Below are 62,886 nucleotides of genomic sequence, written 5' to 3'. Positions count from 1 at the left end.
AAGGAAAGAAGAAAGAAAGAAAGAAGAAAGAAAGAAAGAAAGAAAGAAAGAAAGAAAGAAAGAAAGAAAGAAAGAAAGAGAAAGAAGGAGAGAAAGAAAGAGAAAGAAAGAAAGAAAGAAGGAGAGAAAGAAAGAAAGAAAGAAAGAAAGAAAGAAAGAAAGAAAGAAAGAAAGAAAGAAAGAAAGAAAGAAAGAAAGAGAAAGAAAGAAGGAAAGAAGAAAGAAGGAAAGAAGGAAAGAAGGAAAGAAGGAAGAAAGAAAGAAAGAAAGAAAGAAAGAAAGAAAGAAAGAAAGAAAGAAAGAAAGAAAGAGAGAAAGAAAATACAAGAGGGACAAAATAATCCACTCAAGCAACCTTTGCCGCAGGTTATCTAATTACCCAGGAATAAACATAATACTGCCAAGGTTTTTTCAGCTTTTGAAGATGGCTGCCTGTCTCCCCCTTCAGAAAAATGTCCTCTGATTCTGCTGCCAAGTACCTGCTCGTCCTTCCAATTCCCTTTTGGCACAGACGCTCCAGCAGCAAGCAGATAGAGCATGGGATCAGTAACCAATTAGCATGCCCAGGTGGACATGCCTTACTGGGGCATTGCTACCCTTCAGAGAAATGTCACCATGACTGATAGTCATTTTTGTTTCTAGTGATCCAGTTATCCCCTCTGTATGGCACTCTATAACACCTAAAGGAAGGTCTTGGCTCTCATTATGGCAGTTGTATTTTCATTTGCTTCCTCCGCCTTCAGCCCTCCTGTTAGCCTAGTTAGAGTATCAGAAACAGCTGTTCATTCTTTTTCAATTCTTTGGTCAGAAAAAAAGAAAGGGGCGGGGGGAAGCTATAGAAGCAATAAGTTCTGGACTCAGAGTTATTCAAGAGTGTATTAATAGAGCCCTAGAATTTGATACGGGCCTAACTGTAGCCAATCTCAGTCCTTTATGCTAAGAGGTGCCAGCACATATTTTCACTAAACTGAATAGCAGTTATGCCATTAAAAACTCTGAAAAGAATACTGGGAGGAAACACGTATAAATTATTCAAAAAATGATGAATCTCCTTAAGTTGCACTTTGCTAAGATCTTAGAAACTTCTCATCTGGAAAATTGTTATCTTTTAAAACTCTTTTTTTCCCCTTACAGTGAGAACTCCAGTGCAGAAAGAAGGTGTGAAGGCGTTAAGTTAGCTAAAAGATGTGATAAGTTTAAGTGTTTACCCATTGAATATGCTAGCACTACTTTCTGTTGATTCAAAATCCATTAAGTCCAGCTCTTACAAAATACTTTCTCAATATAAGCAGCTCTTACTAACCGGGAGAGAGAGGATCGGAGCATTGTTTCCAGTGGAGAGCTGGAGTTGCACTTTCAGAGCAAACACTGACTGTGCAGCCCGTGCAGAGGCAGAGGAAGTGGAGAGAGCCGGCTCCAGTGGAAACCACAGGGCAGGCTCTGCACGTGTGACACTCCACACTTGCTCGTGCTGTCCTCGCACGCACGTCCCCAGCTCCGTCCTCACCTCATGGTGAAGAGCGTGAGCTCTGTTGCATGTGACAGGAGGTCCAGCAAAGTGTGCAGAAATTTGCTCCTATAAAGGCTTGATCTGAAGGAGTGATATAATGCTGGGTGATTTAGTGGAGGGGAAGTGATTTTGCCCCATGGTTGCAGCCAGGCTCTTGACATAGGAACCTGCAATTTACTGCCTCCCATTTTTGTCTGTGTCATTTTATCAAGTGTCTGGTTTTCTAATCCAGTGTTAAAAAGCACTTCAGAAATCCTGGAAGATATCTCCATGTGCTTCCCAGGTAGTTAAATAATATCTTGACTGCCATGTGCCAAATGACACTAGGACTCTATCAGCTTGCTTTTCATTTAAAAAAGGAAGCTTATAATACTAATGTGTTTACTTTTGTTACTAACTCTACAAATAGTACTACTATTCCACATGGTGTGTGTGCCTATGCAAGCTACTGTGTGGTGGCACTGACGAGGCTGCTTTATTGCTGTTTCTTTCCTAAGTACCATGCAAACAATCTGTTTTATGAAATCTCAGCCAAAATACCAGGCCTGTTGCCTGCTCAGGACAGTTTACTGGTTAGAGAGATTAAGGGACAGAACCTGCTATTTGCAGCAGGTAAATTCTGCAATGAATGGTGCAGCTTTCTTTTAAAGTATGGAGGAAAAAAAAAAAAAACTCCCAGTAAAACACCCCCCTTTAAAGCTATCTATAGCAGTGTCACCTAGTGTTTCCTGTCATAGCAAATATATTAAAAAAAAAGAAAGAAACGGTGCCGTGAAGTAGTGGAGCATTACTGCAGGTGGGTAAATTTTCAAAGTAGAAGACACTGATATGCTAACAGCGCAGTCCTCACATCTGAAGGTGTTATGTTGTGATATTTACACAGTGCTTCAGGGAATACATGAGTCTAACAATTTCTGTTCATTTTTCCATGTCTGCCCCAGAATGTTACAGTGAAAGTGAGCACGATGATCCAGAAATAACAGACACGCCACCTCCTCCCTACACAGCCCCGCCAGCACCTCCTCATTTGGTAAGTCTTACAGTGATTAGCTTGTTTCTAGTTGCTAACCAGTTGGAACAAATGTCTTTTCATAAGGTGTATGTTCACCCAATAACTGTGAGCAGGGGCTGTAAATGTTCATTTTTTCCTGTGAAATGTGGATGCACTAACTCACCACCCACCCTGTGACAGAGCTTGCAGTTATTCTAGCCTCCTCCACTGACAGACTCATGCTTGAAAGAACAAGTTTCTTCAGGTGAAGACATGCCTCCTTTAGAGAGGAAGGTGTCACTCTACCTCATAAATACAGTGTGTCTTTCCTTTGCAAGGTTTTTAACACTCTACCATAACCTATTTTTTTCATACTATTCTTTTCTAATCCAATCCCCATTTTTTTTTGTGACCTCTGCTGTCATCATCCAACAGATTTGTATTTATTTAGTGGAGTGAGCTACTGTTAAAACTACTGAATTTGAAGCTCCACTTGTGGCAGAAAAGGGAAGTGAAAGAAAAGTGGTCTCTGCTCACAGTGATAAAATCTGTTCTATACCTTTGAAAAAGACTACAAACAAAGAAAATAGGCATCCTCCAAAAACCATGCTGTTTGTCTCCCTTTCTAAGGGCTATTTTTCTGGATGCACCCTCATGTGGCCAGTCAATTGACTTATGTAGTTATTAGCCAGCTACTGACCTGTTAATCTTGTTTCTATGTTGTTGCTTTCCACAATGTTCTCATTTCACTTTATATACCCTATAATATATGAGTTTTACTTACTCTGTGTTTAGAAATGACTAACTCGGAGGTGGTAGTGCACCTGAAATAAGGATCCCTAGTTTAAGTCTTTTCCTCTCATGTTGAAAGGGAACATCAAGCACATGATAATAATATACTTGATATAAAATTACGTTTTGTACCTCCTAAAGGGGAAGTGCCCACTACCTCATCAGTCCTGTACAAGATCCTCTCTGGGTACACTGAAACAACAGTAGCTGAGGTGCTCGCAGACAGTGGAGCAAGAACAAGTGAAAAATATAGATCATCTGTAGAAGCTTGCGTGGTCCTTACTGACCATTACTGACTAGTAATGAAAGGAGTGGTGATGGCACTGAGCTGCCTGTTGGGTGTTTTTCATTTGGCTCTGGTAAAGCTGGGAGGGTATGTCACGCCATCACCTATTTGCCCCCTTCTGTTTCAGTCAGATAAGTCAGTGTTCACTTCCTCTCAGAGAACAGTTGTTTAATGTTAATGGCTGTGAAACAATCCACCTGGCACTTGGGGGATGTGTGGTGTTCTCTGCTGTATAAAATATCGTTCTCTTCTGGCTGCATTAACTGAAAGTTAAATGCGGCTGAGTGGTTATAAATATCAGAGAAAATAGGAACCTTGGCAGTGTAACTCCAAGAGCTATTTTGGGCAAAAGGCTGATAATGAAGCATCTTGAATTTTATACCTCAGTGGCTTGCGTCTAAGTGGCTACAGATATCTTTCCCTTCTGCTCACTCCAAAGTGAATGCCTGCATTTTTCCAGATGATGAGATTAAACAGGTGCTATTTTGTGGTTTTCTGTTATTCTGGTTTCCTGATGCATGTCAGTCTGTCGCTGCAGATGATACAATCTCTGGTTGTCTCTCAACCATATGCTCTTCTTGGGGGTTGGAGGGTATGGTAGGAGACAAGTCTGGCTTCAAGATTTTAGCAGGGGGGCAGGTGCTGAGGGATCCTGCTTCCTCAGTCTTTCCTCATACAGCTTATCTTCCCTCCAGCCTTTTTCTTTCTGAGCTGCCTTCCTTTCTCCTCATCCCCATTGTAAAGTCAAGTTCACTATGGGCAAAAGTAAACGTCCACTAAGCAGACTAGCCTAGTCATCTTCTCCTCCCAGAACAGGCCACTGCCCTGCCCTATACTTAGATTGTAATAGTGGTGTGTAAGGAAGGTATCCAAGGAGCTGAGCTGACTGCAAATCCAAGTCCTCTATAAATTCTGGATTTCACCTCCTTTACACCTGACAGTTACTGGAACAAAAAGACCACTGGAAAGATTGGGAAAGCACAGATTTTACTGCGAAGGCAATTCTAAGGATAGATCTTGTGGTTAGTTTGGAGAACCTGATTGTAGTTTTATGTAGAGTACATTCAATGTAGAGTTTTTGTATCAAGCTATGAGATTCTGAGCATCTGATAGACTTGGGATGATATTATGATATTATATATGATATTATAAGTCCACATCCTTTGGGATGCCTACTTTAATCTTTTCAGGTTGCTACTGGAAGAGATGCTTGACTTGGAAATTCAGACCAGCATTGTTATAGGCTCTTGACTAGGACTTATTGCCCCTTTTTTAGTGGTGGGAGAGGTGTACTACAGGATTCAGAAGCTATAGACACATTTGAAAATTAAGCCCCTATTGTCCCAATTTAAAAGGCCTCCAAATTTCTTGAGATCAATTCCACATTGCAAAGTATTAAACTGGGAACAAATAGAGATCCAGGTGCAGGTTCTGTAATCTGTTAGAGCAACAAACATTTTACTCTACTGTACATTTTACATCATGAAGTTTTAGTTGCTCTTCTGATCTCTGCTAATTCAAAGCATTTTGACTGTTGGAAAACAAACAGCATTGAGCAAAACCTATGTCCATCAGTGCTACCCAGTGCTTCTGGGTACTGCTGAAGAAAAAAGCAAGTGAAAACCAAATACATTTTAGCATCTGTAAGGCAAAGGATTTACTGATTATTTGCATTAATTTCACTGCAGGGGAATGGACTTAATGCTCAAAAACCAGTAGCCATGTTAAGCCAATAGACTGCAGCAATTCCATGAGTGGTTGGCATGTTTCATGGAGATCATTTTTCTCTGAAAAAAAATGCTGAAAGAGTCCTTATTTCCAGTGGAATCCTTACGATCTGTTGATTCAAACATCTGCTTTTTAGAATGTCCACAAATGGAGATTTATTTTTACATGGATGATTGCAAGTCTGCCAAAGGAATCACTAGTAGCTTAGGTAAACATTGGTCATGCCAAGAAAAATAAAATGCATATACTCACATATGCAGAGAAAGAGAAACATGTTCTGGCAGTTTTCCTTACTGTCACCCAAATCTTTCCTTTAACACAAAATAAAAAACAAAAATGTATTCCATTCAGTGAGACACCATTTTCTTCTCAATGGCACTTTCTAGTGCATGGAAAAATGCCAGAAGAATGCAGATGATATCTAACATATTATTTTTCTGCTTTTAAACAATTGAAATTAGACCAATCAACACCATGTGTGCGCATTAATTTTATTTTTCAGTTTTTCCGCTTGGCTGTGCAAATAGTTCAACAGTTTGCCTTCTCAACAGAACTTCTGAGACAGATGAAATGCTTCAGGTCGCCTAAGCTCTCAAGGGCACTTTTGTACCTAGTAGTTGTAGTTAATGATAGCACCTTATTGCCCTTTCCTTTATGGCTGCATCTGTGAAGGTTTTCTTTTGGAAAACAAATAGTTACTGATACACAGTGTTCTACTTTTCATAAATAAGTTTTGTTTCCTTAGCATTTGGGATAGTCTTGGAGGAATGGGTTTGAAAATGTACAAAAGTGAAGTGCAAACAAATGCTGATCACAACCTAATATCAGCCCTCCTTATTTTCTGAACTGGTTAGTAGCTTAGTAGTTAGCTACAAGAACAGCTAGATAAAAACTATAGGAAAATAACCCCATTTGCATTTTTAACATAAAAAGGAAATAGTATATGCTATAGCAACATTGAGTTGCAGAGGTTTACGTAGCATAATGCCAAAATGTTGTCACTCTTTGTTTATATGAATGCTTCTTGTTTCTAGTTCATCAGGTAATTATTAGTAGTTATTCCAGGCTATTCCCTTTATTGTGTTTTCATCTTGTCCAGGTTTCCATAGCAACACCATTTCAGTAATTTTTGATACTGCTACCTTAGTTAGCACCTGTTTTAATCCTGAGAGATATTCTACATATGTCTGTAAACTCTCAAGACTTGTGGACTTCCAAGTCTGGTATTCTGTTTTTGACAGTGGTCAGTAGCAGCTGATTTGCACTGAAGGATTAAATTTTTTTCATTAGAGGATATGAGAAATCTGGCTTTTGTGTTAGACTTCATTGTGGTTTCCAGTAGTTCTGCTAATGGCTGCAGTATGAGGCTTTGTCTCCCTTCCATTGCATAATTATTGTTAATTAACCTGTGTCTGTGTGTATGAACCTGTGTGTTTTTGTGTAGCTATGCAATAATTTCTTGCCCTTTAACTTTACTTAATTCCTGGCTTCAACTTTGATTTGGCAATGCCACAATTAACTGTGCAGAAATGTCCTTTCTGTACAATTATATTTTGTGTAGAATTGTTCTTGTTAACATTTTTGCATACGTTTCTCTCAGTTCAGTGGAGTGTCTTTTTATCTGGGCCTTTGATCCTTTGGCTCGTCTTTCACTTGTGGTTGGTCATTAGGAAGAAACTTTCTAAGGAAGAAACACAGCTCCTGTGCTAGAAAAGTGCTTTTGGTGACTAGACAGTAGTACAGGACAACCAGTGTAAATGACTCTTGCAGAAAAACAAACAAAAAACAACAAAGACAAAACAACACAAAAAACTCCAACAACTAAGCATCTATCTGCCTGTCTGCATAGCTACATAGTTTTCAAAATGTTATTTTTCTAAAGCTTTCTTTATGTGGTATTATGTGCCAATCAAACGCCCTCTCCCTCACCTCCCACCTCCTAATGATGGTTTGTAGATATCTCTGATCCTCTTCTGGATGTATGAACTATTGTTGAGATCATTGCAGCATAGAGGGCCCTAGGATGTGCTGACAGCTTCTGATATGTTGGTAGTGAAGATTGGGTCTGTATCCAGAATCATACACTAAAGGAAGAATTTTGGTTGGCGAATGAGCGGCACAAATCTTATACCATTCCCTTTTTGCATGCCCTTTGCATGGTTGTCTTCCTTTTCCTTTCACCACTGGCCTGCCATTGGTTTGCTGAGCCTTCTCGGCTTGCATGACGATTAGTTCTTTGAAGGGACCAGGTGAAATAGCTTTGTGTGCTGAGAAATTTAAGGTAGATCATGGCTCAGGCTCATCCCTGGCTATTTCTGGTTATGACATCAATGGATTTACTGAATGTTTCAAGGCAACTCCACAGTCAAGAATAATTTAAGGCTTCTCTTCTGCACTCTTGATTAGATCAGTGGAACAAACAGTGGTAGGGTGAAATCAAATGTGCTAGTAAAAGTGAAAGCAAATGTGCAACCTACCATGGAATGTTGCATTCAGGACTTTTTTTTCTTGCTCCTTTCTTTTAAGGCCTTGCAAGATTTTGATCACCTCATCTATGAGACTCTGGCTTTCATACCTCAGGCCTGTTTGGATATAATAAATTTCATCAGATTATATCTGTTTTTGGTATGGACCATATAAGCTGCATATCTGCAATGCGTTGAGCCTAAGTACAGAAATGAATTGGAGTAACTTTTTGCTTTGTTTTGTTTGTTTCTGGAAAACAGGATCAACAGAAGCCCTCCTTGACCCCAACTCTGTCAAGTGAAGCATCTTGTTCTCTCTCCTCTCCTGAAAGCACTTTCAGCTCCCAGGAGTCATCATCTTCCTTGGTGTCCAAAGTGGTTTATCCTGAGAGGCAGTCATGGCTTGACCTAGTTAACAGCTCTGCCGTGGAAGAGGGTGATCAACCTTTGACTTTCTGTGTCCAGATTCACTCTGAGGAGCAGCCAGAAGTGGACTGTGGAGAAGTGGCAGAAATACACGAGGTCCAGCTCAGTGGTGGATCCCAAAATGCTTTGTTAACTCAAGATATGCATTATCTAACTGTGCTAGATGCAGCAGGACAGAAATCACTAGCCAAAGGTAAGCAAAGAGATTTTGTCTGCAGGGCCACATAATGTGAAAGTTTGTTTTCCCCCTTCCACTTCTTCTTTGCGTCGCTCCTTTCCTTTCTTTATATGCTATACTGAAGAGTTTTCCAGTGATACATAATTTATAACATTTGGTTTACTGTGCTCCAGTATATAAGGTCGTATCTAAATGATAAATACCTATAGACTTTTTTTTTCTCAAATTTTACCTAAATGTTAAAATCATAGCCTCTATAAAATCTTAATATAGACATATTTTATTGGCTTTCTATATTTTAGTATGTCTCTCTTTTATTGGTTAAAATCAAATCTAAATTTTAGTAAAATCTCACAAGTAGGGGTAGAGTTTGACAATATCTGGACCGTCAGAGAGCTGACATCCTAAACGAAATGGCATATGTAGGAAGTGGTGAGTATGGAGTCATGTCAAACTACCTTTATAAATGAAAGGAACTACTTTTGCTTCTATCATGTATTCCCTATTGATTTCATTGAAGTTAATCATAATCAATGCAATCATGAATCAGAAAGTTATTTAAGGCTAGACTTTGTTTATCATATAGATACCTGCCTTGGTATTCTAATACTGAAACATACCGCTAAATTAAGAACATGGTGTAGAATTTAGTCATTATCACTTTTTAATAACCCTACTACCATAGTAAGGCAATGTGCCTTGCCTTTCAAGCTTTGTGGCATTGCAAATAGTGAAATGGCTGGGCCCGACAGAAATCATGTCCCTAAAGAAATATGTAGTCAATTCATTGTCTTCTGAATTAAATGTAAACAGTAATGGTTTTGGAAAACAATCTTTGGATGCACTGAGGTATTTCCAGGTTACATTTGAGTCTATGTTTAGACATACTTGTGTGGACTATTGGAGAGTAGGCTATATATGACAGAGTGGCTTAAAGAATCCATTAAACAAGGTTTACTGGTTGCACTTCAGAAGTATAAATTTCACCTTTTACTTAGAATGTGTTACTATGGCATTCTCAGAAATCCTGCAGTTATGATCAGCTTGATGCTTACCATAGTAACCATAAGAGTACTGACAAGTACTTTCATGGATGGTCACAGATTTAGCATGACGAATTTGTAATCATTTAAAGCACATTTTATGGACTGAAGTCATACTATGACACAGTAATACTTACCAATAAAATCAAGATCAAAATGTAAATCCAGGCGCATTTTGGTACATTTCTGCCATTAGGAAGATGATTTAATTGTTTGAAATATTTTTTGGGAAATTAATATTTCCATTTGCTCACCAATTACCAGAAATCATTCCCTGATTGTGGAATGCTTCCATTCTACCCACTCTGGTGATGTGTGTTGGAATTCCAGAAATAGATCATTACAATGACACAGTCACTATGGAAACTGTATAACCTCACTAGTTACTGTCTGCATCATAACCTGTTGTTGAGTCAGTAGAAGGTGCACTGTACATGCATTTTTCTTTCCTTTATCATGTCTGCATGGTATAGAGACAAGATGGAGAGCGTTTGCAAGATTTTTGTTACAATGGCCTCTGGAAAAATAAATGAAAAAAAAAGTAAGGAGTTTACCTAAGCTTCCTCAATTTGAGAATGCGAAGTGGAAAAAAGGACTAATGTAAATCAGCAATTCAGTTCAAAATGAAAGTCATCAAAAAGAATGTAATTCCAATTCTTTGTCTTATCCTTCAAGAAGTCCTCCTCCAGGTTGTTGATAAGTATATGCATGAATTCTGAGAGATGAATTTCAAGTGTGAGGTAAAAGCTAGCTGCCAAACTGTAGTATTTAACATAAGCAAAAGGAACACCGTAGAATTTCAGTAGAGTGAAACAAGAAGAATGCATACCTCAAGCATTTGCTAGTATTATGTGTTTGATGCTTCTCAGCAGCACATTTCTCTCACAACTCTTCCTGTTTTAGAATAATTTGACCTTGTCTAAAAGGAGATAGGATTGTCTTATGTTGGTAAATGTTTCACAAGCACATGTCCTGTGTTGCATGAAGCCTGTCTTGCTGTTTTCATAACAGCTATGCATTTTCTCACCCCATAACACACACTCGCCCCGCAACGTTCAAGTCCATACATTTCTCTTCCCCCTCATGAAGACGGAAATAAGCTGTCACACAGTCCACTTGGTGGCCATATTCTTTTTAGCAAAGGCCCAATGTAGAGTTATTTGCAGCTGAGAGCTGAGGTGAAAGTTTTTAGGAACTAAGGAGCATTTTTATTGACAAAAGCCAGAAATGGAGACCAACATGAGAAAGGTTGTGAGGTAGGAGGAAGAGCAGCTGTGACGTGGGAAAAGCTTGTATTGAAAATACCAGAAGAGTACAGAAATATTGGCAATGGATTAAGTAGTAAAATAAAAGTTTCAGAAAGAATATCAAATGGCCCATATCTATGTGAGAAAAATGAAAGATTCAACTAAATGATCATGGATTATTTTTTGAATGGAAACTATTAAATGAAACCTGCTAAACAACTGTATCACGTACAAAGAGATGCATCAGATGATATTTTAAAGGCCTTTTCAGCTTTATTCTTCCTGATTCTAGGAAAGTTTTCCCTTATTTGCTGCTCTGGTTTTTGAGAGATACCAGAGTAACACAAAGTACAAGAAAAAGTACAAGAAAATACAACATTTAATAGTATTTTTTTGAAAGGGAATTAATATTGTATAATATTAATATTATATTTCCATTTGCTTTGTGAGGAAAACAGTATTTCAGTATTGTGGCCTGCTACATGTGCACAGACGAAAGATCCAAAACTCCCTATAGCACAAAGAAATTGAAAGGCAAACAAGCAAAAGCTAAGAATACAAACAAATATCTGACTACGTGCGTTGTATCCAGAAACTGGCCTTTTCCCATCCAGGAAGGCTAGACGCTGCCAAACTTCTTTTGTATTTTTTCTGGCAACTGCTGGAAGAAAAATTAATCTGATTATGGCCCACATCGATGTAAGTAACAAACATGTAACAAAAGGAAGCAGCAGAAACTGGAAGGTTACTACAAGAGAACAGGAATATGTGTTTGTGTGTATTTAAGGATATTCCGCTATAGTAATAACATCCTTCTTCCTTGCACTTCCTTAAGATTTTATGTTCACAGTCCTGTGAAGTTAATGGATCTTGACAAGAAATACTTATGGTACCATAGTTTATCTCACAGTGGCTTGTATAATAGCTGGCATGTGCTGGTCTTCTGAGATTCCTCAAAAATTTTCACAAACCATTTGAAATATGATTTTGTTTGCAACTGGTTAAACAGGAGCTGGATGCAATCAATTCCTCCTTGTTTTTCAGAACTGACATCCTCTTCCCCTCCCGAGTTTAATTATGCCAATAATATCTAGAACAGATCTTGTGGTGTGCTCTGTCCGCTTTGTTTCTGCTACAAGAACTTAAAAAAAAAAAAAAGTTAGTTAGATTATGGCTGTATACCAACAGATTTGCCTATAGTAAGGATGATTATATGGACAAACAATGGTTTTTGAATGATTATTTAGCTTCTCATAAAAAAGACTTTAGAAATCACAGTGGAAAATATGATGTTGTAGTTTTCAAGACTTGGAAAAATATACTTTATTGCATTGTTTCTGGTTAGGTCACAGTTTATTAAAAATGGTATCCCTCATTGTGGAGGAATGCAGTATATAATAATATACTTTGATAGTTAAGAGCATCTTACTAATGGTGATAATATATTTTTCCTGTTCTTTTCTCCTACTTGGCCTACCTTGTAATTTAGTAGGTCTGCATTTGCCAGTGAGGAGTTGCCTCAGTTATGCTCTCTTAAATGAAATATTTCCTATTTTTTCTGTTCTATAGTTCTCCGGGAAATGTGATTTGCCCATGATGTCATCACACTCCTTTTCAAAAGACCACTACTACTGTGGAGAGCAGACACTGTACGCATGTGTCTATGTGTGAGGTGAGGGAGGAAGGGAGTTATATTTTTCTCCTTTCCTCCCCAGTTTGGGTCAATATACTGTTGCATTGGCATTGAAAGGTTTGGCAGAATCAGAAAGGTGGGGGGGACGGGGAGGGTGTTACCACAGCCACAAGAAGCTGATACAGGTCACAAAGACAGGGAGAAGCAGCTTTTTTTTTTACAAAGACAGGGAGAAGCAGCTTTTTTTTTTTTTTTTTTTTTTTTGCTTAGGATTAATGTACAGTTGGAGCTCTGTGAAATCTCAGTGTTAGAGGGTGGTAGAACAAGTATTTAAATTTCTTGAGTTCAGTTTATAGTTACTAAGATATGTTCTCTTGGAGGCAATTTTCAATGCAAAATGTTCTTTCTGCACAACACTGCCAATTTCTATTTCTTTACCGCTGGGAAGCAATAAGCTTGATTTTTCACAGCTGCTTCTTGGAAGGCATTTCACTTATGAATTTTCAGACAGATTCCTGTGTTTTTGCTGCAAAGTGGGGAGTCTGAATACCTTGATGTCTCCCACTTTGAGCACGTTGGCTGAAGCACGTGTCTGAAGCTGAAAACTGAGGTGATGAAGAACTGGTATGCTCAGTGTCTGGCAGCTTGTTCTTGTCTGTGATATGTCCTGCTTAGTAAGAAGGAAATTCCTGAAAAATGGCACCAAGACTCAAAATTAGGTTTCATTTCTGAGACAACTGGTCAAAGGTTCTCACCAGCCCAAAATAACTTTATTTTCCTCACCGCATACTAGAATATCTCCTTTGCTGGAATGTTGAAATATCTTTGAGAAAGACTTTCCTTTGGTTTCCTTTTCCAGCTCTGGTTCTGTTTCATACTGTAGAGTTTGACAAAGTTAGAAGAGCTATGCTGGATAATTTTTCAAGAAGTACTGCAATGAAGGACACTCTATGAGGACCCAGTAAGGCCAATACTTTCTGAGGCATTACTCAATAGAATTGCTAATAGTTACTATTGCAAAGGATATGGAAAAGCATATGGTAAATGGCAACCCAGGTGTTCACTTGGGTGCAGGTGCACACTCACAAATAAACACAATATGCCGTATCCTTCCACTCTTACTGTTTGTTTCCTATGCCTAATCTTTCTGCAGGTCGTGAAAGGAAAATATACATATTTTAGCTTTAAAATAGGATGAGATAAAGAAGTGCTTTAACTTTCATGCCTGAGGCAGAAAGTACTTAACTTGATGAGTTCATCTGGAAGAGATAACTTGCAGTATCATGTTTTGAAATGATTTTGAATATGCCTCAAGTTAGATGTTTGACCAGGCTGGAAAACTCACATCAGAAAAGTGCTAGTGGGGTCTGACCTGTCTGTGCTCTTTAGAATATTTGCTAGGAGAGTATATCCCTTATATAAATCTTCTGAGGTTAACAAAGCTCAGAGAAAGGGTGATTTGTTTGTGTTTGGGAGTCCAACGTGGATAACTTCTTCATTTGTATACTGATTGTGAGTATTGTGTGTTTCCTGCATATTATCTTTTTAAAACTTCTTGATGCAAAGCAAATCTTTTGTGATGATTCAACTGTATGGCCTACACGTGACAGGTTTCATATCAGGAATTTACATACATACAGAACTGTTTACCATTTCTGCTTCTTTTACTGAAAATTGCTGTGTGCTAGATCAGTGCTTTGTTTTCAGGCACGAAGAGAACTAAGCAGTATAAAGCCTAGGGCAGAAGTGCCATAAATGTCTGAATCTGGAGAAAACATCCAGTCTGTGATTAAGACCTGAAAGATGTTAGTTTATTTCCACCACCCAACCTTATTTTTCTTTGGGTGTTGTCATGAGGGGAAAAAAAAGCACAAAACACACTGCAGGTAGTAATATCTTCATTTACTTCCTGGCATTAGGTGTCTTGTGAAATATTGTAATAGATTATTAAAGAATGTGTGAATGATGAGAAGTGTTTTCTTCTCACAGATCATTTTACTGAGCTTGTTAATTTACTGGCATAAAGCTTCTCCCCTCTTGCTTTGACCTCTCCCATTTACAGATTCATACAATTGAATTTAGTATGTTTAGTGACATTTTCAAGCCTGCAAAGCACTGGGTTTTGCTTTCTGAGCTTGGCTCAGGGAAGCTTGGGATTTTAGGGAAAAAGTCCAGCTGAGTATCTGATATTCTGGTCTCAATTTACTCCATCAATAACATGATTTTCTTATATAGAAAATAATAACAGTGTTTGCTTATATACTAAAACAAAATATTAAGATACTATTTAAAAAATGTTGTGAGAGAAGCTCATTGCTTATTAGTGTAAAAAAAAAAAAAAAAAAAGTAGACAAAAGTCTACCTGGCTTTACATAGCCCATAGGTTTCACTCAGCCTCTGGTTCCTGAAATCCCATTCAATTCATGCTCTTTCTACATCTGATCTCCAGAGTCATGCCCGTCACTGTCCCTGTGAAACTAACTGACCTGATCCATCCTTCCAGCAGCCAAAGTGGGCAAAGAATAAGATACCGAGGAGGAAGTTTTGCAAGGTTGCAAGCTTGAAAGAAGTCAGCAGTTGAGTTCAGAGTACTGGTCATGCAGAGGGAGACTTCTAGCAGGGTTTTCTGGTCTAAAGTGCTACTTCTCTTTATAGATCTACTACTTCTCTTTACATGTCAAGTACTTCTGTCCTGCCTAAGTTCATTCACAAATGTGTAAAAGAGGGATCAGAGCATGTAGAATGCAAGATGCATCTTCAGAAAGCATATTTTATCACAGGATATTTTATTTGTTTTTTTTTTTCTTATACTTTTAGGATACTGAGTAGTATCCTGAATTAACTTGAAACAAATCTCCAGGCAACATATAGATCAGGAATTATAAAGACATTATAAGTTTTCTTGACCTCTTCTCTGTCTTTTTTTTTTTTTTTTTTTTTTAAGTTGCTGGACAACTTAAAAAAACATTTAGAGTCAAAGCATTTTCTTTTTTCCTTTCATATACTTTTCCTTGGATATCTGCCAAGTAGGTTTGATATAGCTCAATCTATCTCTGATACTGTGTACAGTCCTGTTGGGTGATGTCTGCAGCATAGTTGAGCCAGTCCTATGCGGGAGCTGGTTAATGGAACAAACAGCTGCTTCATCACAAGTAAGTAGGCAGGAAGCTAGTTATAATTGCAAGCCTCATGGCAGGAGCTGACAGTTTTCAGGAAATACTGCTGCTGTGTATTATGCCTTGCACATGCATTTTTTTTTCTATTTCCTATGGCCTGTTAAATATACAATGATTCTCCTTCTCCTCCCCCAGCATTGTACCAGCAATGGAAGCTATATTTAGTTCTTGTCAAGTTACAGCAGCCTCCTTATCACAAAGTAATGAAAGAAGGCCAGCAACAGACTGAAGACAAATATTTGTAACATATCATAAACCTTTCCTGTAACCTAAATATTTAAAAGAATGGAGGTCTAGGAGGACGTTGTACTTCTTAAAACATTGGGAAGATAAGAAGCAGACTCTGGAGTGTGCTGGCATTCTGGTCAGCTATTCAGCTACAGCATTGCACCGCACTGCTGGCATGCTCCCAGCTTACGTAGGCGAAGCAAAGCTTTAGCTTAGTAAAGTTTAGCAAAACTGTATTTGCTTTAGTGGGTGCAGGGTCAAGATCTTAAATGCTGTGGTGACGTAAATGTAGAAAGGACCAAATTTCTGCTCTTGGTCTACTCTTTAATCCTTCCCCTCTTCCTCTTCTAATGCATCACTTTTTAATTGCTGCAGCTATCCTTGGATATAGTGTGGTACAGGCAAATTGATGGTAGTGCAACATTGGTTTGCAGTCCTTGCATGGATCTTGGAATCCTTCTCAAGAGGGACTTTTTCCCTCATCATGAGAGAGAAAAGGAATTTCTTCCTTGTGTTCAGAAATTGTTGCTAAATTAAGAAAAGTAATTTAGAAAAGTTGATATTTAACTTTTATTAAGAAGAAAGAAAGAAAGAAAGAAAGAAAGAAAGAAAGAAAGAAAGAAAGAAAGAAAGAAAGAAAGAAAGAAAGAAGGAAAGAAAGAAAGAAGGAAAGAAGGAAAGAAGGAAAGAAGGAAAGAAGGAAAGAAGGAAAGAAGGAAAGAAGGAAAGAAGGAAAGAAAGAAAGAAAGAAAGAAAGAAAGAAAGAAAGAAAGAAAGAAGGAAAGAAAGAAAGAAGGAAAGAAAGAGAAAGAAAAGACAGACATTTCTATTGGCACACATTGCCTCCACACATTGGAGGAACACATTTAAGAACCACCACCACCGCCAAGGAAATAAAAAATAAATGTTATCCCAGTGAGGACTCATTAGCATCCTGAAAACACCAATAATTTTAAAATATTCCTGTAGTATTTGAATTGAAATATTGAAATAGAAAAGCTTGCTGTGTGGACTGAGAGATAACAGCACCTGTCATCTAAATGAATTGCAATATTTCACAGAAATGGTCTTCTGTTCATATGTGGCCAACTACGCCTGGTACTTCTTTTCTTTTTTTTAGCTCTGGCTTATTATTAAGTTCTTCTCTTCTAAGAAATAAGTTTGCTTCAGTTTTTGTGTTATTTCATCCTGCTTAATTCTCAACTGCTCGCTAGTATTTCCTCTAATGTTCTTTCTGTCATGGAAAATGGTGCCACAACTTGGGAGCCATCAGATTGAAAAGAATAATTAAAATGAAGGTAATGTAAGCTTCATTGTGAGGGGCCACATACAGATTATGACCCTAAGAATTTCACTAAAAATTCCCCTTGTTTTTGACTCTAATACTGTTACTTTTTAGCTTGGTTAAAATCCTTTCTGATGGTCAGACTTAATGATTCTGCTATATGCTGCCATATTCATATTCTCATGTTAAGTTTATTCTTTTCTTTGCAGATCAGGGAAAATGCCCTGATGATGAGATGGAGCGGCTTTATAAGTCATTAGAACAAGCAAGCTTGTCTCCCATTGGTGATCGTCGACCTTCAACTAAGAAAGAACTTAGGAAGTCATTTATCAAACGTAGCAAAAATCCTTCCATTAATGAGAGACTCCACAAAATTCGAATGCTGAATAGCACATTAAAGGTGAAGTCACAGAGTGGGGCCAAGGTTTCTTTCCTGAGATAAGGAATCACTTTGTCTGAAAAAAGAAGCTAGCTTCAGCCGAATTCTAATTACGTATTTGTTTAAAGCTCCAGAGAATTTGATTTAGTTTTTGAAATTGTTTTCCACTTTATTTCTGAACACCAATCTGTGTTTTCCTGTTAAATTTAAACTGGAAGCAGAAGCAATAGTTCAGAGAGGGCCTCTTTCTGCATAACTTTTAGCCATTTGTAAAATTTAATAAAGAAAGCTAGTTTTATTTAGCTGGAAAAATTACAGGCTTAGCTGAACTCACTGAATAGGGAAGCCTTTAAGAAGGAAAAGCAAAAAGAAAGTGCATTAATGATAAAATATAAGAAAATGAGCATGAGCCAAAAAAAGTTTTCCTTATGTGACTCTTTGAGAATGCACAGGATGTGCCAAAGCTATTGTAAAGACCTCCTGTAACTAACATTTTTAATAACAAAAGCATCCTGCTTTTATGTTGGAAATATATCAGGAATTGGAGAGGAGGAGGGAGGGTTCATAGAACATTTAATGAAAGGGCAATAAATCCATCCAGAATATGGGAATTAATGAGATTGTTTACTTGCCAGCATCGTTTTGGCTGTTATAGGATTTCAAATACTGCTTCTGAATAGTACTGAGGCAAACAGAAAACATAACCAAAGCATTTAAATTGCAAATAGAAGAAAGAATAAATGCAAAATTGTGATGTCATTTAATTCTTTGTGTATGTGTGTGTGTTCACTAAAAGTAGGAATTGAGAAACCTATTTCAAAAAAAAGCTAAAGTTAAACTTGCTGAACATACACCCCAAAAGACAAATTGGACCCTAGGAATCCTGCATATTGCCAGATTTTCAGGTTTGCTTGGTGAAATGGCTCCATAAATTTCCTTGGAGTTGATGAGTCTGAAGTGAAACACTGCTGACTGTAGCCTTACTCTTCCATATCAGCAATAAGTAAGCTCACCATTTGGCAGAAAGTTAGTTAAGTAGTATTCCTATTTCATGAGATAGAAAACTGTATGTAGAGGCATACTGCAAGGTTTTCCCCAATAGGAGCCTCTCAAGTAAAGCTAAGAGACAGTCAGTACAAAAGAGAGTAGGATCTTGTGGGATAATCAATTTTGTGTAATGCTGAGTGGAAGCTTTAAGCCTTATTGCTGCACATGAACAAGAAGTCTGCACTGATTTAATGCAGGAATATTGTGTGGATTGTGATTAGCAATGTTTATAATCTTAGACTTGTCTAATGCTCATATTTAATATGGAAAAATCATTTTTGGAGTGTTCATAACACAGAAAATATGTTGACTTTTTTGCTTTCTTCAAGCTAAGAAATTGGAATATTGACAAGACAAATATAGCACAGAGATTTTTCTCACAGATGCAAACAGAATTCTGTGCACAGCAGTGTTTAGTTAGCTTGTCTGAAAGGCAAATGGGAGAGTAGGAGTGTGGAGCTGCATGTTCTTTGTATCAGTGGGATTATATACTTTTATCGTATAGACAGGAGATAACTGAAAACCATATTTTGGAAATTTTGAAATCAAAAGTTTTTCACCTCATTCATATTTACCTTGTTTAAAATTCTCCTAGTCAGAGAGATGGGATTTATTTAAGCTTCAGTGCAATTCTTATTATGGACTTTTGACTTCACAGTTTTAAAGGCAGATTAATTTTGCTGCCACAATGTATCATTAACAAAATACGTTTTGAATGGTTTGGAAGAGAGAGAGGCTGTGCACAAATGCAACACATATTTAGTGAATGTAGAAAATAGCTTTAAAAAAAATACAGAAAAATGTATAGCCGGACTTTTTGCCATCAGGTTTATCCATTTCAAAGATTCTCTGCACTTATGCCAGAAGTCCTCTTACCAAGGCTGCAACCAAGTCTTGAGACAGGGTCTATATAAACAAACATTTCCTGTATCAGAAGGGGCTCAAGCATCACAGGGGTTAGGGTAGTTAAAGTAATCGTTGAAGGAAACAGCTAATTTTGCAAATTCTACTGTCTAATAATCTTTATTTACCACTATTCCTTCTTCTCACTCCGTTTTCTTAAATTTTCCTGATGTGGGTTGGGATAAGGACGTAAGAAAGGCTGAATGCTACTGTCAGAAAGTATTTAGGATTTGAGGGAATGTTTTCAAGGCAGCCACTGGCACAGAGTGTCTTTGGGCCCACTGAATCTGGTGGCAAGAGAGATGGCAATAACTATTTCATTGCTTTCCTGTAGAGAGTGGGGAGATGGTGCCTGGCAAAAATAGTAGCATTTATGCAATTAACACGTAGTTAGCAAATTGTGTCAGATAAGTGGGGCTTCTCCGTCCTGTGAACTACTGTACAGATGGGCAATATGCCTGGTAAAGATAAATGAGTTGTGACAGAAAATGTGACGACATCAAAGTTCTCAGTTTCCATCAGTGACTGTCCATGGTCTAAGCTCCTCCTTTCCATGAGTTGAGACTAGATTTGTTAATAGAAGCTGGTGGTAGATTTATTAACATACATATGAGCTAACGATCAATGAGCTACGCTGTCAGGGCATGGATTATGTCCAAAATTATTTTCTTTCCATCTTTCATAGAAGAGACATTTATAATGTACTCAGGGAATAGGTACTTTTTGGTAAAGTCAATAGTGGGCGGAAATACAATAGTAGATAATTTTTTGTCCAGTTTCATGTGAATGCTGGCATTTTGTGAGATAGCATAACTATCTAATTTTCAGATGACTTTTCTCTCACCAAATTTGAGAAAAATCTTAGAAAGATCTATGTGAAATCATAATTTTGCCTTCATTTGGGAGAAATTCTGCTGTAGACTTGATTTTGATAACACCTGCTGTAAAAATGGGAACGAGTTGCCAGGATGGATAACTGAACATCAATGTGTTGCATGATTGTGTAATGTTCACAAAGTGTTTTCATTACAGCCAGTTTTCTGTGAGAAGTAACCACTTGTTCCCTTTCTAGTGCAAAGAACATGACCTGGCCACAATTAACCAGCTGCTAGAAGACCCAAAATTGACAGCAGTGAAGTACAGAGAGTGGAAGAACACAAACATCATGCTTGTTCAAGATATCTATCACCAGCAGGAGGCCCAGGATGTGTCCGCAGAGAACAGTGAGCAGCAAGAGATGAGCGTGCCACCCATTACTGAAAGTGCTATCTGAATCCGTGGTACACAGCAGGATTTTCCTCCACCAGCTTTCACATACAGGCACTTTAAACTGCTGCATTCTGAGGTTTGTTTTTTCCAGGTGTTTTTCATAAGGAAAACAACCCCTTCTTCAAAGCTTTAATTCCTCTTGCACAACTTACTCAAAAGAGTGATTTCCCCATATGTTTAAAAAAAAGCATGTCTGTATCCGAGCCGAGTATCTAAGAATATTATCTGAAGCAGGGAAGAAATATTTTTCCATCTTGGAAGAAGTAAATTGAATGTGTGCAGCTCCTGGAATTCACAAAAGTGTCTATAAACTGCATAGATGTCAGATCCTTGGGGCCATTTTAACCTCCTAACTTACTGATAAGGAAAGCTGCAATCAAGCCAATAATGCAACTCTACGTTTTGACCCTGCCTGCAAGGTCACCTGAAATAAGTGTTCTTTTCCCTATGTTCATTCACTTTGACCAATTTGCAAGTTTAGACTGCAGTAAATAGAACAGTAATTATGCATGAGTCTATACTATGGACAGATGTCAGGCACCCAGTCTGTGCCCTGCTTGAATGTGTTAAAATTTCTGTATTTATTTATGGACCAAAGCACCGTCTCTCTGCATCAAGATGAGAATGTCTCTCAGAATGTTCAGTGACATACCCATTACTGTTTAATGAGGCAAATGATGTTTCAACAAGTCTCAACTTTTGTTATGAACAAGGCAGAACTTCCCTGAGGACTATTTTCTTCTTACATGTTTTTGACAATTTTGTATATATCTGGTACAAGTTTGTCCCAAATTCGTAATTTGCAAAGTGATAAAGTCCCCTAAGCAGAAGTGAAATCCTTAGATTACTGCTATAGCACTGAAAGTGTAAGACATAGCTGCAAATATTTTTGTACATACTTGTCATTTTATAGCCTATATGAATGTGACTGTATACTGTATATATGTTCTATTTATATATTTATATATGCTGGATTTCCTAATGTAGGTAGGAACACCTTGACCACATCCACCCTGATAAGAGTGACTTGAAGTTAAATGCCTCCTTGTTCTACGTGTTATTATTCTTTTAAATATGAATCACAGGAATGGCTCAATAATTGAGACTGCACTGAGATTTCTACAGCAACTTTTTCTTGTTTCTTTCAGTCTAGCTTTAAGATTTGAAGAATATCTATATAATTTCAGGTAGAAAAATATGTTTTCTAGAAAGTGTCACAGTCTCACGTTGGGTAAACAGAAATAAGTACATTAAGAAACTTTGCTGCAGGCTTATAATTTTTCAGTCTCACTGCCCTCAGCACAAGGTTTGTTTTTGCCTTCCAATCTTGAGCATGTATTCAAGTACAAGGAACTTTACTGAATGCTGAATTTAAAAAATCAAGAATTAGTCCACAGTTCTCCAATTAATGCCATTACAAGAAATGTGGGAACTCGTATTTTTGTTGGCTATTTAGTAAAGATAGGCTTTGTCATTACTTTTTAATACATCTTACCTTTTAAAACAAAATATACAATATACATACACAACCATACTCACTTGCCTTTAAGCATGGCATGCTTCATTATAATTTTGATTAGGAAAGCAAATATTAATTTCTTTTTTTTTTTAGGAACAGATAAATATTTTCCTCCTTTTCAGTAACTCTAATTTGAATATTGAATTGTTAACCCTCAGCTACTTGTCCATTCAGAGACATGGAATTACATCCCAAGGCATCCAAAAATGCAAGTTGTGTCTGGGTTCAGTATAGGAACGTAGAACGTAAACTTCTTTGATATAAACTTTAATGGTGAAAGGAGAAGGGACACAGGAGATGGGGGCTGGTTGAACGCAGAAGCACAGCTGCACTAGGGACAGCATCACTGCCTCATGTACAAAAGGGGTTAAGAGTTTCACGGTCAAGACTAATACTAGGTAATGGGGTTAGTCTGCTGATGAGGAACAAAAGCTATCTGAGACTGGATGACAAAGCTATCTGAGAAGTGGATGACAATGACTAAGTGGAGAAGCAGACAAAAAAAAAAAACAGTTTGGTTAAAAGGCTAATGTTTCCAGGAAATCATTGTATGTGTAGTGAATTCATAATGTCACTAATTCTAACTAGAATTTGATAGAAATTAAGAAAGCTTAAGAACTGGTGGAGTTTAGTTTTCAGTAATGCCTTGTTAAAAAAAATGAATCTAGTTAGAGGTCTTTCACCTTCTACTATTTCCAGAAGAACCACTGAAGAGAAGGCACCTGCGAGTGTCCAACTCTCAGACTAAATTCTCCAAAGCAGCCGCGAGGGTGCAGTTGCATTGCCCGCATTTAGTATGTTGATTAACTTCTCAGCACACATTAACAGATACGAGTGTAGCAGTGAACCTGCTTTGTCCATCTCAGTTTCAAGAAGATGGTGCTAAACAACTGAAAAATAATGCACGCATTGGTTTTTCTCTTCCAAGCACAGACCATTCTTTCCCAAGAAACAAAGCATATAAACACAATTTGTTTGAAAAAGCATCTTCTCCACTTAGATCTTATAAAACCAGCCTGCACTTAAATGCTCTGTTGAATAGGGCCAGACTAGTCAGTATCTTGCAGTCCTGAGCAAATCCTTGTGGACTCCCTTTGCTGCTCCCTTTGTGTTGTGCGAAGGAGTGTACTGTGGGGCCTGTACTCACTGTGCTTAAATTAGCCTATACAATTGTTTTGTAGACGGGGACAAATGTCCTTGGTTTGTCCAAACTCAACTATTGCTCTTGTTGACATTCTATAGCCTGAAATGTTTCTGAATTGTTCTCTTTCAGCTGGTCAGTCGGTTATTACTGTTGAACTACTGACTCTTGGTAAACCTACTGAGGATGGGTTGTATCACGTCTCAGGAAAGAACCAAGAATTCCTGATCAGGGTTACTTGAAAGCGGTTATCTCTGCAAGTTAATGCGTGTTTGGGAAAACAAATGTTTGGTTTTTCTGGCAGCCTGTCTCAGCTCCTTTTCTTTGGCTACTTTTTAGACTCAAAGCAAATAGAAAGCCTGGGTAATGTGAACCAAAAAATGTGTTAAAATAGGATTTATTTTTTCCTCAGTGTTGCTAATTAATAAGGTAGCTTCTCATCTGATTCCTGGCAAGGGGCTACACAGCAATGAAAGCAATTGAAAACACAATCAGGGAATGGACTTTGTGTAAGCAGACAGCTACAGCTAGTGGATGCGGTAGTGAGCCACATTAGCTGGAGAAACTTAGAGAATTCTGTGCTTTACTTAAAAGATACTTAGGGTAAGTGGTATTTGTGTAAAGAATTGATTGGTCTGAATTTGGAAGGCCAGCATCACTGAAACATGGAATAGGGAAGTTGTCCCTAATGAATGTCCAAAAATATTTAGCTGTCTGTTAACCCTCCAAAAGTCATGGGACTAGTTTCATACATTTTTCAGGAGAAAGTGTATGTGCACATGCCTCCCTCCTCTCCTCACACAATTATTCCTTTCTCCGTAAGTCAGACCTGTTTGCACTAGTACAGTAAGTCCAGCTGTGCTGATTTTCAAGTAACTAATTACCATATTTAATTTCAGCTGTTTCCGCAGTTTGTCTCTGGTGACAAATTTGTCTGGAGACAAATCATGTCTCTATTTTGGTTGTATAGATCTCATGAGCTACCAGAATTACAATGGATCACATTTTCTTTCTTAAGATGGGAAAGATGCTTGGTTACTGTATTGTTTCTTCATCTAGCTCTGATGATTTACTCAATACTGGGTTTCATTTGAGATGGGAATAAATGATGTGGTACAACCCCTTTTTTGCAGTTTTTTTTTTTGAGAAAAATTTCATACTAAGAGAAAAATCTGGTTTAGGACAGTCAGTGAGGGAGGGGAAGAAAAGAGGTGGTATTTGATATAAATCTATGTAGAATTTTGAAATTTAGAATGAGTTCTACCTGGAAAGGATTATGGGTATACTGAGTCTGTTATGTGATTGCATGAACTTACATGTCTGTAATAGATTTAATATAAAAACTTTTTTTTAAAAATCTTTTAAGGTAATAAGGAAGACCATGTAAAATAACTGCTCTGTGAGGAACCCTGTAGTGTCATGAAAATCTGAGGTTTTGTTGTTTGTTTGATGGAACAGGAGTGAGCAACTGCAATGAGAGTCTGAGTTTCCTTCATTTAGGTGAGATCTGTCATTCTGTTAACAGGAAGCCAAAGTGGTTTTCTTATAGGAGTAAAACCAAAATGCTATTTCTTGTTTTGTGTGAAACATTCAGAAATAGCAGATATTTTAAGATGTCAGAGGTTCCCTGAGCTCCTAAAGACCTATTCCAATTTGGTGCCCTTCTAGCTGCCTCATTTATCATTCTTGCTTTTTAAAGAACTGATTTTTCTATTAACAAAAGCAAAAATGGGGGGGTGGGAACGGAAAGGCTGTTGTGAAGCAAAAGCAGAACGAAAAACTCTGCTATGATTGGGCTGGAATTCCTCCCTGTGTATGGTAGTGGGAGCCAAGCTTGCAAGAGCAAGGCATTTCCACAACCTGAAAAGATTACAGGGTTTGAGGAGAGAATTAAATTTATTTTAGTTTGCCATGGAAGAAGAAATTCTAAAACCTGCCTGGATAAATGAAAATGTTGGTATTAATTTCTTCACTGTAAAAATCTAAAGAGGGTAAGTTGTGAGTTGGAAGAAAGCTAAAATGAAGCATGCAGGTAATTCTTTGATAGTTCATCAGTTCTTAATGCATTGCTGTGAAATGGTTGACTTTATATGACTCTTCCTTTCACACTGAAAATCCATTTCTTTGGGATGCCATTCCACCTAGCACAATGTCTAAGGCTTCTGCACACCTTCTGACCCATACAAAGTTCATTTTGAGAATGCTGCTAGGTATGTTGCCTTCATTTCTATAGGGCTTAATAGCATACATCATTAGACCATAACTTGGGAACCACTTCAGTCCTAATTGATTGGGGACCCCCTATGTCATAGATGTGTTTGAACCTATACAGATTCTTTTGGCTCTTGAACTTATGCATGATTGCCTTACCTTCTCACACCTAAAAATAAAGAGGATATGAAAGTCTCCCACATGGATATGAAGATAAATTTGCAATGATTTTACAAAGGCTCGGGTAAGCTGCTTTATTGTTGAGCAATTAGCAGAATAACTTACCTGATGAAGCATTATATGTGCATAATAATCACACAGTGATCTTGTGCGAAACTTTCAAAGATGAGAACTGGCCAGAAAAGAAGAACGTAGTGTCTATACCAGTACCTTCTGTGTAGACACAGAAAGCCATGCACAGAGGAATACTTGTAAGGATATCAACTAGACAGGAGCTTCAGGCAGCAAGTAGGATATCTGGAGTCTGTGTTTGGTGTTCTAGCTGCTAAGTCTATCTCATTCACTGATTTCAGACTCACAGCACAATGTTTGCATTCAGCTCTGCCTTTTTGTGTCATGTTGCTCACACGTATGACTCTTGATTTTAATGGAATTATACAAACATCTTGGAGAACAAGAGCCTTATGTTTGCACTTGTCAATTAAACACTGAAATGAGAGAATATTTTGCTCAGCCTTTCTGTTTTTATTTTTGGCTTCAATTTGCTGCTATACAATAAAAAAAAGAGAAGCTGGTTCTTAAGAAAAAGCAAGTTTGCCTTGGGTCTATTAAGAGCAGTAATCTGGAATGAGGAAAATCAATGAATCGCCTGACGGTGGAATGTCTTCTACTCACTGGCTGTGTAATTTTGCCAACTGTGCAGGTGAATTAGTTGATTCTCTTTAATAGTTTTTAGTAGAGTGTTTAATAGTTAGTTGTTCTCTTTAATCGTTTTTATTAATTCTCTAATTCAATTAATTCTGTAATTCAATTAATTCTCTAATTCTATTAATTCTCATTTTAATTAATTCTCCCTTAAAGAAGGCTATCCTGTGCCTAGTGGTCTTTTCTGAGAGTTATGGGACACTCATGATTTTTTTTTTTTAAACTCATATGTTAACCTGTTTCAAATAAAAGAGAATTGAGGTCTCTGTCACAGGCAGGAGCAGAAGAATGAGGGAGCTGGGTAAACAGGAAGAAAGAGGCAGTATCTTTTTCTTTCCCATGCAGGACGTTAAATTGATTCATCTTCCTACGGATCTGTAACTTCACTTTCACCAAGCGATTTTTTTAAAAATCTTCTCTGCCGCAAGTTATTGTGAAAACAGACAGCCTGCGCGACCAGTTTCCAGTGGGTTTTATAGTGATCTCAACATGTGCTGTTACACTTCCTGCCTCTTGCATGGCCAAATGTTCTGCTACCTCCTTTTTTTCTGGGTCAGAAAGCCAAAGCCTGAAAAAGATCTATAGAAGATAATGGCATATTTCCTTAGGATCCTTCCTGGCACAGCTTGGGGCAGGGTTTACAGTGGTGTGGGCATGAGAAAGAAGTGGTCAGGGCTGGAGCACAGGCCTGTGCAGGCTGCCCACATGTCAGCTTGCACTAGCCATGAAAACCCACTTTAGCAGCTTGCACTGCTGCTTGTTTTCCTCTGCTGCCTCCTTCCTTTTGAGTTACACTCTCTGGTGGTAGCATAAAACGGAACAGGCTACAAAGTTTATAAGAACAGGAAGGCGCTCCTTGTTGCGATTTTAACATTTGTCTTTTATCTGCTCAGGGGAATGTGAATATATAAGGGACTGTTAGAGCACAGACACAGAACTTCAGTGTTCCTCAGGATGACGGAACTCAGCTTGAGGTGCTTGGAAGGGCCCCTCTCCAAAAGCCAGGCAGCCCTGAGACCTTGGCACGGAGATGCTACACCTGCTCCTTGTTGTCAGAAAGAAAACGTCTGTTTTATCTGCCTGTGCTCAAGAAATGACCTGATTTTCACTCATGCAAATGTGCAGTTTTAAATCATCCTGTCTGATCTTTGGTAGAACACAGGATACTGTGCAGTATGAGAAACTGCTCTGTATTTTAATGCAGAAATACCTATTTTTCCTGCCTCCACTTCTGGGCAGAGCTGGTGTCAGTCCCTGGGAGGCGCATAGATTCTCCCCTGCGACATGTATAGGTTCTCTTTGTGTTGCCTTTGGGAAAACACTGTTTCTTTCAAAACCATCCTCAAGTATGGTTGCCTGATGGAGAAAACTGATACGTTAGCGCAGTCTGGTGGCTGTTAGTGAGACTGCAAGCAACAGATAAAACGACAAATCGACCTGTAAGGGACGTAGTAGTAACCGTACTGCTGCTGTAGGCATAGTGGTCTGGATTTGCGAGAGAGGCAAAAGGTTATAGCGGGGCAACAGGTTTTGGTAGAATAACTGATAGAGCTAGAAAAACTGGGGATGCTGCCACGCACAGCAGCCCTTTCAGATCTGCAGTGGAAACACAAAGTGCAGGCAAAATTCCTCCACAAGGCAAGGAGAGTCAACGCATGTGCAGCCAAGGTGGATATCAGTAAGAGAGAGAGAGGTGGCAAATCCATGTGGGGAAGGAAGTCATTTTTGCCTGTGGAAGAATAAGGAATGTGAGATCTGGAGAAACTGTAAGACTCGTGTCTTGGAGTGAATGATTTCTAGTGTCTAGTTACTTAATTTCCATGAATTTCAGTCACTAAATTGCTAAAGCTGTTTTGTAGTTCATCCAAGAAGTTTTGGGCTGAGAAGTCAGAGGTTGTTTTGTGGAAAATGTTCTCACTGGCATTAAAGACAATCCAATCGTCCCTCAGGGGGATTTCCCTCATAAAATGTCTGTGTGAGTCTGACGAAACCCAGATCCACAATCGTAGCATCGCACAGCTCGAGAACTGGAAGCTCAGCATCTCCAATGCCCTTATCTCTTGCAATGGCAAAAAAATGTCCTGGGAATCTCCAGGTCTCTCTAGGCTCTCAGATTTGTTGCTGAAATAGAAAGTATATTTCTTATTTACTTCAATCCTTTTTTCACTAAAGACAGTAAGTTCAGCTCCCCTTGCCTTGCACCAAAGTTCAGAAATCACACCAGTTATGAAAATGACCATGGTGGTATCTTCTTTTGTGTAGTTAGAGAGGTGCAGGAGAAGCCATAAAGAAAATGATTCATATTGCTGTAAAATGGAGATGTCACATTCTCATGTTGGTGTGTTATTTCATGGTGAATATCATTTGTTAGATGTAAAATTATTTATTCTGCTCATGTTGCAGGCAACAAGTTGAGGCAATTCAGGTGGCAGTCTTAAGTATTGTTTCTGAAACAGGTTTTCTAACACAGTCAAAATGATGAATTACGGGGCTGATGTTGCTTGGAAAAAACAGGTGAGAATCCTCAGAACTTAGGCAGCAAAAAACCTTTGGCTTTTAGGAGACAGTAACACAAATGGTGCTTATGTCTTGGCAGTTGGACCTGACAGTTTCACTCACTAATCAAAGGAAAGTGGTTCTGTGAGACATTAGAGGAATGAAGATGGTAGAGGAGAATCAGGTTACATAACTGTGAATTTGTAGAACAATCTGAGGGTGAAAAATAACTGCCATGGGGGGAAAAAAATGTAGGGAATTATTTAGGTACCTAATGTTGGCTGATTTGGGAGCACAGCTGTTCTGCATAACAGCACAGATGCAGTCTCATCAGGCCGTAGACCAGGCAGGGTTGAGTGTTGGGTATGGGAAATGAGAGGCTACATGGCCAAGCGTAGATGACCAGACTTGCATTATGGCTCAGGATAATAGTGGCTGATGTGCCTGGTTTATTGCTTGGTCCTGCAAAAGTTCTTGCCTTATCATTGCATCATTGCCTTATCATAGTATCCAAGGCTTTCACGGTTTTCTTCTTATTATTTCAGTGTTGGTTCAATTGCTCTTGCTGATAAAAATTAGTCTAAAACTAAGATCAGCATTTGTGTCAAAGTTTGAGTTAACATTGCTTATAGGAGAGGTTAGTAAGAGCTGTGTTATGCATTTCTTTTTCCTTTCCTCCTGGCTGTGGCTCTGATGTAGGCTAAGGAGACACTAACGATCAAATTTAGGCTTAGAGATTGAGATGGGTTCGGGATAGAAATAGTTTAAGATCTTTATTACTAGGTTCTCCATGAACAAATGGAATGGGTTTAAGATAGGAGACTCAGGGGTACACCAAGGCTTTAGCGCTAGAGTCAGGGTTTGCTTAGGCCTGGGGCAGTGAGAACTAAAATTATAGATTTTTTTTTCTGGCTGTCAGAAAAAGGGTAGTTTAGGAGTAAGAAAAAGGGTAGGAGTAGTCAGAAAAAGGGTAGTTTAGGAGTAGCAAATGCTTCTCCTTAAATTGTGATTTGAAGTTGGATGAGATTCTTGTTTTAGCTGGCACCTCATGTTTGGGTTACGGTTAGGCCTTGCACTGACATTTGCTTATTAGCCTCTGCCAGGCCTAGTCCCAAACCTCTTCTTCCTATCCCTTAATCATAACTTTTGTCTATAACTTAGTGCCTAAAGCACTCGGCTGTATTGACCCATTTAACGCCCAGCACTGTCGCGGGCTCCTTAGTCCCTGATTACTTAAGTGTTATCCCTCATCACCCAGAGATTGAATGCTGCTTCAGAGACTATAGACATCCTCCTAAACTTTGATCTCAAGTCTGGAGGGCAGCTTTGCGCATTGGTACAGCCAGAGGCAGAGGGCATAAATCCTGAAGGGGCACTGACAGGGAAAGTCAGGGGAAGAAACACAGACAAAGTGCAGCTACATGAACAATGTTCATGCTGGAAGACAATTTTGGCTGTGCGATCTTCTCTTCCTCATGAGCACTTGCACAGATGCACACATCATTAGTGAGTTAAAATAGCTGACCAAAAGGTACAAAAAGAGAAAGTGTGTAGCTGCGCAGAAGAAAAGTGCTGGTTCGAGGGAGGTAGTGGGACCTGGAAACTGGGTGGAGAAGGGGAGAATGTGATGGGCAGGAGTTCCTGTTTGAGAGCCCTGCTATGTCACATGAGTTTAATCAGATATCATGTGCACTGCAGGCTGTGTTTCTTCTTCAGCTGTCTGAAAGAAGCCAACCTGAGCAGTCTCTCCTTCATTCTCCCTCAGTCTCACGCACTGCCCTGAATTCATGTTCATTTGAGCTTTCTATGAGTCAGTGCGGTAAGTCAAATTGGCAAAAAATAGATTCAAATAGGAAATATTTTCAGATAGTTAAACTTATTGAAATGACTCACTAAGCACAGGGCTAAACACAGAGAGGGAGAGGAGTCACACAGACTTGCATGGGAAAGGGTAGGAGGACAGTTCCACCAGCTTCTACTTGGAAACTCTCCTGTAGCTTATTTTGGGTGTGGGAAATGGCAAAACATGGATATAATTGGATATTTTGGAACCAGAGATGAGACAACAGTGCAGCTTTCCTATTCCTTGTGCTCCAGCACCATCCCATGCACTGAGTTCATTACACACCTTTCCTCACCCTTCGCCTGGCACAGCTTCAGGTAGACCCTTCTTGTCCCCCTTGCTGGTCTCACCTTCCCCTGCATTCACTGCGGTGACACTTGAGGCCTCCGAGTTCCTCCAGATCCATCGAGCAGTGCAGGCATTTGCATTATGTGAAATGGTCTCTGACAGCCCTTGGTGCATACGGGTTTCTTCTTGCTGCTCTTTGCTTCCTACAGGTTTTCCTCTGCTGCTCTTTGGTCCTTAGTGCCCCAGTGCGGGTTGCTTGTGGGCTACCATCCCTGGGGAGCATCTCTGTCCCTGTCCTTGCTTTGTCACTATTTTTCAGCAAAGAGGGTTTTGATATCCAGTCAGTCATTTATTGAATTAATGAGGAAGAAGATTAGCTATAATTTTCAAAAGAAAATGTAATAATTTTCCCAGTGACTCACTCTTAAGTTATTTGATTTTCTCAGAATTACATTTGTTGATGGTCTGCTGCATTCTCTTTAAAAAAAAAGAGATTCTCTCTTTTTTTTTTTTTTTTTTTTGTACAGACAAACTGAAAAGTTCCCTTTCAGACTTCGATTTGTGCTAAATTTTAACCTGCATCATCTAGGATGAAATTAATTATCCTGTGACAGAACTGATAATTGCTTGGAAAACATTATATAAGGGTTGTCACTAGTGAAATCTGAAAACAAGGCAAGAAAATCAATGCTTTATCTCCCTTTAGTATCCAGTTTCTAATTTGATCCTCTACTGTTTCTCTTCAACCTTTTGTATTTGTCCTCTCTGTGTTTGCAGTCAGTTTCTTACATGTTAGCAATCAGAATGAAGGAGAAACTACTTGTACTTTCATATATTTTGGCTGAATTTTAGCCAGGCATCAAATCATATTTTTTCCCCTTTTTTACCCCATGTGATTTCTAAAAATTATTGTTTTCTTTTGAATTCTTGAGGGAAATCATTTATTTGTTAATACTGTTTCTCATCAACTAATGGAAACTTGAATATATACAGGCCTTTCTCCATTGCTGCAGCACTTTCTGAAGGACAGGACATCTTTCAGTACGATTCTCTGAAAATTTTTATTTTTAAATATTTATCTGTTATCTTTTGCTGTAGGATTTTTTTTTTTTTTTTTTTTTTTTCAGAAGAGCACAGAAATAAGATGGGAAAGTAAATGGTGAAACCAATTTGAAAATTACAGGTGGATTAATTACTTTATTCTTTAATCAGAATATTTAGCTGAATCTGATATTCAAGCCAAATAGAAGACAAAAGAACATTAAGTTTTTACACTTCTGTTTCTGTCACAGCCTCTCTGTAAACCTCTTATTTTAGTTTTCTCTTGTTGGTATGCAAGCACCAGAAGAAAGCATCCTCCTGATTTCCTGCATGCTGGGTCACAGGGATAAAAAGGACTTGATATATCAAAATATACTACGTGACTCGTGGCTAAGAGGATTTGTTAATCTCTCCTAGCATGAGAGTCTGAACAGGATTTGCTTCAATATGCCATTATGGGATGAGAAAAAGGAGAGAAAGGTGGTGTTATAACTCTGATTAACAAAAAATATCTACAATGTCTACACAGAAACATTGTTTTCTAAGAGAGGATGAGACCAAATATAAGCATTAACTCATAATAGATGAGGACGTCATGCATTGACATTAATTATTGGTGATGCAGAAGGTAATGAGTGTTAACACTAGAAGAGCTCGGATTGGGAGGCCGCCTATTGGTGATGGTAATTAACTGTAGCCTCCCTCCGTGCTGATGGTCTCTGCCTTAATGACATTCATTATAGAGCAACACTTGACTTACTTACTTATTTTTTAAAGTATTTGATAGAGCATTTGCATTGCCTTTTTAAATTGCCATCATTTTCTCTGTCTTTTGGAAGTGCGATATGACATAATTGTGGGGGGGAAAAAGGGTTTTCTTCTCTCCTAAGAAAACTATGCCTTGTAGGTGGTATAAAAGTTCTATGTTAAATGCATAAAAATATCAGATATGTTTAGGAGGAGGAGCAGCAGATTTATATATATACAGTCAATCATCTGTATTTCAGTCTATTGGATGCACTACAGTAAAAGATTAAAATTTTAAAGTGAACAGCTTTTTTTTGCTGCTTTTAAAAATATTATTTTATCTCACTGTAATTTTCTCAAGTTAGTTTTTAAGAGATTGAAGAATTTGCATCTATTAAGTCTGGATGCTCATTAATATTTTGACTTCTGCTAATTCGGTTTATAGGAGTAAGTTAAATTCCTCCTTCACACCTGCCATTATTTGTCTGGTGCCCCTTGTTAGAAGAAAGGGCTGTATTCAGTTTTGACAAGTTCATGGATTGCTTGGTAAGATAGATTCATTTGAAACTTCTAGTAATTGTAGATAATGGCAAAAAAAAATTAAATGAGTAGGAGCTCCTGCTTTGGTGCTGGTAAAATGAATAAAGCCCTTGGAGAAAATAACACTTCGATGAGCATGACCCGACAAAAACATGCATTCTCCAATAAGGAGAGTGACTGGTTATATATGAGTACAACATTAGTGAAATGACACGCAAATGTCAGAAACTTCAGGCCCAGTTCTCATTTTCACACCAATGAGATATTGAAAAGCTAGATGGCTGGCAGTAAATGATACAGCATGCTTAAAGGTGATAACAGACTGAAACAGAGGAAATTACGCTTAACATGAGAAGTGAATTTACTATGCACGAGAATTTAGTGAGATTGGGACTACCTATGGTAGAGTAAAAGCCATCCTGGTAAGTTTCAAAATTAGGTGGTTATTACCACAGGTTGGTTTTATTCTGAGTTTATGAGCAAAAGAATAGTAAAAGAAAATGTTATTTTAGAAGTGTTATCAAGCTGAAAATACTGTATTTATCCAATAATTTTACAAGCTGTAACATGCCTTTCTTCAAAGTCAAGGTGTTTTGTTCTTTCACAATCAGTCTGAGCACATACAGAAAAATCCAATATCACAGCATGTGATATTGGTCTAGAGTTCCAGCCACTAGACTACAAATCCTACAAGGCTGAAACTTTCCAAAAGATTGGATAGCACTAATTTCACATAAAGTGCAAATATTTTATTTTTTCTTTTTTTTTTTTATAAACAGTATATTTTTTTCCTCTAGGCAGATGAAAAAGATCATCTTATAAATTAAAACTAGAAGAAAGAAGCTAGAGAAGAAAAACACATCCCTTTTTTATTGGCGAGGAAGGAACTTTGTTTAAATATAGAACATAACAGCAAGGTTACATCTTGCTGCTTTGTCTCAGTTGCTATCTTCAGAAATAGAACAAAGGACTAATTTCATGAAATTAAATTTGAAATGTTTAAGGCCTTATTAAGACCTTGTGAAGTTTTTATATTAACACACTGCACAAAGCACATCATCTGTCCCCGACTTGCACAGGAAATCAGTTTATAATAGTTTAGATTGACTTATAGGTGAGAAATATAAGACTTTCTGCTTCTAGATATTTAGCTTCTCTAAAGCTAAATGAATTCCTGCTGACCACCATTTTGATAAATGATGCAAAACTATAGAGAAATCTGTTTAAAATAGTTTAACACACTTTCTATAAAGTAAACATGTATCTGAAAAATGGTATGCATCTAATTTCTGACTCTATGCAGTTATCTGCAGGCCATTCTTTAGATACAGCAGTACACATAGGGGTACTGGCTCTACACACCTTATTCCCTCAGTTTCACCAAGCAAACATTTTTTTACCATCTTTCTCTGTCTTCTGTCCATGGATCACAATATATATCAGGAATTGAATATTTCAGGCACTTTCCCTAAAACATAACCTTTGTGTAATCAAGCAGGTGAGAGTTCTGCAGGTTGGCCAGGAAATCAGAACCAGTCACAGTGAAATAAAAGATAATATATGGGAGAACTATTTTGTCGGCCATTCAGAAGAAATGAAGAATCAGAATGCATTTCTAAAATGAAGAATACAACAGTGAGGTTACATCTGTCAAAAGAAAAAGTTGGTTCCTCATGCTCTGAGGATGCCATCCAAGCACTGAGGTATCAGGTGGAACAGTGATAGTGCTTCATATCATCCTTTCTTCTACCTTATTTTGGAAGATCAGACCGTAGCCTGGTCTCACGTGAATTTAGGCCTCTGCCTTTCATATAATAGTGAACTCAATTAGCTGTTGCTGATCAGGAAAGATATCTCATGAGTCATTTTGGGTGATCCTCTGAACACCTGCATGCAGGGCTCATGAGTGTTCAAACTGGCAATGTGAAACTGAGAAGTTATACAATAGCAGCTATAAAATTACAGCCAGCAGGAAGAAGAGACTAATAATGCTCATTATTCCTTATTGAGTAGTCATATTCGTATCATTTTGTCCAAATGTCATACTGAATAGTCATTATTCACTCTCTCTTTTTTCATGATATAAAAAATAGTTATACCCAAATTAAACCTATCAGATGTGTCTGGGACACAGATCTTTGCTGGCACAGGACACCTAGTATTTAAGTTAGGAAATTATTTCAGCCTGCATTTCAGGATGACCTCTTTGCAAACTGCCCATGGGGCATGACCCTGGCCTGAAATGTTTCAGCCCAAACCCTGCCTGGGGTCACTTAGAAGCAGGCTGGTCAGCATGGGCCAGCCCGCCGGTCTGCGAAGCCAGGCCCTACACTGCCAAACAGTTTAACAGTATGGATAAACTCCTTCTGGAACCTAGGAATGATCCTGGGCTGTTGTTTAAATTACTGTGAGAGAGCTTGGGAAATCACCTGGTCTTACACTGGCAGAAGGCGTAAAGGAGAACCTTCCCTCAGCTCCCTCTCTCATCCACACGTGTCTGGTGCCAGAAACAGGCTCCTGCACTGGTCTGCACAACATTTTTTTAAAGCTGGGCTGCAAATCTAAGGCATGCCATGTTAATGAGCATGTACTATGATTAGAATATAATGCTGCAAATAGGCAAGAAATATGATTATTTTTATTAAATAATTACAATAAATATACAGACATTATGTAATAATAATGCTACTTACTGTAAAGTACTACTAATGAACATTCACATCTGCTGGGGAAAAAGACATTTTACTTATTTTTGCTAATGCTCTGCTAATAAGATTTGCTGCTTTATATCCTTAGACCACCATGGCTACACTAACATTACTACTGCTAAAAATATTTACAGTCAGATTTGCTCATTTAATTCTTGGGCTGTAAAAACCTAAAATACCTCTAAAAATATTAGGCTAATTAGGCAAGCTATAACATTCTGCTTGTGAACTTCTTTTTTCTACATCCAGAAGAAATAATTTATTAAGAGATTAATTCATTAAGTAAATTCTATCAAAGCTAAAGAACTCATGACTAAAGCCATAAACCACGGCTTTAGATTTAATTGAATGTATTTCTCTTTCTGATTGAGTATTTGTAACTTTTAAAATGTTGTGGCTCAAAATATTGTCAGTCAATATATTTCAAACTTTTTAGACTGTTGTATAGGAGCATGGCAGACTATTCGAGACCTGTCTTGTAGTAATAGAATTGTACTACAATAATCCGTTTGCCTTTCTGTTATGTATTCTATATTAAATTCTGCCATTTTTCCTTCTGAGCTAAGCAATGCTGCTATGTAATGCAAAACAGTGAGTGCAATTCTCTGCTGAGTTTGCCTGTATGCCATGATATTTAAAATTTTGATGAAAAGCCTTTGTTTTGGGATATTGAAGACTGGTTTAAATTTTACTGCTGACTATAAGGACATTCTGCTAAGTTAATATAAAATTAAATATTAAATCTTTATGACAGCTTAGTGTAGTTTTCAACAGAAATATAAAAATATTAAGGCACTTCTACTATGTTTGGTTACATATTCTGTAGATACAAGTGATTTCATATTTAGCTGTAACACACTGATGAAACTCAACAACAATTTTGATTTACAACTCATGAGGATTTGGCCTTCAATCTTTATTATGCAGAGCATGGCAGAAACAAACAATTCACATGGAAAGCGTACTTTGTCACACAGGTTTTAACAGTGGAAATGAGAAATACAGTGTGGTTTCAGAAAAAGAAAACTGTTCTATACAGCTGTATTTTAGATACATGGAGATTCATCAAGCACTGTTTTCCCCCGGGTAACTGCTGATGTTTTATTTACAAAGCAAATAACAAACAATGGCTAGAAAATAGCATTGCACCACAAATTATCTACATGGATATTTCTATTTTTCATACTAGAAAATAGTAAAGATGGGCTTCAGATCAATGTTTCTTTCATTTTTTTTAATGTGTTTTAGTAGCTAATACAAAATAGAGATGCAGACTGTATTACATTAGTAAGAAAAGCAAACACATTATGGACTTGGTTAAGAAAAATATTTCCTAGCAAAATGTAACTTTTTTTTCAAAGTTCTAATGTGTTGTCTGCTCCAAGCACTTCACATAGGGACCATTGATGACTTACATTTCATACAGTCCCTTATATATTGAAGGATCCTGAAGTGCTTTCAAAAAAAAAAAAATGTTACACAACCTTTAAATGTTGCTGATTGCACAGTTGGAACATGAGAAACTAAGTCAAAAAGAATTCATTAATATTCTACTGTAGCTCCGAGAGCTTATACCTATATTTGTATTCACACTGGAATTTACAGTAATAGAATCAATTTTGTTTTAGAGTTCATTCTCCAGTCTGTAACAACATGGCCTGGAGCAGAACTTTGTATCCTTTACTTACTCTTACCTCCTTTAAAAGTGGCAGCTGACTGTTTTGACCCTAAAGGTCTTGTTCCTATGCAAGGACTTGAAGAGTACGGTGCAGCTGGGAGGTTTTTGGTTTTTAATGAGCATCGAAAGAAATATTCTCCTCTGGAATTGTGGCAAGAACAATTCTTGTAAGCATCCACCACAAAGGTATTGTTCCAGCTGGTCTTGTGAAACTTTCCCATACAAGCAATGTACACAGAAAACACCTCTATAAAGAAATTTTAAAGTGTAAATCTAGTCCTTGACAATTTCATCACTAAAAACTCACATTTCTCTTTCAAGCTGTAATTGTCTATCCTTTTGAGTTTGTTTCCAACCTGTTTTACACTACTGTAAATGCTCAGATTGTGTCAAATAACTATGAGTAGACCAGCTTTCTGTTGGACTAATGCATTCCTGGAAAACACGGATGTATTGAACACTGGTGCTTAGAAAGCCCCTGAATCTTTTGGCTCTGCTTGCTACTAAATTTCATACTTGTGTTATGTGCAGTGCAGAAGTGCTGCAAAACTAGTTTTTGATAGGCTGGAAAAGCAGGCATTTTTCTCTGTTTTTGAGGGAAAGTTAATGCTACCCCTTCCCACAGCATCTGCACAGACGTGCTGTGCCACAGGTTTGCAATTACTTTGAGCTATGCGGCAGGAGGCCCTGTCACGGCAGTGGAGTAGTTTCAGCTTCTTGAAGTTCCAACTGAAAGGAAAAAAATTGCAAATACGATAAACAGTTACTTGATTTCTTCCCTCCCACAAGGTTCTTTTTATGTGTGCACATGTGTGTATATTTGTGTGAGTCTTTGGAGGGATTTGGTTCTCGTTTGCAGCTACTGTGCTGCTTTAGGAAACCAAACAGCCAGCCCAAGCGCTCGGGCAAGACAATTCTTCTGTTATAAAACAGCAACAGCGTAAGAAATTGTTATAGGAAAATGTTTGTGCCTGATTTTTAAAGGCAAAGGCACATTAGAGAATCTGCAATGCTGACTTATTTGAATGGGATATTTTTTTTCCTTCTACAAGGGAACCCACTATTGGTTTCACTAACAATGATTTTGCTCTCCATAGCAATTACCGCAAAGTTAACATTTTAGATGTACATTAATGGCTTTTCTGTGTTCAAATCAGTAAATTGGCTAATGTTCTATTCCAAATGTGGATGTGCATTTAAAATCTCATTTAAGTTTGGAGACGGAATTAAATCAGACCTGGAACAAATCCTCCTCTTGTGTGCCCATGGTACCCGTGCTAAGTCATCTTCTTACCCTGGTGCAATAGCACTACAAATATTTTCATCTGCATATGAGATACCTCAGGCTGAAAGTCCCCAACCTTTTTGCTGTCTAACAAATGCTGCCCTGCAGTGCTAGTACTTGGAGAAGGGATTAGGGACTCTGCAGGTAAAGCCGTTGTGGCATAGGGAGCAGAGCCAAAAACGAACCTTTACTGACACAAGAGGGAAAGGTGCTGGATAGCAGTAATGACACATGGGTGAGGGTTTATTATGCATTGGAGATGTTCCTCCTTAGTTCTTTTTGGCCAGAAACCGAGCCATTCCTAAATCTGGATAGTCCTTTCTTTTGGAGAAGTCTCAATTCAGAAATGAATTCCAAAGTTCATATTCACTTACCTTTATAAAGTGAAAACATTTCTATTTGCTCTTTTTTTGTTGATGTTTTGTTTTCTTTTAAAGCCATTAAACTTTCTAATCTATTAAGGAAAAAATGATGTTCTGTTCCCTATTTATTCATGATTTGAGAATGCCAGAAATGCATGCAGCCTTTGAAGATTACTTGGTTTTAGTCCTCATAGCATAGCTTATTCTTGTTTTCTTTATGAAAGTCTGACAAACAGTCTCTTTTTGCTGATACCCAAAACTTTCACAAAGAGCCATGCCAGTGCAAATCGGCTGTATAAGAAAGCCTTGTTTCAAGGATATCCTGACTTTAACAACAGACAACAATTTATCATTATTATTCAAATATAGTCTTACTTACAAAGGAGATATGCTCATTTTCTAGTAGTGCATAGAAAAGCTGTTCTCTAATAATGTAGGAAGGTGCAAATCTGCCAAGGCTGGGGGTTACTGAATCTGCCCTACTTCTGCCATGTTTTTACATAGGACCCTGCAACATTGTTTGTGATCTGCCGGATAGCACTGGGAAAATTAAAATGTAAGAAAATGCTTTCTTCAGTTAATTCATCATAGAGAAAATGACTTTCAAATTTTGCTTGTTTCATCTCAAAAATAATTTCTCCTATAATCCACTGTCCTTTTAATTTCTACATCTTGGATGCCAAGGCAAGTAATGAGAGACAAAGCTTTCAGGACTGAACACAAATACCAGAACTTACAGTTACTGCAGAAAACTTACAGTAACTCAGATTTTACTTTCAGAATGTGAGGAGGACTTGCAGCTTTAGAAAATTCATTTAGAAGTTTTAGAAGGCACTTAGAAAGCATTAATAAACTTCAGTGGTTAAGCAGAAAGCACCAGAAACTGAAAATACAAGAAAATTTCTACAGAAAATGCCTGTAAGTATGCCTGCACATAATTTGTTTAGTTGCTGGGATACTTTCAGGAGAGGATTGTGTGAAAACTAAAACCGCCCGTAAAAAAACTAATTCATTTATATGAATTCAATTTCTTAGGTTTCAATTATTATTAATAACCCTTTTTTTTCTGATAGAGATCTGTTATTAATGGCAACAAAAATAAAAGGTATTTGGAAAAGATATTTTCAAGGAAAAAACACTTAATGTATCTTAAATTCAAAAAAAAATCAAACTTTTTAAATATAGGAGATAAATTAAAAAGTAGTTTTCAAAATTCAATTTCAAAATATTTTTCATCGGCCTTTGCTATGAATCAGGTTAGTGTCAATGACATCAAAACAACCTGCTCATCTTTGAAAGCAGCTATCTGGTCCTTCATTAGAATTTCCTACCAATATTGGGACATGCTGAGAAAAGTTCAGAGCAAACAGCTGTATTTTACAAGCAGATTTTTTCAAGTTTCTGACATTTCCATTCTGTTTTTTCTTCTTCATTCAAACACATTTATAAGATTGCATATGCTTCTCTGAAAATTGAAGTGAGGCAAGCCTTTAAGTCAAACAGTTTACATAAAACTGACTGTAGAAAAAATGCAATACAGGCATTTTGCCACAGCAAGATAGTTGCTCGTGCTATCTTTATAAAAGCCCACACCATTAGTGTTTTGAATCTGATGTTACTTCATCTGTCTCAAGGGAACTGGAGAAGGTCAGAACTTGTTTTGCTCTTCCAGTTTTCATAAATGCTGAAAAATCAACAATCAAACTCTTAATTCAGATGAAGCTTAACCTTGCGTTGAGTTCTTTACAGTGATGTCCCTAGATCATAAAACAGGGTCCAAAGTCATTATCTTAATGCGGAATGGTATGAATATGATGTTTCCTCTTACTGCTTTTGTACTGATAGAAAACACAGTTGTTGCTTCCATCAGTGACTGCTTATTTAAAGAAGTGCTTCAAGAGCCCAAGGCCTAAAGCTGCTGAGCTCCTGAGTGCTTGAAGTCCTCATTAACTGCAGCAGAAGAATTGTCCCTTGGCAAAAAGGCAACTAGCTGAACATCTGTTTGATCATCTGTGCTGAGCAGCCCTACACCCTTGCAAATAGAATTCACACCAAATTGTCTCCAAGGCCTTGTCTATACAAGAAAGCACTTGCCAGTATTCTTAGATCGATACAGAAATACTAGCTTGGTTTTCTTGTGCAGAAACCACTTACCTGTGAAAAGTCTGCTCAGTCAATAGTATTTACTGTGGCTGTTTGAGAAAACAGAAAAAGCTTTCTTTCTTTTCTTTTCTTTTTTTTTTTTTTTTTCCTCTGGGGCAAAAGGTACAATCACACTATTTTTGCTGCTTAAAAAAAATAAAAATAGATGTTATATTTGTAAGTACTTCCCCTGAAACCCTTTTTAGTGTAAATTAGTCCTACAGCCTTTGTGGTCACTCTGATGCTAAGAAAAAAAAAAAGTTTCTTTCAGAAAAGTTTGCTGAAGTAAAATGTTAAATAAAGTTTTTAATATTTGGGTTTGAATAAGAAACACGTGAATATTCTAATGTATTCCTTTGTAGACGAGGAAGCCTGCCTGGGCCAGCTGCTGTGCTAGTACAGGGAGCAAATGGGCAGTCAGCATGCACACAGCAGAGCTGGCATGAAGAAACCAGTGGCAGCAGCAGCCAAAGCAAGAACTGCTGCCATGGTGGTGAGGGAAATGAAATTGGGCCACTTTCAATTCTCTCAAATGCCAAACCACACAAAAAAACCCATCCATCCAGCTATGGGGATATAAGTTTCCAAGTGCTGTCTTCTCCTCCATGGCCTTGGGGAAAACAACTAACTGGTTTTTAGGAAGAGCTACACAAGTTGTCAAAGCTGGGCAATTTCTTACAGTTCTGATTATACTTTTTTTTTTTTTCCTCCATGCACATTGCCTCTTCAGTTTTCTGTCTTATTGTCTCCTGTGGCCTCATTCCTAGGTTTCCTTTTTCTCCTCTTGCATGCCTCCTTTCCAACCAGTACCTTGCCCTTCAATTCTCTTCAAACTTGTTTTCTCCTCTTTACTTATTCCAGACCTGTTCCCTGAAGAATCCACCCCCATTCCCCACTCCAAGCTGTGTGCCTAGCTTGCTCCTTGCTGCCTCACCTCACTTGGTTGGTCTATCCCTGCCTTGGCTGCCTGTCTCCTTGCTGGCTTGTGTTGAAAGGTTGCTGAGGGCAGGAGCATCATCTAGGCTGTGCACAGGAAAACAGGACCTTATCTCAGGCAGCCTCCTGGCAGCACCACCTTCAGCCTTTCCGAGAACAGATTTTGGAAGGCTGCTCCTTACTAGAAAGACCATAGAAAAGCACAACAAAATGTAAAAAAATGTGTGCATACACAGTACGCTCTAACCTGCATCTGCACGAAATACAGCTATAGATGTAAATCTAAGACGCATGCACAAAATTGACTCCACTGAGGGTTACAAATGCATTCTAGAGGGCTGAATCTGTTTACTAAACATTTACTACACATGGTAAATACTGCATGTATATACATATATGTTTGTATGACTATGTCAAGATTGGCAGTTCTGCTCCACCAACAAAATGTGTGTAAGACTGAGCAGGTTCTAAACCATTACACAGGCCAGTTTGCCATGTATAAATCAGATGCTGGTGAAAGACAAAACCAAATGCAGATGTTTAATAAACTTTCCCATTTTGTTTTTAGATTGATCCCTTCTCTTTTCTGCTGCGATCACAATTTTGTCTGTTTGGTTATGGTAACATCCTGATTTTGGCTTCCTGGCACCAGCCCTTGGCCTCAGTGAGTGATATGTATATTATTTTTCATGAGGATCCATTCAATTTTGCACCTTGAGAAGGCAGCAAGCTTGTGGCAGAAGTGGCATCAGTGAGAAAATCATCCAAGAGTTAAACTTAAGCATACTGCTAATGCTCAAAAGAAACTTTTTAAAGGTGATGTGGCAAGGAATGGACTAAGGCTGTACCTTCTTTTTGATAAATTGTGGAGAAGACTCAGAAGCTTTTTATGGTGATTATATTATGTATGAGTTACTAAGTTCAGGAATTTCACCTTTGTGTTCTGCTTTGTGTCAGACATTTGCTGAGGGATGTAGTTTAGAAACTCTCAGAACTAATCACAGAAACTAGAATGTTGAATGCATTAACAGATTCCCCAAAAGCTAAGCAAAAAATAATCTGGATAAAAAAAAATCCCTTTGTATCTGCTGCGGCACAAAACTCCTACTTCTCAAAGGAATGGCACAATACTCCTTAACATGTGTGTGTGTGTGTGTGTGTGCGCGTGTGTATTTAGATATGCATATGTATGTAGAAAGATGTTCAAACTAGGGGAAAGTATTCCTATCTGGAAAGCGAAATGAAAGGTGTCACATGAAAGCATATCTACAATGCTCTAATAGTTGTGCTGGTTTAGTTACATATGCAAATGGTGCAATTTTTTTTTTCACATGTTAAAAGGTTAAAAAAAAAAGGGCCAAAATGAACCCTAGCCAACACTGGTTAAGTGTCTGGTACAAGAACTGGACATAGACAGGCCTTTTTGAACATCTTCCAGGAGAACAGGCCTTCTAGGCCTTTTCTGTAAATCATAATGAATCAAAAAGTATATAAGCACAGTTTCTTCTCTTTTTAATTAAGAGAATTCATCTTGTGTCCCTCCACTGTGTCCCTCAGCAGATAAGCAATATGAATAGAGAAATATGCGATCATTCTCCGAACAGTTCTAAAAGAATCACCTGTTGCAAACGTACTGTAACAAAACATTGCCTCTCATTTGTGCACTGCATATGCAAACACGCTGGACTCAATCATGCAATGCACCTTTGAAAACCCTCAGCCTCTGTGTATCTACTAGAGCTGAGATCAACCAGCACCATGCAGGACTGGGGTCTCTGTGTATGTGTGTGCTGTGGATGCCAGCTACAGATGCCAGCTGAAGGCGTTTATGCCTTCAAACAGTTACAAATCAGTATAAACCGTAACTTCAGAAGGCATGTCATCCCCAAGCGGGAGGCCCGGATCCAGAGATGACATCTCCACTGCTAGTCATACCTGATGGTTAGTCCTATCCACAGTGTTGGCAGTGGAAGCATGGTCACGAGTGTTTTGTCGGACACGAGTGGAGTTTTGTTGCTCAATGGTGGAGGAAGTGGGGATGCAGAACTCTCTGAAACATCTTTTGAAATTCTCATCTAGAAATGCATACAGGACTGGATTAAGGCAGCTATTTGTATACCCTAGAGCAATACAGAAGTGCCAGGAGACAGTCTGGAAAGTAGTTTCTGGAATGTTGACCAGGGCTTTAATGATGACATAAATGTGGATGGGAGTCCAGCACACGATAAACACCGCCACCACCACCAGAACCATTCTTGTGATCCTCCGCAGGTTCCTGTCCTTCTCTTTGGAGCCAGATAACATGCGAACACTCTTCAGGCGTAAAATCATCAACCCATAGCACACGGTTATGATCAGGACTGGCATGATAAAGGCGAAGATGAACACACAGATTTTCAGGAGGTTCTCCCAGTACCAAGCAGGGTGGGAGAATGTAAGTGTGCAGTCAATAGAGCCTAGGGAAAAAAAAGAAAGCAACAGAGAAGACAGGCAGGTCAGTTTTCCATTTGCTTTTCTTTAGTCTTTTTTGATCAATGTTATAGGCAAAGGAACACAAATTTACTATGTACACAGCTAACATAAAGCAATTGATGATCTGTATTTTGCACAAACACTGATAGAATACAATGTGGCCAAATGTGGCTTTAGTTAGAAGACCAAATATGAAGTAACTTTGTTTTGCATTTAATTGCTTTGAATTTGCTTTATATTTGATAAAATAAATTGTCTTCAGTGCTCAAAAAAAAAAAGATGACATGACACTTGGGTAACTGCGCACGGTCTAGGGATTTTTCACTTAGGTTTACACTGTTACTTCATGGAAGGTCTTTTGGAACCAGCGATCCAAAATGTTCTATCACTTCTGTTTTATGTCATGCCAGACTAGGTACAAAACTGCCATGATCAACAACAACTGTGGAAATATCTTGGGTAATGCACAAGTTTCTGTGAGTACTTTGGCAGAGAAGTGGATAATCCTGCATAGCCAAAGGGCAGGTGCTGATGTTGCCTTTCCCAAACACTACACAGGAGGGAGAAGTGGGATCGTATCCCGTACAAGAGAAAGTGAGGAGCTCCCTCATATGAAAAAGATCTTGTTTAGTGCTGTGTTTAATCAACTAGAGCCATGTGATCTAAGTGAAAACGACTTTGATTCAAGGGATAAGCCATGTGAATTTGAGGAGGTGCTCCTTAGAGAACTAAGCCCACAAGCTTCCAGAGAGAGATGAAAAGGCAAAAATCATACTGTGCCTAGGCAAAAAGAATAATTTGATGATTGTTCTAGAACATCAAAGGCATCTTGTATAGAAAGATGCCTATAACATTACTGAGCTTGTGAGGACTTGCAGTAAAATCGTTAAAAGAGTCTATTTTTATTGAAAGGTTGGAAGTCAGAAGTTAGCTCAAAGCTTTTGTAATACAGAGGATCAATGCAGAAAGAAGTTTAAAAATGGAAATATTTAATTCATAGATGAAAACTAGACTTACCGTGCCTGTATTTGGTAGTTGCCATGAACATAACTGGTAGGCCAATAGCAGAAGAAAGTATCCAATTGCAGACATTGACAATTTTGGCATTTCTGGGAGTACGGAAATCAAGGGCCTTGACTGGGTGGCAAACAGCTACGTAGCGATCCACGCTCATCGTGCAGAGTGTAAAGATACTGGTGAACATATTATAGTAGTCAATGGATATAACAATCTTACACAGGATTGTACCAAATGGCCATGTTCCCATCAAATAATTCACACTCTGGAATGGCAGAGTACTTGTTGCTAGAGCATCCGCCAATGCAAGATTGAAAATATAGATATTGGTGGCAGTCTTCATTTTCGTGTACCTAGAAAGATCAGTAAAGCATGTAAATGACCACAACCAACCAAATTAAAAAAAAAGAAAGAACAATGCAGTGTCTATTTAAAAAAAAAAAAAACTTTGAAAAATAACATGCTGGATGTTATCGCAGATCATCTTTTTTTGCTATTCATCTTTTAACCACACAAATAATCTTGATACAGTTTACTTGCAATAATGTTTACAATTCTGTGAGATGAGGTAAGGGAAGGAAAATAAAGAAGGAAATAAAGTATTCATTTAACTTGTGCAGAAAGATGTTTGTAAAAAAAGCAATATTATACCATAGGACTGAGAAAAAAGCTGAACCAACTTGTATTTGCAAATGCCTGACACTATATTAACAGGAAAGATTTTCTGTATCTGGTGATGTCATGTCAATTATCAGAATTGTGCTTTGTGGAAGTGGAGAACTCATTAACAGGTTGTGGAGTAATAATGAGGTAGTTCCTAAGAGAGTAAGAACTTGAAAGATTAGGGTAATTATCACATCCAATATGGCTAAAAAAATCAAGCTTTTAAGAAGTTTTTTTCATTTGGTTATAATTATAAAAAGTTCAAAATTATCTTTTTGAAATAATCTGTGAAGATTTTCACATGGCTTTATTGATCTGTGTCTTTTACAAGTCGGACAAGTCTGTTCACTTGAAGGCAGATATTCTTTCAATTGAAGGCAGATGCTGTAAATCAACACCTAATATTGATTCAATATCCAATATTGATTCAATATCTAATATTGAATGTCTGTGAATATTGAATGCAACAACAGAACCACCACCTTCGGTTGGATGCTGCAACCATTTGAGGCAGTAATGCATGCTCCACACTGTCTAATATGGTAGAAGTGTCTTCACACTCCTTTATACCCACTCCTTGCTAAGTCTGTGACACTAACTACCCAAAAAACAATTTCTAAATTTCAGTTATGTCACACCTCATTCACAGCTGAGCAAGGAGAGCTTTATGTTTTAATTTGTGTTTGCACTGCCAAAGGTAGAATACCAATTTCTCCTCAGTTTCATTAACTTTTTCGAACTGCCCTTTACAGATTGAAGTCCTTGTGCCATCTGTACAGCACTTGAGATCCCCCATTTACGAGGAGGCTGTACTTTTGCAATAGTACAAGTGTTTCACTCTGAAGTGATGGTCCTGGCTATTCTGCCCTGCCATCCTGACTGCTGCCCAGGTCGCTAGACACTGTGGTGCTCTGGCTTTCAGGGGGTCAGATGACTTGCTCTTTTGAAGAAACTCCCTTGTGTTTCTTCAAAGTAGCAAGCACAGTGTCCGACCAAATGCCTTCCAATTTATAGACTGATTTGCAAAAGAAACAATTCATTTAAGAAGGTCTTCCAGGTAAGCTGCAGGGAAATATATATAAGTGTAAAATAAAATATTTCCTGTGCCTTCTATATTTAAATGTTTGCTAAATTCTTGCTAAGTTCTTCAGAACATGAGTCAGCTGCAAGAAACTGATGACAGGGCTATGTAGGACACACACTTGGGACCACTCAGGTAGAGCCTGGAGAAATATAGACTTATTGCTGAATGTACCTAGTAAGTTTTATTATGAACATTTGAAGACGTACTGTCTTTATTCTCTCATTTCACAGCACTGTGCATGAGGAGCCATGAGTAACCCTATTTTTTTTTTTTTGTTTTAGTAATTTCTAAGTAGATCCAAGCTCTTGCTTTACTGCTGTCTATAGAAAATATGATATTTTGAAGTTTAAAGCAAAACTGAAATTATAGTATTTTAGAAACTTTCCTTGGGGGAGTACCCCATTTACCCAGCAAATTGCAATGCTATCTTAGGCAGCGGCAGATTCCGCAGGAATTCATGTTTCCCTCCACAGGGAATTATTTAAAAAACAATTAGCTGAAGTTGTGTCAAGAGAGTAAACTGGAGGTGTGGCTGCCTAGAGAGCAGCCATATCCAGCTTGCTCCAAACCCTATATAATCAGCTCAGGTAGCAACAGCAGCAGGGGCCATGCCACAGAAGTCTGCGTTGGTGAGAAAAGCCGGTGCAGATCCTGGATCCTCACCCAGGCTGCTCATCTGTGCTGCACTCGAGGCAAATACTGAGCTCTGATGGTTGGACTGGACGAGGAGCTTGGATATGCTGCTGCCATGCTGCCTCATTCTAGCTCAGTACTCTTTCCTAAGAGCACATCATTAGGAGATAATTATTTTTTAAACAGTAATTAAAGCCATCAGATGTTTTAAAGGGAATGTTTGATACAGGGGAAGAAACAAACAAACAAAAAATAAAAACAAAAAATCAGCTAATAGCAATCTGACTCTGAGTAACTCCGAGTTTCGCATGTCAGAGAAAAAGGAGAGGAAAGCTCTGAATAAGCGCAAATGGAACAAAACCTCTTCACTGAGGCTGCCATGGTCCTCATTCCACTTTGCAGTTTTGCTATATTGCTTTTGTTCTTGGGCTTTCAATTATTCCATTTAATGCACAAATATTAATGCAAGATTTTGCTTGATGTACTCTTTAATCTTTATATTTCTAATGACCTTGTCCTTACAAAGTGGAGAAGCCAATCTTTTGTGGCGGTAGAAATTATTTTACCTCCATAATTGTCCGATTAACAAAGACCTATTGAAACTGACAAAATTCTTTTCAGTGACGTCTTTGGGTTTGGCTTTTTCTTTGTCCTGAATACCTCAAAAATTATAAAGGACTTATTTCTAAAAGAGCCACTTTGTTAAATTTGTCAAAATTTGTATTTGTCAAAATAAGTAGACTACCAGGGTTTCCACAGTCAGATCTTTGTATGAACAAATAAATTCTTGAGACAATTGATTAAAATAATTTTAGCAGCATGAAAAAATAACAAACCCTCAAAACAGAGCTCTTCAAAGCCTTTACCTTAGCTGTTACTGTGTCTTCCATTAAAGTTGTGTATGTGAAAAGGTACACAAACATTTCTGTCATCTAGAGAGAGATGTGTATGTGATGAGATTGCTTTATCTCAGAAGGATTAGTTCTTATAGGAAAGTCTACGTGCCTTGTAATACCAAAAATATTATGCTGATAAATGTAGTCTCTTAAAATATATTTGTTCTCACATTTTCATTTGAGGCCACTAAAGAAGCTATTTGGATGAGAATAAGTAAAGAAAATGCCTTAAATGAAAACCTCAAAAAAAAAAAAAAAAAAAAAAAGCCTGGTAAAGGGATTACATTGGAATTTAAGCATCTGAAATGCCAAGTATATTGAATTTCATATGACTGAATGAGGTTGCAGGTGAGTACAGAAATTGGCTTTGAGCAACAACATTCTTTCTATTTTCACGGCTCTGAAATGAAAAACTAATACAGCAACATGGTGATTTTTTTGATGACTATTTGGCTGGATATCACTATTAATAGATATTTAAATAAATTATGCTCATTATAGTACTGATATCCACTAGTATATTGCTTCTATCTCCTCAGTTCGTGCTTACATCATAAAATATCTATTTTTATGAAGCATCCTTTGTGGTTTGTAGGACATGAGGGATCAGATTTACAACAGTAAGGAAACTCTCTACATGTATCTAAAGTTCTGTAAGGCAAATCTAGCCCTGCCCTTATCTTTAAGCCAACAAATCAGTGTAGAAGCTACTCCTGTCTCAATGGCAACAGTGGGAAGATAAGCAGAAAAAGCCCTTTGCACTTCGGAAATGGGCTGCTCTATGACAGATTGGTAATAACTACTTTCAGCAGCGCATACATCAGCTTTTATCCATAAAATGCTAATCTGGAGACAAAGACTGCTTCAACTAATCTCTGTTTAGTTTTAATGAAAAATACATTAAAAATGGCTTAAGTACAGGACTTTCTTTGCAAGAAGCAGCCACTCATGAAGTTGGTTGCTCAAAGAAGCAAAAACTGGAAAATGCACATAAGTTATACAGGTAATTCCACATAACTCTAGTTGATGCTGTAGGAGATTAGGTTAATGCTTCAAATTCATTCTTCTTGAGTACATGACTTGTTAAATAAATGAAGAATGATTACGTGCATGCATTATATTTGTTGAGGTCTCCTTGGGTGGTATGATTAGAACATGTGAAGTATGCCTACTTAAAAAATTTAGATCAGCACTTATTTCCATGGCTGTTCTGGTACATCTTCAGGGTTCTGTTCTAGTACATCTTGGGTTATATATGCAACCCAAATATCAGCAAGAAAAAAGGTTTTAAGCAAAGGTCCCTCTTTTTCCTTCTTACTGCAATTCATTTCCAGGAACTGAAACTAGCCATAATGCAGATGTTTTCTTTATAATTATTTCAAAACATGGTCTCCTGAGAAATTTAGAAATGTTAATAAAATCATTCCAGCAGCCCTAAAAGGGAATTAAGAAACTATCAGATCTTAAAGTCACTGAGTTGGAACTGCCATATATCCACAAACAGTTTTCCAACTGACCATGAGAAATCTTGCATGGCAATTCCCTGAAGTATGCCATACCACACTTAATACTGAAGATATCGCTGGACCATGACTTGGTCAAGTACTTGGTGCTTTCCTGAGATATCAGGTACTTCACTTTTCATTGAGCCTTTAAAGCTTTGGACAAAGGTTGCTTAACATTTAGGCTGATCTGGACATTCCCTTAAATTTTTTCTCTGTCTACCCATTTAATTAACATGCCTGACACTGGCATTTCTCAGACAGGCCGCATCCTGGGAAGTACCTGAACTGATACTAAAAAAGATTATTTAGATGGGATGACCATAAGGGAAGCCCCTTATGGTCATCCCATCTAAATAATCTTTTTTATTCTTTGCATGATAGTGGGTCTCTGCATATTGAAAGCACATGACTTGAACTGTTTGGAGATTTACTCTTTGATTATGCTATTCAGGGATATTCCAGAAAGTTTATGCTTGAAGCCATTAAACTTAAGCCTTGGGAACAAGCACTCCGAATTTGTGTACAAATCTTACACATTATTATGTAGTCAGGGTACTAAGTCTGAATGCAAAATACAGTGGTTAAAAATCTACTCCTCCTTTTATGTAGTTCTTCTGAAGAGAACGTATATACGAGGATACAATTAGGAGTAACACGCCCTCAGAGAAAACAAATGAACAGATCAAAAAAAAAAAAAAGACTCTATAAGGTACAGTACTGTAACAGAAAATGTTCACACTTAGTCATACTGCAATTATGCTACTTGCAGGCACTCATGTCCTCCACTGACCCTGAGTTTGGGTGTAAGAATGGAACTGGGGAGAAGAACAAGTTTTGCTGTCTTTAAGAAAGAGCATGGCAATGTTTTTTTTTTACCCTTATTATAGTCTTGCATCCTGACTTGCATCACTGTGCCAGAAGGTGACCACTCTGAAAGAGATCCTAACATTGTGCTCTGAGTTGCTCTGAGTTGGTCAGCAAACAGCTGTATTCAGCTGACAAACAACAACAACATCACAATGGAACACAGGAAAGTTTATTTGTATGCTTAAAGATAAAATTAATTTGTCTTTTGTTTCAAATCTTACGTGTATTTTTAGAAGAGAAAGAAAACTAACAAAACTCTGGAAATGTGGAGATTGTGTTGATGGCTTAGTCAGAGGGATGAAAAAAATATATGAACATCACATATGAGCAAAAGAGGGAAGTAGGCTGGACTTAAAATCTCAAGGTACATTGCTGGAGCAGCAAGAGGAGCCTCTTCCTCTTGCACACTGCGAGGTGATGTGCATTTTCTGAAGGAATCTGAATGTACTGAATGAATATGGAGCTGAGCAGGGGACACAAAACTGCTGACCTGGGAGCTGCTTCAGCTGTTACCTTTTCTCCTCTTCTTCTTTTTCCCTGGTTCCTTTCTCAAGTTTCCTTTTTTACTTCATTCTCCTCCATAGCACAAATGAAATGAATGCAAACTAACCTTCCTCGCATCCTTTTAGTTCCCAGCTCTTGTTTTCCTGTGTTGGGGGTGGTGTGAGGAATACGCAGACCCAACAGCTCTCGCTTGCAAGTCCCAGGTCAGAAGCAGATCACACCATGGTACTTGGTAGAGTATTGCTCCATGTCTCCTGGACTGGGAGCAAACCAGCAATTTCACAATGAACTCTGCTTTTGTGAAAGGAATGGCTAAATCAAAGCCCTTTTGGCAGAGACAATTTTTTTCAGCCTCCAGTCCAGGTCTTTTGTAGAATGATGTGGCGTCAACGCACAGACCCTCAGAGAGTTGTGAGGACATCTGACTCATCCTGCTTTGAATCAATTACAACAACATGATGGGCTTTGGGCTAAAAACCACTTGTTGCTTCTTTAATAATGTTTCCTCTTCTGCTATTCTGCTACGGAGGGACATTACAGTCCTTTTTTCTACTATTTATTTTGAATTAGTGGGCTCAGCCCCTTCCCAGAGAAAACAAAACAAACACAACATCTTTCTTTGGGAAAAAATGGAGATTTAAGGGAGGAAGGCTGGTCCTTTCCCTTGAGGGAAAAAAAAATCCTGACTGAAAGCATTAACTAGCATTTTTTTTTCCCAAACAGATTGCATACTCTGCAGTAGTTATAATTAATTATTTTATCTTTCTTCCTTATTATTCTCATTCCTCTTCCTTTATTACATGTGTAATACCCTGTGTAATACCCTGGCAGAAATCTGCGCAAAATGCAGCTGACGATGCATTCTTTCTTTTTTTCCAGAAAGGGGAGAGGAAAAGATATTTATAGGTGTATTGATATCAGCTTGTCATTCAAACTGAGGGCAAAAAAAGAGCTAAAAGGAATAACTCCAATATATTGTCATTATCCGGCAATGGGCACGTACTATTAAAACATTGGCTTTGCTAAGAAGACATGGAAAGGAAAACTGTCAGTATCTTCTGCTGTGTGCCTTCAGGAAAGTATGATTGTGCAAAGAATCACTGACTGCATCTGTGATAACTTATGGGACTTTTTGCTAAGAGGAACTAGTTAACAGCTGTTTTCTCTGCTCTTATAAAAAGGCATCTTATAGGTTGTTGTCTCCTTCTGGTGCGTGGATTGATCACCTCAGATGCGGACTGCACATGAAACAGCCTTGGTGAGGAAGCCTGGCAGAAAGGTTTCTGAGGCCAGTGTCACATCACTAGGAGATGTGAAGCCCTCAACAGGGTGAGAGGGAACAGCAATGGTCATCCCTTGTCAGGAAGCTATCAGAGCAGGAGCATGAGGCTCATGCGAATACCACAGAATATATGGGCAAAAGTAATGGTAGACATGTCAGGCATCATTCCTTATATACAAGATACCGGGATCTTCCTGCGATGTGATGAAGGTGATCTCGGAAGGAATGATGGAGGTGAGATGAGGGACTGCAGAGAGAACTGTGTAAAATAACTGTTGGAGGAAGGGATGATAGAAGGAGGGAGCATGACTGCAACTTGAAAAGACTGAGTGAAAATTATCCGGAAAACATAGATATATGTAGCCACCATGTGACAAGAATGAGATTGCATCTGAAAGCAGGGAGGAAAGACAGCTTTGAGAGCACTGTTTCATGAGGGGAATTTGGCAACTGGCTGCTTGGTTGGCATTATGGTCTCAGGACTGGTGGTCAGCACTATGCAAGCGGAGAGCAGGCAAAGGCAACCTAATTGCTCCCTCCTTCCCACAGGAAAGAGGGTCTCATGCTGGGATAGCTCCAAACACCACAATGAAGAGAAGACACTCCTCTCCAGACACATGTTTTTGTTTTGAAGATGTGGTTCTTTTCTAATTTCTGAGATATAAGATCTTATAGCTGATAATTGAACACATTTCATCGAGAAGGTGGAAAAAACGCGCTATTTCATGTCTTTCACAGTTACTTGGCTAGTTATATTCTCTGTCATCTTTACCTTTTTTCATGATGTGAATTCAAAGGGAAATTTACATAAAATTAAAGAGTGTTTAACATTAAATGGATGAATGAGGATGCTTCTTAATAAACTAAGCCAAGCTATGGAAATTCTGTTACTGAATATCCTTACAACCTAGCTTTCAAAAGAAAGCTTTGAAAGATAATGAGATCATCCCCACTTACATGACAACAAACCCAAATTTCACGGTGCATGCAAAACAAGGCAGATGGTTATAAAAATAACTTCTTTGGAGATCAGAATAACTGCAAGAAATCACAAAATAGTTGCTTTCAATATTTTCTAAAATATAGCTGTAATGAGTGGATTTGGATTTTAAAGGGAAACATTAAGGACTGAAGACTAATTTCAGTCAGCATCCTAATAAATCTTCTTCTGACAATGTTCATTAATCAGGACATCAAGAACTTCCATCTCAGAGCACTTAAATTTATAAATAACTAAATCAGAGTCTGTAGAAATGTTTCAGAATTCTAAATTTTTTACTTTAGCAAATGTTCACATCCCAGGATTTTGCCAGACTTATTTCATTTTATTTCCAAACTTATTTTGATTCTGTTCTTTTTTTTTGGCAGTGCTGCATGGAAGAGATGCCTACAAAAAGGTATTGAATGAAAAACTGATGCAAATTGCAGCTCAGCAACAGCTTCCGCTACAGACTTTTTGAAGGAGTTCCACTCAATGATACTCTTATTTAGTCTACTCCTTGACTAAACACCAGCTATTCGCTAAGGTTAGCAAAGAAGTTAATATGCTAGATGGATGACGATTCTGATCCGTTTCGGCTTACATTGTGTTATGTTTGACATTTTTGTAAATATGTCACCTTTTCTTCTTGAAAAATTATAAAAGCTTATGAACAGTTTCATTGAAAGTTATGCATAATTATTTTAAAAATATAGTAAGTTAAACTGGAATAAAATAGCATTTCTGGGTCACATTAGTCATTAGCTTGCTAGTCATTGCATTATAGAAACAACATGTGCTTGCAATATTTTCTAGGTTTACTGATGTCATGAAAAGTTAGAAGAATTCGATTAATTTTTATGAGTAAATTTAAAAAATTCTGTAAGTACTTAACTGTGCCTTTTTTTTCTTTTTTTCATGGAAACCATTACCGAAGTGACATTCCAGGAAAGATCTGGTGGGAAATAGTGTGCAGGCAAATGTCTCCTGAGCACTCCTACCCGAAGAGCTCGGCGATAGGGGACCTGCCCTGCTGCAGTGGGCATGTTGCCTGCAGGTGAGGGGCGGGCTGCGCTCTGTGGCCTGAGATCTGCAAAGGATGCGAATGTGCACGCTGCACCTCTGCAAAACTGAGGTTGTCCTGATGTTGCAGGCTAACATTGTCCTGGCCAAATTTTAACGGTTGCGATATCTGTGTAATTTAAATGGAAAGGGTATGTAAAAGTGTACCTGCTCTTTCGTCTGTCTGGTTCCTTTGATCCTGTGGGAAGGCAGGGAGCAGCTCGCGAGGCAAACATTTGCCAACTAGCAGAGACTACACAGAGTAAATTTCTACGACAAAGAGTGTGCAGAGACATCTGCCCTGCTGTCATACACTACGGTGTGGGTCACTTTCTGTGTTGTTAATTTAATTTAGCTGCTTTGCTGTTCCTGCCCATTCAGATTTTCTCCCAGTTCTGTACACAGATCTTCTGTGCCTTCTGTTGGTAAGCAATGTAAATGATTAATTGTCACTATACATTCAGGTTTCTGTGGCTTTAGTTAACTTCTTTTATCAAGAATATGGAACGTTTTTCTTGCAGGCTGCTCAAGAGGCAGGCCACTCATTAGCACATGCAATGTCATCCAAACACAGAGATTCATGAGGCTGTGGCCAGGAAAGAAAGCAACACTTTTTATCCATTTCTTCATCTTTAGATTTTCTGATTCATATTGTGAGTCTTCTTTCACATCGCATCTGTAACTTCATGTTGCCCTGTAAAGAAGAACTCCTGAGAAAAAACTTTCACTTAAGCTCCTTTCAATATTTGGATCATTTTCAGCTTATTTCCCTATACAGACTCTCCACTTTCTATGTTCTGGCCTTTTTTCAAAACCTTTTTCCCTTTGTTTGTGCATGCGTGAGAATATTTTTTCCTCTGGAGACACCAATTCTTTTTATAATTGGAATTTCACCCCTAACTCCCTTCTCCTTAGCGAAATATTATTTTCCTAAGGTGCATAAGAACTGGGCTGAGGTAAACAGAGCTTTACTGTGTTGTACAGTCTTTCCAGAGAAGAGTATATTTTCGTCAGAGCTCTTAGTCCCTTCAAAACATTATTCAGAGACTGTTCTGGGAAAGGTAAAAACACAGCTTTTAGCTTCAGAGAAGACTTCTTTTAATTTGTGGGGCTTTTTTTTTAAAAAAAAAAAAAGTAATGATTGTCTATAATGAAACAAGACATTTTTTCCCTGTTTTGAAGGATCGCAGAGTACCTCAGGCACCTTTGTTTATCTTATGTGACCAAATTAATAGCAAAGCATTTAAGGAATCAATCCTGATTTGAGTGACTTGAACGGCAGTAGATTGAATTTAGGTCATCTCAGGGCACTTAGCATTGTGGACTGGGACCTTGGAGAGCTATTCCACTCTTCCAGACATGTGCTGCTGAGGACATTCAACTATAATTTTGTTACAGCTTTCTAGCATAGTGCAACCTGCCTTAATCACAAGGCAAACTATGCTTCCCACTCTAACCTGTGACTAATATCCCACTGACTTTACTAGAAAGCAGAAAACCTATATATTAATGTGTAAATTAATTCATACCACATGGTATTAATTGTACTCGTTTCTTGTTGTGCTCTGCAGCAGCTAGAAGTAGCATTTGCTCTTGACATAGACACAACAACACTATGTTTGTATTAGGAATTAACAGTTATATGAAGCACACGAGGAAACAGATAATAAATGAGGAAATCAGATAACAAATCTGATTATTTGGATAGCACAAAGTTCATGGATGACAATAAAATCTGACTAGTACTGCTGTCACTCTGAGGACTATTTTTATTCTTGACAAATGAAACAGCTCAGTGTTAGTAATATGGGGTTCGACCTCATAGAACATGTAAGTATTCATTCAAGAAGGAAAGGCACCATCTGAGGAAGAAAGAGAGAGTGGTTGAGACTGCATTAATTATACAAAAATATGTATATAAATCATTGCTCCTTACACTTGAAATCTTGCCAAGAGATAAAGCGGCAGAGGACCTGCTTTGCATGAAAACTCTGATTTTCATATAGATAATGACACTAAATTTCTATCTCCTTTTGGACATGTTGCCTTTTTGACTTCTTTTTCCTACAGCAGTGATAAAACAGCAGCCCTGTGGACTGGTAACTACGGCCTCATATCGGGCAAGGGCTTGTGCACAGTTCAGGCTCCAAAACCATGGATCTCATCCATATGGAAAAGCTGACATGATTGGATGGAGTTTGAAGTTCATTTGTTTATAGGAATAAAACTGTAGTTATTCCCCAAAAAATATTTCTAAAGAAAGTCAGATTATTGTGAGAGAACATAATGCAGCACTGAGTAAGAAGTCACCGCTGGTTTCACTGGGGCTAAATTCACAGAGCACTGAATTTTGGGGCAGTTTTTCAAATATTTTAGCACCTGCATCCTAGTTTCTAGCATTTTCAGGGTAGATTTCAGGGTATCAATGATGCTTTTAGAATCTGATTTCTAGTACTCTCAATCTCAAATTTAATATGAACTTTAAGACTTATCTCTTCCTGAGTAAGTGTAGTGTGAGAAAGAAGAAAGGGAGCTTTATATGATGTCAAATTCAATCCAATAAGATGTTTCTTCCTATCTTTAGCTGGATCCAACAATATCTGAGCACAGATGCTCACCATTTATTAAATGCATACAATGTGATTGGGAATACTGTCATGTTAGTATAGCTTGTAGAAGGAAATAAATCATAAAGTTCCCCACTGCAGTGCAGGTATACTAAACCTACAGAGGCGCACAGAAAGGAAATGCATTTTTGTGTTGCTTAACCGCAGATGCTATTCAGTCATAACATGCATGTTCTTCTTCATCCCAAATTGGTAAATAGCTGCATGACACTAATTGGGAAGGAACTCAGTTATATGGAAAGCTGTTCCTGCTGTTAAATCATGGGAGACCTGCATTCAGTCCTCATCTTTGCTACAGAATACCTGGATGGTGTTCGATGAGCTATGTAATGTTCCTGTGTTGTCACCTGTAAAATGAAAATATATTTGTTTTCTCCTATTGTTTCTGATTTTTGTTTCAGACTTTAATCTCTGTGAAAGACCCCCTCTTTAAACAGGTATCTAAATTCAGGTGCCTTGTTCAAACTGATATTGTGGTGCAAATGTAATTCAGTTAATAAATGCAAGAAATATGAACAGAGCACAGGTTAAGCCAGTACAAATACCTAATCTCAGGGACAACCTGTGGCATATTTCCCTGCTGACAGCCATGCTGGCTCTGTTATTCCGTACATCTGCTTTCCCTCCCAGAAGAATGCATGCAGCGCTCGCTCAGACAATAGCAATCACGCTCCTGCTCAGAAGCATTTGCACAGCTGAATATTTACATGGAAATAGCTTGTGTCTCAGGCTGACCACAACCACACAGCAGCACAGCTCTTCCTGGCGCTGTACACTTAGCACGCAGCCTCCAAAATGCAGTTAACCACTAGGTTTATGGATTACTGTGGTTTGAACCACTGATGCCTGCCATTTAATCTCTGTTCCCATTAGGTCCAAGGGCAAGGGTGCCCTTGAGCTCTCCAACATGCTGCTCCGTGCTGAAGGAACTGACCTCCGTGGTGCTGCTGCTCCTACCGTGAGCATTTCCCCTTCCCCTAGCAAGTGCTCCCTGCGCCAAGTGCGCCGTGGGGCCGCCCGGTGCCGCTGGCCCGTGAGCGATGCCCACTGCAACATCAGCTCCCACCTGCAGCTACCAGTGAATGTCAGCTGGACCCGGTGTTTTTAGAGCCCCCCGTTACCTCGATTCCTTGGGAAATGCACGGTTTGAAAGGGAAAAGAGAGGAATGCTTTTAAGACTTGCGGAAACTGGGTAGCCCGGGGAGGAGGGGGGCAGCCCAGAGCACCCCGTCCAGCAGTGCCCCGCCGAGCTCCGCACTCTTCCCTGGCTGCTTTTCCCCACATCCCTCGGGATTTTGGAGCCCCGGAGGAGCGCGGCGTGCGCCCCGTGCCGGGCCCGGGGCCCCGGGAGGTGGCGATGTTCCCCCGCGGAAGGACGCGCCGTCCCGCCGAGGCAGGGAGCCCGTTTCATCGCGCGCCCACCCGCCCTGCCGCCCCTCGAGGGACCCGTCGTGCGTGACAGCCCCGGCCGTGCGGGACCCGCGCTGCAGCCGGGCACGGGAGGGCAGCGGAGCGGGGCAGCTCCCCAGAGCGCTGGTTTATTAGCCTCAAAAAGATATGTGCACGCCTATACTTACATATATCACACACATACATTCACTTACATCTCCGCGCCTTAGGCGGAGGGTCTGTAACTCCAGCAGGCAGCGGCGCTTGGCCGCGACGCTCTCGGCGTTTTTTGCTTGCGCGTTTTGGAGAAGCAAAGACGCGGCGCTGTGCGGGAGGCTCCCGTGTGCGCGCCCGGAGGGGGCGAGCGACCCGGGCCGCCTCTCGGGGCACCCGCCCGGCCCCGGCTGCGACATCCCCGCCGCCGCCCCGTCTAAGGGCAGCTCCCAGCGCCGCGGGGCTTCCCGAAGCGGCTCCCTCCCCTCGCGCCGGGACGGGAGTCCCCGCGCCCCGAGCTCCGCGCCCGCCCGACGGCGCGGTGCCGCTCTCGGCGCCCCACTCACCGGACGATGACATACATGACCAAGAAGTTTCCGAAGAGCCCCACGACGCACACCACGGAGTAGAGGGCCATGATGGCGATGGCCGTGACCACGGAGGGCCCGCCGGGCGCGCAGGGCCCGCCGCCCGCGCTGCCGTTGCCGCCGCAGGGCCCGGCGCGCTCCCAGGCCGAGCCGTTGGGCCAGGCGGGCGGCGCGCAGGGCGGCGCGGCGGCGCGGCACGCGGCGGCAGAGCCGTTGGCGGCCGCGGGCGCCTCCAGCGCGCCCGCCAGCAGCGGCGCGGAGCCGTTGCCCAGCAGGAAGGCGACGGCCATGGCGCGGCGGCGCCCGCAGCCCCGCGCCCGACGCCGCCGCGAGCGCGAGTGGCGGCCGCGCGGGCGGTGCCGGCGCCCCCCGCCCGCCCCGACGGCGCGTCCCGCCGCCGGGCGCCGGCACGTGCGTGCGGAGGGAGGAGCCCGCGGCCGCCACCGCCCCGCGGGAGCGCCCCGGGCTGCGGCGGAGCCCGCGCGGCCCCGGCGGTGCTCGGCGCTCAGCGCGCCCGCCCCGAGCGCCTCCCCGCGGTGAGACGGCGCCCGCCGCGAGGGACGGGGGAGGGCGGCGGGCGCTGCGCAGCTCTGCGCGTCCCGAGTCCCGCACCTGCCCGCTCTGCTGGCGCGGCTCGGGGCGGGTGCTGGGCTCGGGGTGAACCGCGGTGAGCTGCGCAGCGCCGCGCTGGAGAGCGTCACCACGAGAATCGTGCCTTAGCGGCCACTCGGGCTGCTCCAGTCCGCGGGATTTTCAGAGGAGCTTCTGCTCCGCTGCTGCAAGGCTGCTCTCCCCTAGTCGTTGTTATGAAATGCGGTAACATGGAAAAGGAGGATGCCAAACAAACTCCCCGAACTGGAAGGCTGGGGGTGTGTGCTGGGCTCTGTGTTTGCCCTGCACACTGTGTATTTGCACCAGCGTGTTCCTGCACTCCGTTTGTTACAATGAGCACACAGACACATCTAGACTGCCTGCTGGTTCATCATTAATTAGTAGAACCTAGTTCTACCAATTAGTAGAATTAGTGTCTCATCAAAGGGAGAAAATAACATAAGGGAGTATAAAATAGTAGCTCCTACTGGCAAAGGAGGAGACAGTGGCAGTGATTGCTTCTCCTGCTACATCAAAGATTCATGCTTAGTGCACCCGTTTGTCTTGTGCATGGTCTCTCCAGCTACTCTAAGATTAGCGATGGCAAAAAGTGGAGAAAATGAGTTGCACCATGCCAAAGAGATGCAAAGAGACAGGCATTTTAGTTTGAGGAGTTCCCACGTTTGCATGTCACAAGCAATGGCAGCCAATGTCAATTAGAGAGGTAATAGTAGCTGAGGTAGACCACACTTCCAAAATGTCTTTGATTATTAGCAGTGGGGAGGAAAGGAGAGGGAAAGGGAAATTGGAGTTGGAGGAGGCTGTAGATCTGGGTAATGCGTATTCCTTTTTAAGGAATACTTTTTAAGTATTCCTTTTTAAGGTCAGGTGTTACCAGGGACATGGTGGGATAGAGGAGGAAGATCAAATAAGTATTAATGGGCACATTTTGTAGATAACACTTGTATTACTTCATGGCCAGAAAGAGCATTTTCAGCATCCTTAATTGATGAGAGAGAGCCATTTAACATCCTATTAAAAAAAAAAAGAGGTAATGGAAGCAAGAACTCAGAGATTTTACATGCTCAGTCACTTTGCCTCTTTATTGCCTTATGAAGAATAGCATGTTTAGTCATACACAGGGCTGGAGGCTTTAAAATTGGGCCATTCTCAAAGACTTGCATTTCTGAGTGTGTGTGTGTGATGCAGAAGCCTCCATCTGCACTTCCCCTGTGTCCCCAAAACCGCCAAAAGATTTTAATGTAAGTCTGAACACAGTTAGTAACAGTAGTGTCTTTGCATACATCCACCTGTGCCTGGCTGTGTGAGAGAGAGAAGATGGGGAAGAAATGCAAGGATGCTAAGAGCTCTGCTGTATGTCTTGTTTCATAGCCCATATTTGTGTTACATTTTGATCATTCTGGCTATCAGAAGGACCTTTGATGCATTAAAAATGCATGTCCTTAAAAGTTCTTTAAAACAGATGCCCAGGTGTGCTAATCTAGTGTTATATACAAGCCTGTATTATTTCAAATTGAAGAATTAACTCATCTGATTTAATCAACCTTGTGGCACGTACAGATAAAAACTTGGACTGCAAAGGGGATTGGCAGCAAGCCCTGGGAGGTGAGCCCATATAAGATAGGCCTCATTAGACAAAATTTTTAAAGGTAAGAGAAAGAAGGATAGTTAAATGCATCTCTTCGCAAAGCTATTACAAGTGTTGTTTCTCAAGGGCATAGGCAATATGAAATAAATCTTAACAATAATGGTTTCAAATGGTAAAGGACATTTTACATATAATGCTTGAGACTCTTTCTTCAAGGAAGTTCAGATAATAGAGGGCTGGTGCTTAAGACACTCCTGAGTTTGTAAAGTTGCAGACCTGTAATTCCTTCCTGTGGGCACAGTGCACATAGAAAGGGGAAAGGTATGTCTGTGAGATGGTACGTGGCCTATGAGGGAGCCCAGGGATTACCAGGGCTCCTGGCAAGATTGAAGTCTATGCTGAGGGCTTTGTTAAACACAGAGGTTTTAAGTGAGCTGAGTTTTAACCCTAGTATGGCTATCACTGTGAAGATATGCTTGATGCAGTGGTGTGGTTTCCTTGTTTTTTAAAGGCTTGCTCAAACATCACGTTGGTATCAGGATCACAGCGTCCATGACAAATCAGATTTTTCTTGTCTCTTTTCTGCCAGAGCACTGGGAATAGGCAACTTCCTGTTTATCTATAACTAAAAATGAATGGGCAGAAAAATAATCGACACTTGGACAAAATTTTACAGTGAAAATGGTATGCCAAAGACTGTACCAGGAGTACTGATCA

The 62,886-nt window shown here is 39.3% G+C and overlaps 2 protein-coding genes across 3 annotated transcripts; one reads left to right on the top strand and one right to left on the bottom strand.

The window, feature by feature from the left end:
- Window positions 1–2,273: 2,273 nt before the first annotated feature.
- On the top strand, window positions 2,274–20,590 carry LOC148591175 (interactor protein for cytohesin exchange factors 1-like). The gene is made up of 4 exons (XM_088538069.1): window positions 2,274–2,540; window positions 8,034–8,391; window positions 17,198–17,388; window positions 20,390–20,590. The coding sequence occupies exons 1-4, from the start codon at window positions 2,409–2,411 to the stop codon at window positions 20,588–20,590; spliced, it is 882 nt and encodes a 293-aa protein (XP_088394195.1). The 5' UTR covers window positions 2,274–2,408.
- Window positions 20,591–37,927: 17,337 nt separating this feature from the next.
- Window positions 37,928–60,259, bottom strand: LOC148591174 (mu-type opioid receptor-like). Of its 2 annotated transcripts, none has more exons than XM_088538068.1 (4): window positions 59,949–60,259; window positions 45,898–46,250; window positions 44,528–44,864; window positions 37,928–38,412 (listed from the first exon to the last, which is right to left on the bottom strand). In XM_088538068.1, exons 1-4 carry the CDS (start codon window positions 60,257–60,259, stop codon window positions 38,205–38,207), a joined length of 1,209 nt encoding a protein of 402 aa, XP_088394194.1. In that variant the 3' UTR covers window positions 37,928–38,204. The 2 variants fall into 2 exon arrangements, with proteins under 2 accessions (XP_088394194.1, XP_088394193.1); XM_088538067.1 differs by having other exon boundaries at window positions 38,282–38,412; window positions 44,344–44,864.
- Between the last annotated feature and the right edge of the window lie 2,627 nt (window positions 60,260–62,886).

The sequence above is a fragment of the Tinamus guttatus genome, unplaced genomic scaffold (assembly GCF_059628265.1).
Source record: "Tinamus guttatus ecotype Peru unplaced genomic scaffold, ASM5962826v1 Tinamus_guttatus_pri_ptg000923l, whole genome shotgun sequence".
NCBI lineage: Eukaryota > Metazoa > Chordata > Aves > Tinamiformes > Tinamidae > Tinamus > Tinamus guttatus.
This window is presented reverse-complemented; position numbering and strand designations above follow the sequence as displayed.

Bases quoted from the DNA above. Each gene is read 5' to 3' on its own strand.
- LOC148591175 (XM_088538069.1), top strand. From the start codon at position 2,409: ATGAGTCTAACAATTTCTGTTCATTTTTCCATGTCTGCCCCAGAATGT. The intron at 8,392-17,197 runs GTAAGCAAAGAG...TTTTCTTTGCAG, and splicing joins ACAGAAATCACTAGCCAAAG to ATCAGGGAAAATGCCCTGAT. The intron at 17,389-20,389 runs GTGAAGTCACAG...TTCCCTTTCTAG, and splicing joins TGCTGAATAGCACATTAAAG to TGCAAAGAACATGACCTGGC.
- LOC148591174 (XM_088538067.1), bottom strand. From the start codon at position 60,259: ATGGCCGTCGCCTTCCTGCTGGGCAACGGCTCCGCGCCGCTGCTGGCG. The intron at 44,865-45,897 runs GTAAGTCTAGTT...TTTTTTCCCTAG, and splicing joins AACTACCAAATACAGGCACG to GCTCTATTGACTGCACACTT. The intron at 38,413-44,343 runs GTATGACTAGCA...TTTTCCTTTCAG, and splicing joins TGGATAGGACTAACCATCAG to TTGGAACTTCAAGAAGCTGA.